This window comes from Muntiacus reevesi, chromosome 2 (assembly GCF_963930625.1).
Source record: "Muntiacus reevesi chromosome 2, mMunRee1.1, whole genome shotgun sequence".
NCBI lineage: Eukaryota > Metazoa > Chordata > Mammalia > Artiodactyla > Cervidae > Muntiacus > Muntiacus reevesi.
The window spans coordinates 129,065,249-129,137,337 of NC_089250.1; positions in this window are offsets into that span (position 1 = coordinate 129,065,249).

Below are 72,089 nucleotides of genomic sequence, written 5' to 3' on the forward strand. Positions count from 1 at the left end.
TGTTCAATCATTTTGGTGTAGAGGATTTTAAGAATGTATTGCTCTTGTTCATGTGAAAGCTATTTCTCTTTGCACAGCAGTGTCTATGCAGTTCCCTTCCTAATGCCTGTACATTAATGCACAAGAGAACGTTTGTAAATAATGCTCTGCATCTCACCCATATTTCAGAACACAGACATACACACAGTGCAGTGGTAAATCAAAGATTATGTTGTTAACATTAAAGAAAACCATAAAATAGAATGAAATGATTCTTAAAAATAGAACTTTAATATAAGGTCCAGATAAAATCTAGACCCCTGGGTTAGGAAGATCCCCTGAAGAAAGAAATGGCAACCCACTTCAGTATTCCTAGCTAGAGAATTCCATGGACAGAGGACCCTGGGGGGCCACAGTCAATGTGGTGGCAAAGAGTCAGACATGACAGAGTGACTAACACTTTCACTTGCACTAAAAACTACACAATAATTATACAGTAGTTTCTTATGCTCAGCTAGCCCAACTAGTTCAAGAACCTTAGCTGGTGTAGAGCTTGTAGGAAGACTGTCCCTATGGGGTTAGAGGGTGAGGTTGAGGGATATACAGGAAAATTTCTTGTTTCTCCTCTACCTCATAGAACCATGCTTCACTTTTCACATCAGATGTGTGATTTTTCCATATCTCAAGCAATTCTGTAACACAGGATTTTTATGAGGTTTCATCATATAGGCATGCTTATTCATTAACTCCATCTCCAGCCCCTGTCTCTTCTCTGAAGAATGGATAAAGGGCTAAAAGTTCCAAGCTTCTAATCATAATTTGATCTTTCTAGAGACCATCCCCCATGCAAGAGTCTTCTCATTAGGAAAAAAAAAAAAAAAATGTTCCTATCATCCAGGAAATTCTAAGAGATTTAGGAACTCTACATTAGACATTCCTATCACTCAGGAAATTACAAAGGTCAGAGACCAATGCATATTTTTTTCTGCTATTTCATATGGAGGGCAATGTTAACTATGGCAATATCATACCTCTCATAATTGAGAAAATCATTAAAGAGAACTATTGCAAGCTATAAAAGAAAAAAAAAAGCCATTCAACTGTTCTCTTAATGAGTCAAAGATGCTAGAAAAAAGAACTAAAGTTATAGGTGGTTCCAGTGTATGCAGAGAAACATTTGGCCCTACTAAAGATGTAGTTTACTCACATGCTATCCCAGTCCTTATGCACATTTGTTCCCTTTGAAAATCCTGTGACCCCTGATAGGTTAAAAGCTCTTACCATGTGATCCCAAGTTCCAAGCAAGATATACTTTCTCTGCTGTCACTCATAAAGTATCAGTTACTAGTGATTAGTAATTTAGCTCCTCTTTCCATGAAAGTGAAAACTTTCTCATAAGGTGTAAGATTTTTTCTATTTTTGTTGTTATTTTTCTTAGCACTGCTGTCTCTCTAGCACTTAACCCACCATCTAACATTTTTGACCATTGTTAATCGAAGACAGGTTTCTATCCACTCCATAAAGTATATCCATTCCTTTTCAGGTCAGTCTACATTCTCTGAATTCTCTCTCCTTCTAAGCCCTAGGTCAACATTCACAGAAGCTCATGAGATTCACAGAGGTTTGGTTCTCCTCTGGTCTCCTACAGTTAGCTATATAAATCATGAATGTCAAATTTCCCAAAAGGGGCTTGTGTTCAAGGAAGTTCATTACTTTTATAGACAGGCAAGTTTCAGTCTGCTATATTGTCCTTCAAAAGTGACTAAAGACACTTTCACCAAATTTGCGATAGGCTACATGGTATGTACAGACACACTCATAAAACACTTCACTCTGTAGGGACAGGGACTTCAAGAAATTATTAACTCACCAAAAGAACTTGCAAGCATAGATTGTGGAAAATCACTTCACTCAGTGGTGTGTGATACTCCAGGGTAATAACAGCAAAATTCCCTTATTCACAAAGGTTAATAAGAAACATAGGGGAAAGTCAGGTTATTTTCACTAATGAGATTAAGTATATATAACCTATGCAAATTCTGTATTTCACAATGGGTTTGTCATCCTGGGATCATGATGGTCTAGCACAGAGCCTGGCACATTGTGAATGATTACTTATTGAATTGCTAATATGGATCACACAGTGTACTCTGATTTATCTAATTAACTCTAAGTTGTTAGCTATTATTATTCCTTCCTACAGATGAGAAAACTGAGATTAAACTTTTTTCCCTGTAAGATGCAGCTCTGAGCAATAGAATTAGAATTTGAATCCAGGCGAATCTAACTCTCAGTTCAGTTCAGCTCAGTTGCTCAGCTGTGTCTGACTCTTTGCAACCCCACGGACTGCAGCATGCCATGCCTCCCTGTCCATTGCCAACTCCTGGAGTTTCCTCAAACTCATGTCCATTGAGTAGGTGATGCCACCCAACCATCTTATCCTCTGTCATCCCCTTCCCCTCATGTCTTCAATCTTTCCTAGCATCAGGGTCTTTTTCAAAGAGTCAGCTCTTCACATCAGCCAAAATATTGGAGCTTTAGCTTCACCACCAGTGCTTCCAATGAATATTCAGGACTGATTTCCTTTAGGATGGACCGCTTTGATCTCTTTGCAGTCCAAGGAACTCTCAAGAGTCTTCTCCAACACCAAAGTTCAAAAGCATCAATTATTCGGCACTCAGTTTTCTTTATAGTACAGTTCTCACATCCATACATGACTACTAGAAAAACCATAGCTTTGCCTAGACGGACATTTGTTGGCAAAATAATGTCTCTGCTTTTGAATATGCTGTCTAGGTTGGTCATAACTTTTCTTCCAAGAAGCAAGCGTCTTTTAATTTCATGGCTGCAGTCACCATCTGTAGTGATTTTGGAGCCCAAGAAAATAAAGGCTGTCACAGTTTCCATTGTTTCCCCATCTACTTGCCATGAAGTGATGGGACCAGATGCCATGATCTTAGCTTTCTGAATGTTGAGTTTTAAGTCAACTTATTCACTCTCCTCTTTCATTTTCATTAAAATGCTCTTTAGTTCTTCTTCACTTTTTGCCATAAGGGTGGTGTAAACTGCTTATCTGAGGTTATTGATATTTCTCCTGCAATCTCAATTCCAGGTTGTGCTTCATCCAGTCCAGTGTTTCCCGATTTGGAATCAGGCTGTTGTTTCTTGTCCAACTCTAAGTGTTGCTTCCTGACCTGTATATAGATTTATCAAGAGGCAGGTCAGGTGGTCTGGTATTCCCATCTCTTGAAGAATTTTCTAGTTTGTTATGGTACACACAATCAAAGGCTTTGGCATAGTCAATAAAGCAGAAATATATATTTTTCTGGAACTCTCTTGTTTTGATGATCCAGCAGATGTTGGCAATTTAATCTCTGGTTCCTCTGCCTTTCCTAAATCCGGCTTGAGCATATGAAAATTCATGGTTCATGTATTTTTGAAGCCTGGCTTGGAGAACTTTGAGCATTACTTTCCTAGCGTGTGAAATGAGTGCAATTGTGCAGTAGTTTGAGCATTCTTTGGCATTGTCTTTCTTTGGGATTGGAATGAAAAACTGACCTTATCCAGTCCTCTGGCCACTGTGGAGTTTTCCAAATTTGCTGGCATATTGAGTGCAGCACTTGAACAGCATCATCTTTTAGGATTTGAAATAGCTCAACTGGAATTCCATCACCTCCACTAGCTTTGTTCATAGTGATGCTTTCTAAGGCCCACTAGACTTTGCATTCCAGGATGTCTGGCTCTAAGTGAGTAATCACACCATCGTGATTATCTGGGTCATGAAGATCTTTTCTGTATAGTTCCTCTGTGTATTCTTGTCACCTCTTCTTAATATCTTCTGCTTCTGTTAAGTTCCATACTATTTCTGTCCTTTATTGTGCCCATCTTTTCATGAAATATTTCCTGGGTATTTCTAATTTTCTTGAAGAGATCTCTAGACTTTTCCATTCTATTGTTTTCCTCTATTTCTTTGCATTGATAGCTGAGGAAGGCTTTCTTATCCCTCCTTGCTATTCTTTGGAACTCTGCATTCAAATGGGCATATCTTTCATTTTCTCCTTTTCCTGTTGCTTGTCTTCTATTCAAAGCTATTTGTAAGGCCTCCTTAGAATCTAGCTCAATGTCCTTTTAAAGGCAATACAATAAAGCTTTGAATTTCAATATAACTTTCAGAATCAATAAATTAACAAAAACATGCAATTATATAAATTAAAGCAGAGTAAAGGCCCTTGTTTAAAATGTATGGATGCCATGGCTAGATTCTTTTTTAAACCATTCATTTAGTAAATATTGAATATTTGCTACTTTTTATTGCTAATTTATTTTTTGTGTCCTATCTTTTCAATTATTTTCAATGCTCTTTAAGGATTTGTCTTGTTTGTGCCTCATTATTTCATCTTCATTTTGAAAAAGAGACTTCTACCTATTCATCCTTAAACTTTTTTTTGTTGACTAATTTATATTTATTTAAACTTAGTAGAATTTTAAAACTGAAACATCTTGTGAATATTTACAGTTTTAAAAATTATGTTATGGTCATAATTAAATAATTTCATAAAAGATTTGAACATTTTGAGATTTATAGTCCATGCATTTAATATGCAAATTTGTAACCTCACATCTTCTTTAAATTGTACTTTTGGCAAATACCTATAAATGACAGAACCAAATAGGAAAAGATTATTTCTTTGGCTCTGGAATGGTCACTTTAAAGTGCTTCACTGCTAAATTTTATTCTTACTGCATAATGCTATTTTAAAAACTCCTTTTAGAGGCATTATTATTTCTTAGTTTAGAGGACAAATAATCTAATAATAATTGCAAGAAAAGAAACTAGAGCTCAGATAGATTGGGTGCCTCAATTTAGGACATAAACATAATAAGTGGAGGATCCAGCATTCAATATTAGAAATCTGACTCCTAAATCCACACTCCCTATCTTTATACTACAATTGACTCATCTGAGAAATGTCAGATGAGGGAAGACAAATATTTGATCTTATAAAACCTTTATGTACATATGTTGTGTGACTATCAAAATAATTTGTGAGACTACTGACCTAACACATGTTGATCCTTCAAAAAATAAAATGGGCTCTGTGGTTTAATCAAATTGATGTATCTAGTCCAGCTAAGTTTACTTTTAAGCCACATTTCTATTAAATTAACTTTAAAATGATTTTTCTAATTAAAGAGAAATGTAAAATGGATGGATAAGCAAATCATAGAACTAGATGATTAGTAATGATGAAATCATTACAGGGGAGATTATAGGAAAAAGCACATACATTTGGAATTTTATAAATATGAAAGCATCATTAATTAAAGTTATAGACCATAAATAATAGTACATACAAGTTCATGAAAATTTAGTTCAAAGTTTTTGGTGCAACATAATCTAGAGTAATGGATGAGCAATTAAATTGGGAATTGTATGTGACCAATGCCCGAAATCTTTGAGTGATCTTTATGCTTGATTTTTAAATCAATGCAAATAGATATTTTGTTCAATTGGAGAAAGCAATGTCACTTGGTCATTTCTTAATTTGGGATTGAAACAGACTTTTAAATATATGACCAAAGTTTAAAAAGTACTTTCTAATTTATCTCTCACAAAAACTGTATTTTAACTTTACCGTGGTTCTGCCTTTTCTAGTGTTAAAATCCAAAATCAGTGGAATAAGTCAATTAATAAAACTAACTTATTCTTTTTGTCACAGGCAAAGAGAGATTTAAGCAATTGTTTAAGAGTATTTCCAGATGGGGTTTGTCTGAAATTGTAGATGCTTTTAAATGGAAAATCCATGACACACATATGAAATTAGTCACATTTAAAAACCAAATCATGAAAGAATAGAAAGGAGAAAATAATCCAATATACTCAGAGTTGTGAGTCTCTAATGTCTTATTCATCCATGCAAAGAGTACATTCCTAGTAAGTCAAAGAAACTTGATAGACACTGATCAATTTAAGTTTTTCTCCAACTAAAGTAGTTAAAGAACTGTATGGATATTAAAGCTACTTAACACTTATGGGAATCTTCTTTGAAAATCACATGACTGGTGAAAAATAAGTAGACATAATTAAATAAATGTGTCTTTACTTTTTATACACATTGAAATTAAGAGAAAAACTATAATTCATGTGGTTTCCCTTAATCATGATAAATGGTACTTCAAAGATTGATTAATGTACTTTCCAAACAAACTTAATCCAAAACAACACTGCCAACAGTTTCTTTCTTTCTTTCTTTCTTTCTTTCTTTCTTTCTTTTTTTAATTTAGACAATCCCTTGGCCTGATGCACATCCTCTGAGTTGTTTTATAAAATCTGTAACTGCCACCAGAGGGGAGATGGGAAACTGACTGCATGATGGCCCAACTGTAGTTATCACATAAACTGCTCCATCTTGAGCAATATTGAGTCTATGGTTAGCACAGTTCCAAGAACTGGTAAGAGAATAGGATGAACACTGTTGCTCATAATAATCTATATCTTTGTGGCCATCCAAATAACTATAGTTTGTTCTGCCCACATATGTAAATAAGCAATTACAACTGTCAGCCAAGAAATGCTACAGCCCCACGTGGACATCTTCCACTCTAAGGATAGGACACCCTATGTCAGCATGAAATTACAGAAGATGGACCCTTGTCCATGATCTCATAGAAATGGAATAATGTTCTGACAAATGGGAATTATAAGAAGCTTTGGGCAGGAAAGAGCACTTTGCAAGAAAGAGCTCTCTGCACGAGGCCCCTTCTGTTTTGTCACTAACCATAAACCAAGCATCCCTATGCTCTATTCTTCTCCAGTCGTCTTTCACATATTTTTAATCACACAATACCTTGCCTAGCTTATCGGTTCATTCCACAGGCTGAAGAAGTAGAAATAAAGAATAAGTAATTAACAGATGACCAAATCTATTCTCTATCTTCCCCTTCGGTAACCTCACAAATAACTAGTATGAACAACATACCATCAAAAGAAAAAGCACAAGAAGTCGACTAGCCTGCACACAATCCTGCACACAGTGGTGGAGGGCAATGATTCTGACCTCCTATCTCAAAGATTTGCTGAGATTACTTCCCTTTTTCCCTTTAAAAGCTTTCATGATAGAGCAGAATCTTCAGAGGTGACTTCTGGGGGACACTTGAACCCACTGTCTTCCCAGATTGCTGGCATTATGATTCAAAGAAACTATCCTTTCTACTAACAACTGCTTCTTTGGTATTGATATTTGAGTGGCAAGCAGCCAGACCTGATTGCGTAACAAGTCCGGGATCATTTTCAGGTGAAACTGTCAAAAACTTATTGGAAATGATGTATATGCAACTTATTTCTCGAAAACTCATTCTGATAACTTCTTATGTCATATAGTAATATAGGTATTAGTTCATAGAAAAGTCAGATTGGGAAATAAAAACATTTTCAATAAGTCAGAAAGACATATGTAAGGAAGAATGGTAGTCATAAGCTTGCAGTTTTTTGATAACAATTAAGACACCATTATATGTAAAATAAGTTGATAAAGCAATATTAAACTGTGAACTCCTGACTCTCACACTATAATATTTCCTTTGCACAGATGGTAAGCTCAGGATGACTGCCAAAATGAAACTAAGGTCAGTTCACCCAGGAAATGAAAACAAATTATGCTTTTGGCTCCATTTGCTATTGTCCTTATCTTCCCCAAGGCCAGGTGATTGGAATAGTGTCATTGGCCAGCTCAATATGTTACTATAGAAGTAATCAATTAAAAACACAACCAAAATTTTCCCTCCTCATTATTTTATTTCAAAAACCTAACTACCAGGCAGATTTAATGTCTTGCAAAACCTAGAAAACAGTTTTCAAAACTTCTCCCACAACTCTTATTACCATAAGCTAAGGAAATCCAGAGATGTCCAGATTTTTGTAAAGTCCTACCTAGTGGATTTCAATCCTCTTAGTGCTTTAAATACACTGTAACAGACCCTTGGTTCAACATATACTTTTTTTTTTTTAATTTACTATTGTACTCTGGCACCCATATAAAATTGCACCCTTTCTGTGATTTCATGCCAAATCACTTGTGAAGCTGAGAAATTTTACTAAGGTCTTGGGGAAGACAAAGGAAATGTAGTCTAATAAAAACTATTACCAAACAGTGAAACATTCACCTTTTTTAAAATCTCCTTCAGCTAGACCATTATAAACTTTGGTATTATAGGATCCATGGCAGTGAAAGCCCCAAGTCTTAATAACCACTGAATTGTCAGGGATTTTCTTGAATTTCTCTTTACTGTTTTATCTTTGTTCCACTTTCTTTCCCTTATTAATTTTCTTGTTTTCCATTTCACTGATAAGTTTGTTTCATCTATGCTCTTCACCCTTTTTTAAAATTTGGGGGGACATTTGAAGCAATTCATTGTAATTCTATTTTTGTTAGATATCCTTATATATACTTAATTTTAAAGTCTAAATTGTTTAACAGTTTATCTTCCTCCCAATAAGAAAGAAGTTGCCAATTTATTTACTTAGTTATTTAGCATTCATTTCCCAGGCCTTCCCCACATACTTCATTACTATTAAAAAATCTATAGTCACATTTTTTGTAACAGCCAATTTTATCAGCATTACTATGGATACATTAATTCCACTGTGTCTTTGGGGTTCAATTCTACTTACAAAGTTAATCATTTAATACTTTTTTCCAAAGAAGCTCTGTGTGTATTTTGCTTGATTTTTTAAGAATATATCAAAATGCTTTTAATTTTGCTTTTATTCTAGTCTGCTATCCTCCCAGGTTATAAACTTCTATTATACTTTAGCCCTTTCGATTGGTCAGTGTTTCCTGGAACCTAATAACAGTGATGATGAGAAATCTAAAGTCATTCAAACTGTTTTAATATCTTCTTCACTGTGATAATATTCACAATGACGTCCTGCAGTTTCAATTCATTATGAGTCTGGGTGTATTTATTATGCTTTTTTATTGACTGGTAATTGGCCAATTACTATTTCTTATTGAAATTATTATACTTTTCATTTTGAGACTTGCAATTGGTTTTTGCATTCATCTTAATACTATTTCTTTCTTGTCTTTTAATCTTTGTTTAGATTGTATCATTATATTTTTCATGGTTTTTTAAATTTACTTCCGAGACTATGCATATTGATTTTAAATTCATTTTCAAATTTAACTATTATTTTCATGTTGTTCTGAGTGAATAAATATCCAGAATATTATTTTATATGGGTTTACTATTCTTCATCTCCTTATGCATTTTGGATTTTTTACCCCTTGATTTCTGTAACTAGTCTTCCCTGTGCCTGTGCTGAGTCACTTCAGTTGTGTCCAGCTCTTTGCAACCCCATGAACTGGAGCCCACCAGACTCCTCTGTCCATGGGATTCTCCAGGGAAGTATATTAGAATGTGTTGCCACATTCCCCCTCCAGGGGATCTTCCCAACTCAGGAATACAGCCCTTGTCTTTTATGTCTCCTACATTGGCAGGTTGGTTCTTCATCACTAGCACCACTTGGGAAGCCCTCGCCTTCCCTATCCAGTACTTACGTTGCAACTTCAGGTGTCACTAGTGGTAAAGAACCTGCCTGCCAATGCAGGAGACATGAGACAAGGGTTTGATTTCTTTGCCAGGAAGATCACCTGGAGGAGGGCATGGCAACCCACTCCATTATTCTTGCCTGGAGAACCCCATGGATGGAGGAGCCTGGTTGGCTATGGTTGCACAGAGTCAGACACCACTGAAGCGACTTAGCATGCACACAGGCCCTGTCCTCAAGGATCCTTGGTTTACTGCCTAGTAAGCCTATTACAGTGCAATACTGGGACAATGTCAGATCGAGTATTTGAGTTAACAATAATTTTTTCCCAAATTTAGGCCACTAATCTATGTCAGCTTTCTAATGTTGCCTTTAGTAGGAGACTTTGTCAAAACATTAACCTTCTCTTAGTGGATCTATCTCACTTTCAAAAAGTGAGCCTGAATTTTTGTTTGCTTCAGATGGGCCATTTTCTTTAAACAAGACCCTGTATCTGCTCTTTGGACTCAAAGTACAAGACACCAGTTGCCAATTCTCACATTTGGTGATTAATTTGTTTATTGCTACCTTCTTCATTTTTCTGCTTGTTTTCTATCACTGCAATCCACTTGGACAAATGGAGTGAGTATAATTCTTTAAACATTAACATTAATTATTAAAGTTAAAAAATGCATTTTTGATAAATTCATTTAATAAAACATATATTAAGCATCATCTCTTCTATATTTCATATCTCCATTCTAAAATAATCAATTATCCCAAAAAGGAAAAAAATGATCAATTCAAGTTTCTAAAGCTCGAACTGCTTCAGTTTTACTCAGTTGGGCATGTTTAGTAATTGAAGAGAATCCCTCTACTACCGCCTGTATCCAGTTGAACAAATCCTTCCTATCAGAGGCTCACCAATGATAAAACATTATTTTCATTCTTTGCCAGATCTGTTTAATTTAAATTCACACTGCTATCTAAACCAAAAATATTCGGTTTGTTTTAGGAATTCTTTTGTACTTAATTCTATCTCTTGTCAGCAAAAGATGATGCTGTGTGTTAGCAGAAGCTGTTCACTTTCCAGACACTAAGTGATTAAGAAGCATCCTACAACTGCAAATAAAACAGCAAAATGAGTGCAAGCCTCTAAGCAAACTTTATCAAATATTACTTTATTTACTATTTCCATTCAAGTTTTGCTGACTCGAGCAGTCACCAGACCCTGATAACTGCAGTCTTCTGTAATTACTCTGTATCCATGAACAGTTCCAGTGTTATGTCTAAAAGAATTTATTGCCTGGTCACAGAAGGATATTGTTGACAAATCCCTTTGTTCCACACCTCCTGGCAGACTGTCTCATCAACCCTATACTTTTATAGACTTTAGTAAATCCTCCTATGTTTGGAGCTGGTGTCTCACCTGTCGTTTTATCATTTAAGTTGCCTGAAAAACCACATCTCTAATATGGCCACTTGCAGATCAGAAATGGCAGGGTATTTTTGTTTTCCAACCAAGAAATTCAATTGCCACTCTAACTGCCACTCTAGTATGCACATCCTGGATACTCTGTCACATTAACTCAAAGAAGTATCTATTGCTTTCAACTTTGCTTTGTCTCCTGTGTTTGAGCTCAGGTTCTATGACTTAACCCTGTTTTTCCATTCCTATGACAGGCCTTCCTTCTCAAACTGATTATTTTCCATGCTAGTAAGTGTAAATGAATTATCCACATGTGAATATTAGCTCCTGCTCTTCCTCAGTAAGCATAAGAATAAATGCATGTCCTAATCAAGGGGAAAAGTGCAATATCTATTATATATCTTCAATTCAATATTCTTGTTTTATAATATATCACATATTATTGCTTCTAGTCATTAGGATTTAATTCATAATACAGAACAAAAGATACATGGAGAGTCAACAAATAAAAAAGCAAGATACTTACATACATAAACTTATGTATTAGCTATGAATAAAAAGTGTTGCCTCCCCTATCAGTAAACAAAGGATGTTGAAGCCATAAAGCCACTACAGCTATTCCTATCATGAACCTTGAGGGAAATCCTGACAGAATCAAACAGGATGCCCTCCATCAATCCCTCAGCCACTGCAACCACTTCCAAATGTACACCTTGAAGGGGCTCAGGATGGGAAAGAACAGAATACGGGCTCTAGATAGCTAAAGTTCATATAAGAAGGATGATTTCAATGAACTCAGACTCTGACACTGTCCTATACTTAGAAAAGAGCTAAATTCACTAACTTGAGATAGCTGGTTTTCTTTTAACAGTAATCTTTTGATGACTACCTTGTCTTTATTGCAAAAACTCCTATCTATAGTGGCTCTTACCTCTTCAGAACAGTCCCTCAGAGCTATCTGAAAGATTGTCTTCCAATCTTTGGAAGTTTCCAAAGATTGGAAGTTCTCAGAAAGACCATTGAGTGAAACATAATTCTCAACTTTTATGTTTCTCATATTTTTTTGTAGATATGGCCCTTTTAATTTATGATGCTTTAATTTTGTATTCAAATAACTGAATATATTTGCATTTATCATTTGAGTTTCAAGTTATATTATTTTTTTCTTTCAGTTTTTTTGAGCTATAAATGACATACAGTACTATAAAAGTTTAAGCTGTATGGCATAATAGTTTTAACAAATACATTATAATGTTATTACTACAGTAAGTTTAGTGAATATGCATCATCTTATGTAAATACAACATTAAAGAAAAATGAAAAAATATATTTTTCTTGTGATAAAAAAAATTTCATGATCTACTCTCTTAATAACTTTCATACATAACATGTGGTGATAGTGTTTTAGTTGTTAAGTCATGTCTGATACTTTTGCAATCCCATGAACTGTAGCTTGCCAGGCTCCTCTGTCTATGGGATTCCCCAAGTAAGAATACTGGAGTAAGTTGCCATTTCCTTATCCAGGGGGGTTTCACCATCCAGGGATTGGACCTAGTCCTAGTCTCCTGTGTTGTAGACTGTCTTGTGCATTGCTGGTGGATTCTTTATCGACTGAGCCAACAGACACTGTATATAATATATACTAGTGCTAACTATGTGAAAGGTCAGGCTGGATGAAGCACAAGCTGGAATCAAAATTGCAGAGAGACATATCAATAACTTTAGATATGCAAATGACACCACCATTATGGCAAAAACCAAAGAGGAACTAAAGAAACTCCTGATAAAAGTGAAAGAGGAGAGTGAAAAAGCTGGCTTAAAACTCAACATTAAAAAAATGAAAATCATGGCATCCAGTCCCATCACTTCATGGCCAATAGATGGGGAAACAATGGAAACAGTGACAGCCTTTATTTTCTTGGGCTCCAAAATCACTGCAGATGGTAACTGCAGCCATGAAATTAAAAGATGCTTGCTCCTTGGAAGAAAAGCTATGACCAACCTAGACAGCATGTTGAAAAGCAGAGACATTACTTTACCGATGAAGGTCCATCTAGTCAAAGCTATGGTTTTTCAGTAGTCATGTATGGATGTGAGCATTGGACTATAAAGAAAGCTGAGCACCGAAGAATTGATGCTTTTGAACTGTGGTGTTGGAAAAGACTCTTGAGAGTCCCTTGGACTGCAAGGAGATCCAACCAGTCAATCCTGGAGGAAATCAGTCCTGAATATTCATTGGAAGCACTGATGCTGAAGCTGTAGCTCCAATACTTTGGCCACCTGATGTGAAGAACTGACTCATTGGAAAAGATCCTGATGCTGGGAAAGATTGAAGGCAGGAGGAGAAGGAGACAAGAGAGAATGAGATGGTTGGAGGGATCATGAATTTGGGTAAGCTCCAGGATTTGGTGATGGACAGGGAGGCCTGGCATACTGCAGTCCATGGGGTGAGAAAGAGTTGGACGTGACTGAGTGACTGAACTGAGCATTAAATGTATTTATCATTTTGTACTTTATATCTCTAGTACCTATTTATCTTATAATTGAAAGTTTGTGAAACTGAGCAGGACCCTGTGGGGTCCTCTTGGACACAAAAGCCTTTCTGCGTCACCAATTACTGATTGTAAGAAACAGGTTTTTGGCCTCCTTCACTTTCCCTGAGTTTCAAAGTGCAGATTCAAAGTTACTAATCAGGGGATAGAGAAACAAGGGAGGAGCAGTCAAGAAAGGATAATGATGCCTTGGGATACAGTCCTGTTTCTCCTCAAGAAATATGCTGTATGTTGAGTTCTTCTACAGGAACTAAGGCTCCCACCCACATGTAGGATCATTAACTTCATGCAGACCACCAGATTCCTGGAACTTTTCCCTGTTACCTCACCACCAATCAATCAGAACATACGCTGCAGCCCTCATCCCTAATTTTGCCTATAAAAACTTTTCTCTGAAAACCACTGGAGAGTTTCAGATTTTTTAGCATGAACCACCAGTTCTCCTTGCTTTGCCTTGCAATAAACCTTTCTCTGTTCCAAACTCTGATGCCTGGATTTGTTTGGCCTCACTGTGTGTCAGGCACACAAACTTCTGTTAGGTAACATTTGTACCTTTTGATTGCATACATCCAATTCCCCCTCTGAAAAACCAAGCTTCTGGTAACCACAAATCTGATCTCTTTTTCTACTAGTTTGTCCTTTATAGGTTTCCTTACTTATAAAATAAGGATAATATTACCTATTTCATTCTATTGATATAATAATTGAGTGAAGAACTGGGTCAAAGTTTCTCAAACTTTAGTATGCTGAAAAATCACCTGATATGTATGTTAAAATGCAGAATTGGTACTAGCCCATATATTCTCATGCAGGATACCTGGGATACCTATAAGAAAATGAATTTTTAGTGAGTCATTGTGATTTTAATGTACGTAGCTAGAGGGAAATTTGAGAATCATTAATAAGTGCAATTAATTACCACAATGTCTCACATATTAAGGATTCTACAGATGCTAATTAATAGGGTTATTTTTAATAAGTACCATGGAGTTGGAACTCTATATATAACATATACATATATATAACATATAATATTATATAATTATAACTATAATATTATACAGCTGGTGATATCTGTGAGTCTTCCATCACCAGACAATAGGCTCTCCACGAAAGTGGATTTGCAGTGACCCTTGCACCTATTTATTGTCCTGTCCATTTATGAGTCATAATCCCTGTGCTGAGTGTCTAATCATGTTCTCTAATTGTGAATCTCAAATTCTTCTTGTGTTAATGTTGATATGCTCAATACAAAAGTCTCAATCTATTCACAGTTGCCCAAAATTACATCCTTAAACATTTAATTAGATTTGGACAACACAGAATTCAGCAATTGAATGTGCATTTTTCTGCTATTTATGTTTTTAAATGTTTGGAGCAAGTTTGAATGGTTTTAGAAATGAATTAAGCACTCCTCTCCTGACTGTCTCACTTTGATTTTCTAAATGCCTGAGAATGGTCTCTTATTCTTTGCCTTGTCACTCCATTTTGTTTTTCCACTACAGTCCCATTGATAAAGAAAATTATTTCACTGGGAGTAAAATAAAGGTAGCCTGTTTAATCTAGGTAATGGCCTGATATATGCTCAGGTTTCATGCAAATATTTTCACCATATTAAAATAGCTAGAAAAGCATATTTGGTAGAAAAATTATTGTTTATTACAGAAATTAGTATGCTATAGACTTGATTTCCTATGAACTAGAATGGTAATTAATAGAATCATGGAATTTATTGATTTCAAAAACTTTAATAGAGCCACTCAAAAGTATAAGTAGAATTAGATACAATCAAAATTACATGATTTCTGGGAATTATTCACAGATCATTCTTCATGTGACATTAAGCATCCATGTGTAGGTGATGATTTCCTTGATCGAAGACACAGCAATTAGATGAATCCCTTGTTGAAAGTAGAGTATTATAAGAAGTTGTCCTCTTAGAAAAATTTTTCTGAAAGTTTGTCTTAAGGCAATTATTTATTCACTGGAAAAGAGTATAGGAAGGTGTGGTTCCTAGCCACTGACTAAGCCCCTCAGAGTGGCATGGACAGAGTTGTCTTGTGGCATCATGTGCCTGGAAGGAGGGAATCATGAGCCAGAAATAGGGGGATGAGCATTGGAAGAAAAGTTGACTAGATTCAGAAAGAAAGCTTAATTACTTTACAGTTGTGTCCAGGTTTTTCTCTGCTCTTAAATAATCTTAAGAAACACATTCAAGTGTGAGCTATGCCCAAGAGCTGGTTAGTAGAATTATCCCTAACCTTTGGCCCTATCCAAGGGGTAGAAAACATTAGAACAACTAAAAATGAAATTAATGTGCTTTGAAATTGATTTTAGCAAGAGGAGAAATTCAGTTATTTGCTAATATTAAATTTTAAAGTATCCTTTATTGATTTTTTAAACTTTTAAGTTGAGATGATCAAAAGAATATTTTAGAAATCATAAATCTAAACCAAATTGAAATACTTACACAGCTACTTATATTCTGTCTAGTATCTCCTATATCATAATATTGATAAATGGCCTTCAAAAATAATTGTTATTTATTTGACACCCCATTCATTATATAGAGACATGATGGATTAGATATCTGAAACATATTCATACAAGTTGACTGTAATGGAATGAGAGAACATGGGGAGAGCTGAAATTGGACAAGACCAAGAAGTGATCTAGAGTCTAGGCTAGGGAAACTGATGGAATAATAACACTGTACCTTTCAGAAAAAATTCTTACTTGAATTTCAAAACCATGATGATTGGAGCATACTCTCATCTAATCTGGGCTGATATATACAGCTAAAGGGTCAGATCTTTTGGTTCAGTACACTATACTACATCAGTATTTATAATTAAGAAAGTAGCCCAGGCCTGTTTCCTGGAATGTGAACATAGTATGAAGTATGCATTCCCAGGCAACTGAAACAGGAGAAGCCTAAGGTCTTTGTGAGGTCGAATGCTACAAAAGAGTTTTTGCTTTGAATTATTTTATCTCGTGACTTTCAAATCCTACAAAATATAACTACATTCTAGTGATAAGATAAATGTCACCTCAGCCAAGTTTAGCCAATGAGGATGCCCAGTCTTTAACTAAGGCCTTTATCAGAGCCTCAGAAAATCATCTTCTTCTTTCAAACATGGAGAAAAAAATCAGTATAGGTAAAATTTACTGAATCTTCAAATTTCATTAAAAAAGGAAAAATAATTTATGTATTTCAGAAAGAAAGGGGGGCTAAAGAGGATGAAGTTATTCTTTCCATTGAAGTAATGCTGTGTCTGCACCTCAGCTGTTGAGCCAATATCTATTATTATTTGCTTCAGTTTTTGCATGAGCTTCAACCAATGTTTCATTCTATTAGATCTCACTTTTTCACATTTTAAAATATAGATTTTATTTTACTTTCTTTTCAAGCTATATTCATGAGGAGATGATGAATGACTTGACTTGATGGGGAACAATCATTCAGTGTACCCTAACAAGAGATAATGCTTTGATCAAATTATTTTTTAGTGTCCAGATTTCATCTACAGAATAAGCCATATTAACAACTGCTTGAAGTATAGTAGATAATCCTAAAATATGCTCAGTAGAGAAGTAGCAGCACCTCTGTAGCTAATACTTAAAAACAAAACACGCCATAGAGGGAAGTGTAAATTAGGAAAAGTCATCAATTTGTGTGTCAAGGTAAATGGTGCAAACAGAAGCACAACTAGAAAACACACTGGATAAGAGACAGGTTGGAGGGACTGTGGAAAGTATAATATGAAAAAATGAAAGCAACTCTGAAAATATCTGAAGATATTTATATGCATGTTGAATCTCCTCCAAAATGCTTTATATAGAGGTCAAAAGACTCCCCTCCTTTGGAGGTGAACTCTTTAAAGAGATGTAAAGGGCTAGACAGACAATATCTCAGCGTGCTCTTTAACATGTGAATCCAGTAACCTCCCGGCTTGGAGGGCTATTTCAAGGGAAAGGTTATCAGTTTCACAGAAGACTTTTAGTTTAATCTGACTTCCTGAAAGAATGCAGCTGTCTGCTCTAATCATACCAAAAAAATACTTTTGGGAGACAGTAACTTCTTCATTGGAATTTGATTTGGACAAGTCTTCTTGAAAAACCATTTGTTTCCAACATTTGCAATATTTGCAGTTGCTGAGGGCATAATGACTCAGTCAAATAATTCCCAAGTTTTTAAATGGCTGTATTTATATTCTAAGTAAATATTGTCTTCAAAATTATATACCATTTAAAAAAAACAAGCAAAAACTACCCAAGATACAGGAATTGTACTATATTAATCCGGAAGAAAAGCTATGGCCAACCTAGACAGCATTTTTAAAAGTAGAGATGTTACTTTGCCAACAAAGGTCTATCTAGTCAAAGCTATGGTTTTTCCAGTAGTCATGTATGAATGTGAGAGTTAGACCATCAAGAAAGCTGAGAACTGAAGAATTGATGCTTTTGAACTGTGGTTTTGGAAAAGACTCTTGAGAGTCCCTTGGACTGCAAGGAGATCCAACCAGTCAATCCTAGAGGAAATCAGTCCTGAATATTCACTGGAAGCGCTGAAGCTGAAGTTCCAATTCTTCGTTCACTTGATGTGAAGAACTGACTCATTGGAAAAGATCCTGATGCTGGGAAAGATTGAAGGCAGGAGGAGAAGGGGACAAGAGAGAATGAGATGGTTGGAGGGATCATGAATTTGAGTAAGCTCCAGGATTTGGTGATGGACAGGGAGGCCTGGCATACTGCAGTCCATGGGGTGAGAAAGAGTTGGACATGACTGAGCAACTGAATTGAATCCAGAAATGCTACTCCTCTTTTCAGGGCCAAATTCTGCAAGGATGAGTGGTTAGAATTAAAAATACAGCAAATATTATAATAATGATGACGTTTTTGATGAAGTTATTAGTCAACATTTTATATGAATATCACTTTATAAATGTTATCTGATAAAATCTATCAAATATATTTATGAAAATATTATATTATCCTAATTATACAAAATAAAAATAGAAGTAAAACATCTATTAACTTTAGCAAGTGTAAGTTTGGTGAAGGATGGAATTGTCTTAATTAATGTAGTTGTAGCTATAATCATATAATTAAAGAAACATTGTCACAGTTTCTATTGTCAAACTGCTACTAAGGTGTACTGACCATGGAACAATTATTTATAAACTTGTAAATACCTAATGCAATAGAATATTTCAAAATGTATTTTATTCCACATCAATAAACATGTCAGAAACATCATACATAAATTCGAACTAATATATATTGCAGTAAAGTAGTACCAGAGTGTTGAAAGACAGGAGGGTTGTCCTGTTTTATTTTTTATATTGACCAGTTCAAAACTCATGGCTATTCATACATTAGGTGCTATAGCTAATATGACATAGTAATAATGAAGACAAATGTTTCCTTTTATAAAATAACCCAAGAATGTTACTACTCTTAGTTACAAATACTCACTTTTTGTTTTGTTTTGGTATTTGCACCTTATTTTGAATATTATGCTGGAGCTACTTGATATTCAAAATTTTTAAAAGGTAATATTCCAAATCATCCCACATTGAAACATGGACATTACTATATGTAAAACAGATAGCAGGTAGGGGGTTGCTGTATGACGAAGGAAACCCAAAGCCCTCTGTGACAATCTGGAGGGGTGGGAGGGTGAGGAGGAGCTAGGGGGTTACCAGAGGAAGGGGAAATATATACACCTATGACTGATTCATGTTGATGCATGGCCAAAGCATCATTGTAAAGTAATTATCCTACAATTAAAAATAAAATATAATTTTTTAAAAAGCTAATATTCCAAGAGCAATTAAATTTAATCATTCTATGTCACTGATGAAAATAGTGATCTAAATATTTTATCACAATTTTGTGTTTACTTTTTGCCTCATGATTATGAGCTCCATTTATTCAGCCACACTAGAAATTGACAAGCGTGGCTGTTGCCAGAAAGTAGCACTGCAAATATCATTTTTCTCTCTTGACCCTGCAAGAATCAAATAGTGTTCATTAATGTGTTCATTCATTTTCAAGCCACTATCTAATGATTACTATGTACCATACCTCGTTTTCAACACAGAAATGCAGTAATGAATGTGTGATTCATTCAATAAGCAGTTACTGATCTTTTTCTGGAACTGTAATGTCCTAAACACAAAAGAAAGGGCCCAACAGATAACAGCTTCTGATTAAGTAACTATTGATTCAGTAACTCCCAAAAGAAATGCCAAATGCCTGCTCAAACATTCCAAAGCTTACAATTTACCAGTACATACAAAAGCTCCTTTTAAAAGAAAGAAAGTAAAAGTTAGTCCCTCAGTCATGTCCAACACTCAGTGACCCCGTAGACTGTATAACCCACCAGGCCCCTCTGTCCATGGGATTCTCCAGGCAAGAATTCTGGGGTGGGCTGTCATTTCCTTCTCCAGGGGATCTTCCCAACCCAGGGTCAAACCCAGGTCATCTGCATTGCAGGCAGACTCTTTACAGACTGAGCCACCAGAGAAGCATTCTGGGCCCTTTTAAAAGGGTATGTCCTAAATCCTTGATAATAAACCTAGACAGAGATGACAACATCCCCATTGAATCTTGTGTGATATTGCAGGAATCATTTACTTTTACGTAAAAGTCTAGGAGGAAAAAAAAAGATCAATTCAGTGGCAGCACAGAACATACATAACAAATCTAATGATTAACCTGGTAAGCCGAGGTAGTTCAGTTCAGTTCAGTTTGGTTCAGTCACTCAGTTGTGTCCAATTCTTTGTGACCCCATGAACTGCAGCACACCAGGCTTCCCTGTCCATCACCAACCCCCAGAGTTTACTCAAACTCATGTCTATTGAGTAAGTGATGCCATCCAACCATCGCATCCTCTGTTGACCCCTTCTCCTCCTGCTTCAGTCTTTTTCAGCATTAGGGTCTTTTCAAATGAGTCAGTTCATCACATCAGGTGGGCAAAGTAATGGAGTTTCAGCATTAGCAGCAGTCCTTCCAATGAATATTCCGGACTGATTTCCTTTAGGACTGACTGGTTTGATCTCCTTGCAGTCCAAGGGACTCTCAAGAGTCTTCTCCAATACCACAGTTCAAAAGCATCAGTTCTTCAGTTCTCAACTTTCTTTGTGGTCCAACTCTCATATCCATACATGACTACTGGAAAAACCATAGCTTTGACTAAATGGACCTTTTTTGGTAAAGTAATGTTTCTGCAGAGGTAAGGAAGATATAATAGCTATTTCATACATATGGGAGGAAGTTGTAAACCTATTTTGTAAAGGCAATATTTGACAGAATTGCTTGTACCAAATTTAATTTGAAAATTCTTTAGAATTACAGATTTGCAGGTCAACATGCTCAATAATTCCAACAGAGCCAGTTTTATTTGTTTGTTTTGTGTATGCAGACCTAATCTAATTAAACTTCCTTCATCTGAGTAGCAAATGAAATTATTAAACAATGTTGTAGCTATGCTAGACTTAGAAATTGACTGTAATTCCATTACATATAAATATAGATATAATTACTTATAGAATGAGAGAGGAGTAAAAACAGAGATGAATTGTGAAAAAGCAAGAGTTATGACAACCACCTTGTACTCCATAGAAATGTTCGTTGTGTATAGTTGTGAATGTAGTTGATATTCCATTCCTTTGATTTTTATTTCCTTTTGTTTCCTCCGTGGCATTAGTGTTAGTTGCTCAGTCATATCTGACTCTTTGCGATCCCATGGACTGTAGTTCTCCAGGTTTCTCTATCCTTGGAATTCTCCAGGTAAGAATACAGGAATGGGTAGCCAGTCCCTTCTCCAGGGGATCTTCCCAACCCAGGGATCTAACCTGGGTCTCCTGCATTGCAGGTAGATTCTTTACTGTCTGAGCCACCAGGGAAACTCAAGGATCCAAGGGAACAAACTTCCAAATAGAGTCCAAAAACCCAAAATATACTTTCCCAGTGTTTTAACCTGTGGTTAGATTTGTATTTCACAGCAAGAAATTAGCTGTAGACTTTTCATTTTTTCTAGATTCTTACAAAGGCCCAGAAGTGAAGTCATGTCAAACACTCTTCTTTAACCTACAAGATTATCGATGACTTTCTTTTTTTTTTTTCAAGTATAGATGAGACAACTGAGGCTTAAAGAGTTTATCTATCTTTCCTGAGATTACCAGTAATATCAGGGTTATACTGAGGCCTAGCAACTTCAAATTCAGAGGTCTTCGTACTAAAGCTCAATCATCCCAAAGAGGCAATGGAAAATAAAATAATCTTCTTTTATATTTGAAAGAAGTCCCCTAGTGCCATTATTCTCACTGTTTAGTACCTAAATGAATACTTCATGATATATTGGTTGCCATCTTTCACTCAATAGATGCAAGCAGTTATTTAATTTGTCCATAAACATAGCACTGGGATTTTTCTATAATGATTTTGGGGAAAATATATCAAGTAGTTTTGACTTTGCAAAGGTTCAATATTTCTCTAGAGGTAAACCACAAAAGTTTTGAACTTTGAATTTTGAAAACAATAAGGTAGAAATTAGCTTAATATTCTAAGTAGAAAAGTGTGGTATCTGTTTAAAATAATGGTAAAACATCATTTACTGATATTGTAGTAAGATTAGGCAAGATTAAATCATGAAATATACTATTAAAACTGCTAAAGTGTGATTGATAGTATCTTTTTTCAAGATTAACTGAATTTTCTAAGCAGATATTGAATTTCATGTATAGAAGGTACTGAATTCAATAGTTTATACCTAAATAATCTTGATTCAGTGAATATAGAAAGATGGATGTCTAATTTTTGCTTTGACAGAAAGTTTCAGTTGCTTAAACTTCCCAAAGAGTATTTGTTTGCAATCTGAAAAATCTATAATGAAAAAGATTTAGGAAGAACACACACTGACATAAAATGTACTTCCTTTTGTTGCTTAATCAACAGCAGTTGAGTTCTGGGAAAACGCCACATTTACAACCAGCAAGCTATCTGTGTCTTTTGTGATTTTCTCTCCAGGACTATGTATGTGGAACTGAACAAGCTTGTTATAAGTAGTTATTCATCATCTTTGGCACTGACTATCTATTGTAGCTATTATTGTACTGTCAAGCAAAAGGACTATGAACACTAAACAGGCAAAAGGGTAGTTTACTTGGGGTTTTATAATTACAATTTGGGGATCAGAGATTCTGGAAGAATTGAGAAAAGTGTCCCCACTGGGGGGTGGGGGGGAAGTGATGAGTAGGATTTTGAAAGAAGAAAAGGAACAAGTTAATTCAGGCTTATGTGAATTGTTTACCAGTAATTTGGATTAGAGAGTAAAATTATTCTACACATATGTTCGGGTTATGAATCCATCTCAGTGTTACAAGGGAAAATTATATTTTCTTTAGGCCAGAAAAAGTTCAGTTCTCAGCATTATTCTTTCCTTTTGGCAACTCAGCATCTATTCAGGGGTTTTAATTTAGATATTTGGCAAAAGTCAGGAACAGGAGGCAAACATGGAGGTCTTTGGCCACAACTCGGTCATTCCTGACATAGTTCTTTACACAGTTAGCTAGCAAATAAACCCACATCTTAGTGACTGACAGATTCTCTGAGTTAGGAGTCCAGGTAGGCCCAGAAGCAACAGCTTCTTGTTTTGCTCCATGATGTTTGGATGTCAGTCCAGAGAAGACTAACTGCTCGGAGTGACTCAATAGTTGGAAAAGAATATGATCTAGAAGCTTCCTCCCACTCATGTCTGGTGGTTAAGACAGCTGTCTTCTGTCAGCCTGAATACATACATGTGGTCTTTCCATGTGATGAGCTTCCTCATAGCATGGTGTTCTCAGTTAGTCAGACTTCTTAAAATGATAACATAGGGGGAAAAAAAAAATGATAACATAGGCCTCCAAAGTCAGTATTCCAACTAGTAAGGCAAATTATTTTTCTACAGCAAATCAGACACACATCTAAATCAACACATACACACACACACATAAAATACATGTGGCTTTTCCAGTAGCTCAGCGGAAAAGAATCTGCTGCCATGCAGGAGATTCAGGAGATGTGGGTTAGATCCCTGGGTTGGGAAGATCCCCTGGAGGAGGGCATGGCAATCAACTCGAGTATTTTTACCTGGAGAATCCCATGGACAGAGGAGCCTTGCAGGTTACAATCCATAGAGTTGCAAAGAGTTCGACAAGACTGAAGCAACTCAGCACAACACATATAAATTTATATAGAGCTAATAATTTAAATTATTTGGTTTCATAAGCTAGTTTTCTCTTTTAAGCTGTAGTTATTAGAGAGAAATAAGCTATTTTGAGAAAACTGTCTTTCTCATTTTTCAGCTAGCCTGTCATCTTTCCCCCAGCAATTGGCTGAATATTCCTTATGACCTACTCATGAGGAACACAAGGAAGATAAGACTATGAATATAATCCAGTAACACCATGATTCTCTTCAGTTCAGTTCAGTTCAGTCGCTCAGTTGTGTCTGACTATTTGTGACCCCATGAATCGCAGGAGGCCAGGCCTCCCTGTCCATCACCAACTCCCAGAATTTACTCAAACTCATGCCCATGTAGTTTGTGATGCCATCCAGCCATCTTATCCTCTGTCGTCCCCTTCTCCTCCTGCCCCCAACCCCTCCCAGCATCAGGGTCTTTTCCAATGAGTCAACTCTTCGCATGAGGTGGCCAAAGTATTGGAGTTTCAGCTTCAGCATCAGTCCTTCTAAAGAACACCCAGGACTTATCTCCTTCAGGATGGATTGATTGGATCTCTTTGCAGTCCAAGGGACTCTCAAGAGTCTTCTCAAACACCATAGTTCAAAAGCATCAATTTTTAGGTGCTCAAGCTTTCTTCACAGTCCAACTCTCGCATCCATACATGACCACTGGAAAAACCATAGCCTTGACCAGACGGACCTTTGTTGGCAAAGTAATGTCTCTGCTTTTTAATAAGCTATCTAGGTTGGTCATAACTTTCCTTCCAAGGAGTAAGCGTCTTTTAATTTCATGGCTGCAGTCACCATCTGCAGTGATTTTGGAGCCCAGAAAAAATAAACTCTGACACTGTTTCCACTGTCTCCCCATCTATTTCCCATGAGGTGATGGGACCAGATGCCATGATCTTAGTTTTATGAATGTTGAGCTTTAAGCCAACTTTTTCACTCTCCTCTTTCACTTTCATCAAGAGGTTTTTTAGATCCTCTTCACTTTCTGCCGTCAGGGTGGTGTCATCTGCATATCTGAGGTTATTGATATTTCTCCTGGCAATCTTGATTCCAGTTTGTGCTTCTTCCAGCCCAGCATTTTTCATGATGTATTCTGCATATAAGTTAAATAAGCAGGGTGACAATATACAGCCTTGATGTACTCCTTTTCCTATTTGGAAACAGTCTGTTGTTCCATGTCCAGTTCTAACTGTTGCTTCCTGACCTGCATACAGGTTTCTCAAGAGGCAGGTCAGGTGGTCTGGTATTTCCATCTCCTTCACAATTTTCCACAGTTTATTGTGATCCACACAGTCAAAGACTTTGGCATAGTCAATAAAGCAGAAATAGAGATGTTTTTCTGGAACTCTCTTGATTTTTCGATGATCCAGTGGATATTGGCAATTTGATCTCTGGTTCCTCTGCCTTTTCTAAAACCAGCTTGAATATCTGGAAGTTCTCGGTTCATGTATTGCTGAAGTCTGTCTTGGAGAATTTTGAGCATTACTTTACTAGCGTGTGAGATGAACGCAATTGTGCGGTACTTTGAGCATTCCTTGGGATTGCGTTTCTTAGGAATTGAGATGAAAATGGACCTTTTCCAGTCCTATGGCTACTGCTGAGTTTTCCAAATTTGCTGGCATATTGAGTGCAGCACTTGAACAGCATCATCATTCAGGATTTGAAATAGCTCAACTGGAATTCCATTACATCCACTAGCTTTGTTCATAGTGATGCTTTCTAAGACCCACTTGACTTTCAGGATGTCAGGCTTTAGGTGAGTGATCACACCATTGTGATTATCTGGGTCATGAAGATCTTTTTTGTACAGTTCTTCTGTGTATTCTTGCCACCTCTTCTTAATATCTTCTGCTTCTGTTAGGTCCATACCATTTCTCTCCTTTATTGAGCCCGTCTTTGCATGAAATATTCCCTTGGTTTCTCTAATTTTCTTGAAGAGATCTCTAGTCTTTCCCATTCTGTTGTTTTCTTCTATTTCTTTGCATTGATAGCTGAGGAAGGCTTTCTTATCTCCCCTGGCTATTCTTTGGAACTCTGCATTCAAATGGGAATATCTTTCCTTTTCTCCTTTGCTTTTTGCTTCTCTTCTTTTCACAGCTATTTGTAAGGCCTCCTCAGGCAACCATTTTGACTTTTTGCATTTCTTTTCCATGGGGATCGTCTTGATCCCTGTCTCCTGTACAGTGTCACAAATCTCCGTCCATAGTTCATCAGGCTCTCTGTTTATCAGATCTAGTCCCTTAAATCTATCTCTCACTTCCACTGTATAGTCATAAGGGATTTGATTTAGGTCATACCTGAATGGTCTAGTGGTTATCCCTACTCTCTCTTACAATCCCTCCTATATAAACTCAACATAACAAAATACTAAAAAGGTCCTTTTATCTCTGAGATTTGGCCAATAAATGCAGAGATCCTCAGTCAGCACACATCTATGTTGTCTGTCTAGTGTAGCTCAGGTGAATTTGGAACTGAGTACTTGAAGTTAATTAAAAACTGCATCACACACACACACACAGAAACTGCATCACAGAGCTAATTGTTGGTTGATGTAGCATTGATACGTCTTATTTCTCACATGCAAGTTTCTCTGCTTACATTGACATACCACATTTCTATATATAAACAGCATCAATTATGTATAATTACATATAAAATAAGGATATTATCATCATTGTTTTGGGCACCTATATTGTACTAGGGCTTGACAGCATAGTGATTAAGAAAGTATAATATGAAAACACACTATCTTTGGGAGGGTGTCAATAAGCTACATGTTCTTAAGCTTTCAGGGACTCAGTTTCCTTATAGGTAAAATGGAAGAGAAATAATAGCATTTAACCACATGATCTCATTAAAAGTACAAGTTGAAGTAGCACATATAAATTGCTTAGAACAAGTGTCAGTAAGTGTTTAGGATATGTTAACTGATAAAATTTTATGAATGATGGATTAGCTGCAGTGAGTTTAAGGCACACAGTTAAAAACTGTAGAGCCAAGATTCAGTCTTACGTTTCCTTAGCACTAAAATCACACTCTTTCATTTATTTCTTTTTTTAATTTCTTCATTGCCAATGATTTTACTGCCTTGTAACTTCTGATAGTGAGCAGACTCTCAAATCAGATTGCTGGGGTTTAAATCTCAGCCTGCTATCTACCAGCCGTGCAACCTTGAAAAAATTTAACTTTTTCTACATCGGGTAACATGTTTCTAATCAGTGGATAACAATAACACCTAGACTGGTTGTGACAACAAGTTAAATAACTGAAGTGCCAAAAATAGTTCCCCATGCACAGTAAGTACTATGTGTCATGCTTACATCATCAAATAATTATCATCATTATTTACCACTTTTTTTAGGATGTTTTAGGTATCGCTTTTAGGTCTAATCTCAATGATCTATTGTCCTTAAGAGCAAAACAAAAACAAAAACAAAAAACCTCACATAATTCATTGTTCTTGTTTAGTTAATCAGTCATGTCTGACTCTTAGTGACCACCATGGACTGTAACCCACCAGGCTCCCCTGTCCATGGGATTTCTCAGGCAAGAACACTAAAGTGGGTTGCCATTTCCTGCTCCAAGGGATCTTCCCAAACCAGGGAATGAACACTTGTCCTGCACTGCAGGCAGATTCTTTATCACTGAGCCACTGGGGAAGCCCCACATAATTCATAGATTCCTCATTATTCCTATCAATAGATATTTGGTAAATATTTATCAAATGATGTTAATTTTCTGATGCTAAAATATGTTATCAGAATATTGATTTTTTTAATTTCTTGACAGTAAAATGATTACAGTATGGTTTTTAACATCATTTGATAGATCTAAATTTCTAATACTTTGGTTTTCTAAAATGATTACAATTTCTTGAATCCCAGAAATAAATTCCATAATATTTAAAATCATTATCATTTCACACTAACACTATACTTTGGCCCCTAGGAACCCCATAATGAAGTTTTCAAAAAGAATTAATGTACTTGATGGGATGGGGAAATCCTTTCAGAGTGCATGTGTATATCAGATCATCATACTGTATACTTTAAATATCCTACAATTTTATTTGTCAATTATACCTCAATGAAGCTGAAAAATAAGCAAATTAATATACTCTATCAAATGTCTTGGTCTTAACTGTAGGAATTGCTTAGACACAGTGAGAATATGATTCAATGAGAATTTAGAGGAATATTAGCTAAATTTGAACTAATTTTTCCATTCCTTCTTATACTCACACACAAAAGCAGGAAAGAGTCATTTTTCAAGGGTACAATTATAGTTATTTTTGCCATAAGAATAGCCTCTTCAGGAGCTCTTAGTAATGAAGTTGGTGAGTTGCAGAAACCAAACTAAATCCCAAAACAATAACTTGTTAGATTGTCAATGCCAAGGACATAAACTTTTCTTCTAGGGGAAATTTTTCCAGGTGTAATCAGAGCTTCTTAAAAGTTTAACAGGGAGCTGACTTGGACTGGAGAACTTGGGCAAGTTCATAAACTAGTACTCAAGAGAAAATACAGAGAAACACTAAAAGAAATGCCTTAAGCTATAAAATCAGCTTCTGCCTGAATGGTATTGCTGTTCTTTTTATTTCAAAGTGAATAGCATAATGAGCTCATTTCATTCCAGGTTTACTTTATATTCACTAGGAGAAAGGAAAGAAAGATTAGGAGCTTAGAGACTCTTGAGTATGGGTTTAGATAAATCCATTTAAAGCTGGGGAACATGCCTGCAGCAATGGAATGAAACTACCACATTCAAGAAACACATAGCACTTCATTTTACTCTCAGGGAAGATAGCAGATGCCCATGAAATGATGGCTTGTCAACAATTAGACAATTTAGACTACAAGATGAGAGATTATGTCTGAATTCCTTCATAACTTCCAAAAGCACTCAGGGTATTTTACATACTCTGAGATTACATTCACAAAAAATGAGCCATATAAATCACATGGGAAGTATTAGTCAATCAATGACAAAGGCATCCCATAGAATAAATTGAATATGGAAGACTATATGGTGGTATCTCAGTTCTAGATTTAAAGATTTATTTTACTTATCATTTTTTTCAAAAAATTTCCTGCTACATTAAAGTACTTTAAATAAATAACTAATACTTAAATAATATTATCTTTGCTATCTCTTTCATTATAAAAATCTGGGAAAATTTCCTATTTCTTGCATTCTTCTTTTTGAAAATATATACATGTGCTTTTATTAACTCTTTACTCATAAGCTATGATTTTACCTTTCCAAAATATAAAATATACAATTATTTGTAAGTTTTATTCAAATCCCTCTGGACCAGCTCTTTCTGGGAACACACCCCACCATGCCTCTAATTCATGCTTTCCAAATAAAATAGAAAACATATGAACTCAAATTATCTGTTTCTTTTCTGTAGATACTGAAGAAAACATTCATTCTCAATAAATTTCATTTTCTACATCACATAGTCCCTCAATTTTTTTTCTTAATCTAATTCATGAAGCATAGTTCATCATCCTCTTTCATCCCTCTATTCCATCTCAATCCTCAGCAGGCAGCATGTTTCTCATGCAACTCCCTAATTTGATATCTACATATGCAGGTCTTTCAGATAGGTCTTATTACTCAGTAAGTTTCATGGGCCAGGAAAATAGCAGACAGATAGTGAATCAAGAAAGATCAAAAGATACTCCCTTGATGAGAAAAGGAGTACAATAATAAAATGTGAAGCTCACTATTATGAGGAGTTATACAACTGCCTAAAGGGAACAATCCACATAAAACCATTTTTACTTATGACACCTATCGCAAGTTTGAGGGTTTCCCCAAATCACCATCAGTTTTAATTCACTAGAAGGACTCACAGAGCTCACTGAAAGCTTTCATACTCACAATTATGGTTTATTGCCATAACAAATGAAAATTTGTCAGAAGACTCATAGGGCAGACTCTCATCCAATCTTTCTCTCCCTGTGGAGTCAGGCCAGTGTTATTTTACTGACATTGTTATGTGGCTACACACGGAGTATTTCTAAATATAGGTACTCTCCTGAGCCTTGATCTCTAGAGATTTTATGGAGATTTCACCACATATGCATGGATGACTGGTGATGTGAGTAAATTTAGTCTCTAGTCACTTATGAAGTTTAATTTTTATTGATTTACTACTCCTCCATCAAATCACTTTGAAAAAATACAAAGATAAATAAAGTAAGATAAGTTTAATTAATCAACTCAAATTTTACTTGGGGAGACAGAAATACAAACATTTTCAGAGTATAGGATTAAATGCACCAAGATTCTACAGGAAATTGTCTATCATACTTTTGTGTGTTTGTGAATGGTTTGGCAAGATTTCCAGAAACACTCTGCATGCAGCAGTAGCAAAGAAACACTGTTTGGTGGAGGATGCTATGGAAGACCCAGATGTCTCAGCATCTGGAAAAGAGGCAATAGCCCTGGTAATGTGCATATAAATGGATCACTGATAAGAGGGTCATAGTTAATGAAGTTATAATAATATTGAATATTAAGATATTCTTTTCATGGACATTCAGCTGTCTTGTGAAACTAGCACAATGCACATAAAAAAGACCACACAAGTGATTTAATAATTTCTATTAGGAATTTTCATTAAGTTGTCAGTAGCTATTGTTTGCGAGGTGATTAATTATGGCCACGCAATTAAAAGATGGCTTTCACAAAATATTGTAATTTATCTTTTGGGGAGTGTGTGAGTTCAGAGAATAGACCACTTAGTAGTAAGTGGTAAAAGACATACAAAGATGTCTTTTAGAGGCAGCCATTTTCAGATTGCTTTAATTACATTTTAGGGCAGTTTTAATTTGATTAAGATTTATGGAATACAATTCACCACCTTTCAAAGAAAATGAGAGACTCAGTAGACTTGCAATTAAGTATAACAACAGAGAAAATAGAGAAAGCAATGTGTAAGGCATATTACTAGACACACATCAACTTTTGAACTTGCAAATATTTTGTCAGAAGTAGAGAAAAAGACATTTCGCATGACCATGCTTACAGAATTACTTTATCACAGGAATATTTCCTATCTTTTTAAAAATGAAGATGAGAAATAGAAAAAGTAGTTTATTTTATAACCAATGTCAGATCATATAAGGAGATTCATATGTTTAAAAAAAAGCACAGATTTATCAGAGTTCAGACAATAGTAAACAGTATGGCAAATTGAGTTCTATCTGCATTTTTTTTCTTTTTATTTACATTATACAAAAAACAACACTTAGAAAGCAGTTAGTGCTCGGTAACTGTTTAATAATATTTTGTGCTAATCTTGTGCATTGTGTAAAGAAAGAAAAAAAAGTCTACACATTAAAAAAATTAAAAACTATCATTTTCTATGTCATGGAATGAAGGGATTATTTTGATACAACTAGCTGGGCTGATGGATTGTTTTGGTATCATTTAGACTATTTATTTTCTCAAATGCAGGGTCATGATTCAATAGCGTGTGGTAAATTAAATTTAGTAAAATTAATTTAGTGTAGTAAGATAAATATAGCATGAAGTAAAGTAAATTTAGTGAAACAATATAGACAAGACTATAATAGATGTCTAAACATAAAAAGGAATTAAGAGAAAAAAAGAATAGAAAATATCTGGAGATAGCATAAAATGTAAGGGAAAGGGCAATTTAATGAATTTTTGTTTTAGGGCTATGGAAGTGTGAGGTGTGTATCTTTGTGGAACAAAGAGAGGTTTTCCTATAGTAAAACCTTATTCATAGACTTGTATTTATCCAATTTCTTTAGAAGTTAAACTTTGGGAACAAAAATGAAGGACAAAGGAGAATGGAACAGAAAAAGAGAAAAAGTTAATGTAGCATTCAGGGTTAACACCACCAGAAATTTTCTAAAGAGCATAAGAATGCCTCTGAGCATTATCAACATTGCTAGGAGAAATATCAATAACCTCAGATATGCAGGTGATGACACACTTACTGCAGAAAGCAAAGACTAAAGAGCCTCTTAATGAAAATGAAAGAAGAGAGTGGAAAAGTGGGCTTAAAACTCAACATTCAGAAAACTAAGCTCATGGCATCTGGACCTGTCACTTCATGGCAAATAGATGGGGAAACAATAGAGACAGTGACAGACTTTATTTTTTGGGCTCCAAAATTACTCCAGATGGGGACTGCAGCCATGCAATTAAAAGATGCTCGCTCCTTGGAAGAGAAGTTATGACCAACAAAAAAGGTCCATCTAGGCAAAGCTATGGTTTTACCAGTAGTCATGCACAGATGTGAGAATTGGAGTACAAAGAAAGCTAAGCACTGAAGAATTGATGCTTTTGAACTTGATGTTGGAGAACACTCTTGAGAGTCCCTTGGACAGTGAGGAGATTCAACCAGTCCATCCTAAAGGAAATCAATCCTGAGTATTCATTAGAAGGACTGATGCTGAAGCTGAAACTTCAATATTTGGCCACCTGATGTGAAGAACTGACTCATTTGAAAAGACCCTGAGGCTGGGAGAGATTGAAGACAGGAGGAGAAGGGGATGACAGAGAATGAGATGGTTGGATGGTAACACTGACTCAATGGACATGAGTTTGAGTAGACCCCAGGAGTTGGTGACAGACAGGGAATCCTGGCATGCTGCAGGCCATGGCATCCCAAAGGGTCAGGCACAACTGAGTGACTGAACTGAGCTGAACTGAGCATTATCTTCATAAGGTCAGAGAGAAACCTGTCTTACTTCATTCTTTACCCCATATATGCAGATGATACCTCCCTAAGGACAGTGAGGAGAAGCTAAAGAGTCTCTTGATGAGGGTGAAAGAGGAGAGTGAAAAGCTGGCTTGAAATGCAGCATTAAAAAAAAACAAAACCAAAAACTAAGATCATGGCATCCAGTCCCATTACTTCATGCAAATAGGAGAGGAAAAAGTGAAAACAATGACAGATCTTATTTTCTTGGGCTCCAAAATCACTGCAGTTGGTGACTGCAGCCATGAAATTAAAAGATAACTTGCTCCTTGGAAGAAACGCTATGAGAAACCTAGACAGCACATTAAAAATCAGAGACATCACTTTGCTGACAGAAGTCTGTACAGTCAAAACCATGATGTTTCCAGCTGTTGCTGCTGCAGTTCAGTTGCTCAGTCATGTCTGACTTTTTGTGAACCCATGGACTGCAGCAGACCAGGCTTCCTTCACTGTCCTTCACTATCTCTAAGATTTTGCTCAAGCTCATGTCCATTGAGTTGATAATTCCATCAAGCCATCTCATCCTCTGTCACCCACTTCTCCTTTTGCCCTCAATCTTTCCAGCCTCAGAGTCTTTTCCAGTGAGTTGGCTCTTTGCATCTAGTAGCCAGAGTATTGGAGTTTCAACTTCAGTCCATCTAATGAATATCCATCCAATGAATACCCAGGGTTGATTTCCTTTAGGATTGAGTGTTTGATCTCCTTGCTGTCCGAGTGGCTCTCAAGAGTCTTCTCCAAAACCACAGCTCAAAAGCACCACTTCTTCAACTCTCAGCCTTCTTTATGGTCCACTCTCACATCCATTTTTCCAGTAATCATGTATGCATGTGAAAGATGAACCATAAAGAAGGCTGAGAACTGAAGAATTGATGCTTTTGAATTGTAATGCCGGAGAAGACTCTTGAGAGTCCCTTGGACTGTAAGAAGATTAAACTATTATGTTGGTGGAAAAGTAATGGTGATTTCAGACCATGAATTTTAAATCATTATAACTAGCCTCAAACACGTCTTTATTAATCAAAATAGGAACCATTACAATCAAGGCACTTTTGCCAATGAGAAATAAGTTAGTTTATTCCTGCAGCATAAAAATTCTTCAGGATTCGATGAACTCTTGGAAAGTATTTTTTGCCTCCTGCTGGTTGTGGAAGCATTTTCCAGGCAAAAAGTTGTCCAGATGCTTGAAGAAGTGGCAGTAGGTTGGTAAGAGGTCAGGTGAATATGGTGTATGAGGCAAAACTTTGTAACCCAATTCGTTCAACTTTTGAAGTGGATTTTTGTGCGATGTGCTGTCATGCATTGTCATGCAGAAGAATTGGGCCCATTCTGTTCACTAATGTTGGCTGTAGACCTTGCAGTTTTCAGTATATCTCATTGATTTGTTGAGCATACTTCTCAGCTGTAACGGTTTTGCTAGAATTCAGAAAACCATGGCTCAAATGGACAGCAGACCACCAAACAGTGGTCTTTTTTTGGTGCAGTTTTGCTTTGGGAAGTGCTTTGGCACTTCTTCTCAATCCAATCACTGAGATGATGAGTGCCAGTTGTCTTATAAAATCTAGTTTTCATTGCACAATCAGATCAAGAAATGGTTTGCTGTTGCTATACAGAATAAGAGAAGACAGCAATTTAAAATGACTGCTCTTTTTTTTTTTAATTTGTGATCAGCTCATGAGGCACCTATTTATGGAGGATTTTCACTTTTCCAATTTGCTTCAAATGCTGAATGACCTTAGAATGGTTAATGTTGAGTTACTTGGCAGCTGCATGTGTTGTTATAAGAGGATCAGCTTCAATGATCCCTTCAACTGGTCATTGTCAGCTTCTGATGGTCAGCCACTGAACAGTGCATCTTCAAGGCTCTTGTCTCCTTTGCAAAACTTCTTGAGCCACTACAACATTGTATGTTCCTTAGCAGTTTCTGGGTTAAATGCGTTGTTAATGCTGCGAGTTGTCTTCACTGCTTTATGGCTCATTTTGAACTTGAATAAGAAAATTGCTCAAATTTGCTTTTTCCTAACATCATTCCCCTAGTCTAAAATAAATATAAAATAAACAGCAACTAAAGCAAAAAGTTGGATATGACTGAGCGACTAACACTAATAAGGCATTAGCAAAAAAGCATAAAGCAAGAAATGTACATTAAAATGCTGTATAACATAATCACATTTATTTAAGAATAAATTCCAATATCAAACAGCAAAGTTCAACAATGCAAAACTACAATTACTTTTGCACCAACCTTAATAATCAATTCTAAAGGAAACCAACCCTGAATATTCATTGGGAGGACTGATGCTAAAGACAAAGTGCCAAAACTTTGGCCACTTGATGCTAAGAGCTAACTCATTTGGAAAAGACCCTGATGCTGGGAAAGATTGAAGGCAAAAGGAGAAGGGGTGGCAGAAGGCAGGGGGTTAGATAGAATCACTGACCATCATCAGTGGACAAGAATTTGAGCAAACTCCAGGAGATAATGAAGGACAGAGGAGTCTGGCATGCTGCAGTCCATGGGTTCACAAAGATTTGGGCATGATTTAGTGACTGAACAACCACCACCGCTGGTTGGAAATTGTTCTCGGGACATTAACTCATTCCCACTTCAAAGAGGTTTTCTGTTGGTATTCACTACCCTGGAGAAATCCCAGGGCAACAAATGTAACATAGAAGGAATGTGCCTGTGCTACAAGATTCCTACAGCACAAAGTGAATGAATGCCTGGGCATGAATATCTGCTGAGGATGAAGATGAAATCAAAGGTGAGACCAAGATACTATGAGGCAGGCACCAGTGGTATCAGATAGGATTTATTCCTGCACTACTGAGGTCCATTCATATCTTACACTAAGTTAAATTTTTACACCTAAGTTTATCTTACACTTAAGTTTTAAGGTGACAGCCAGCAGCACAGAATATACTGCTTAATGATTCTTAGACAATTTTTAAAAGCTAGTTGATATTCTATGCTATTTTTTCTTCATATTCACAATTTCTATAAACTTTTGACTTCCAGCATTTTGTCATGTTTTTAAAAATTTGCTTACTTTATTCTCTAGACCCTGTAATATGTTGTCAATTCTCAAACCAACAAGCAGCTATGAGAAAAACAGGAAGCACATTTATTTAAATATCATTATATTTTCATGACTTTTACAATTAATTTTTGTGGTATCTTTAAAAGTTATGGCAGACTTTGTTTCTTCACCATCAAAATGCCAAAGATGAAATTCTAATTTACCATATCTAGTAAATGCCAAATTGAGTATATTTGATTTATTTCTGTATGATCATGATATGTGGAAATGAGTTTCCTTGATTGTTTTTGTTGTTCTTTTAGTTAGGGATCGAGTATAATCAGAGAGGTGGTGTATAGATTATTAAGATTTGCCTCTTTTTTTATTCTCATTATATTTTCCACTTTTTAAAAAATCACATTTTAGTGTTGTATGTCATTTTAACATTTCTTTGCTCTTTTCCAAGAACTTACTTAAAGAAAAATTAATGACAGTCACATGAAATTGATTTGTTAAGATGGCATTGTTGTTTCAGGCTAATTCCTTTTCCTTCCTAGTTTTCATATTTCAAGTCCTGCAATGATAAGCTGCTTGTCAGGGTCATCCAGTATCTTTATTTATTTTTTAAATTTTATTATTATTAATACTTTGAACTTACACATTAAGTAAAATTATTTTTTAATACATTTAACTGTCTTTTATTCAGTAAAACAGTTATTTTAAGAACATTAATGTTGCCAATTTCACAAGATAAAAGAGAAGAATAAATGTGAATTCCAAACAGAGGAAAAACATCCAAGATAGTTCAAAATTCTACATTTTTCAGAAGCCTTGAAATCTGGTCATATATATATATATAATTATTATTATTATTTAGGTGGTTAGCTTTACCCTTGTTTTGATACAAAAGAAAAGGGGTACAATTATATTTTTATTAAACTTTCCAACAATTTCTAATTACTTTCCAAATATTATTCAAATGAACATTTTTTTTAAGAAATAAAAAGCTCCTTGAGGCTGTACAGAAGATTTATACTATTAAGTTATAATCTTCCAGTATTGCTATACATTCTTACATATAGTGAAAGCAGAAACAGTACATGCTATCAACAAACTGTGTGGAAACATGTCAGCATATATGAGAAATATGGCAACAATAGCCATCAGTCCATTGCATTTCCTGTGTCACTGTGGATTTCTACAAAATGCATACTCACCTTGTGCTTGGATACCAACACTAACACACAATTTATTGTTTATACTCTATCTCAAGTGGTTGATTAGAGCTTATTATAAGAGGTATGAAATAATCATTATGCCTCGGCTCCTAGCCATGCAATCTGTACCATTGCTTGTCCAGAGTATTGGCTGATGGATAAGGTGTCCTTAACTGCCAGTTCCATCCTAATTATTCCTTGGTCACTACCCAAAACTCATTTTGTTCATTGGCTTTATTCCTCAATCTACTGCTTAACACTTTGTCCAACTCCCTGGTTAAAACTGCAAGCTCACACTCACCCCTAAACAGCCCCAAACTGCCCATTCAGACACAAAACTGGACCCTATCCTGCGCCCTTCTTTGGTCTACTAAGTCATTTCAGTTGTGTCCAACTCTTTGCAACCCATGGACTGTACTCTGCCAGGTTCACATAATTGGAGGTGACTTCACATAATTGGAGGACAATATAGACCTGCTGGTTTTGATTTTGCTAATATTGACTAAGATATGATGAATGGCAAGTCTCTAAGATGGAAAGGTTAAAAATTTCTAAATTCAATACCCTACTTCACAGCATATACAAAAATAAAGTTAAAGTGAATCATTGACCAAAATATGAGATCTAATAATATAAAATTTCTAGAGAAAAACATTGGAGCAACTATCTTAACTTTATTTTGTGAAAGCCTAAGGCATTCTCAATTCTTTTCTGATCATCTCATGCCTTTTAAATTCCTCAGTGCGTGCAGGTGTTTTAGAATGCCCTAATTTCCTAAAGAAACTCTTCCTACCTTTTCATTCTGGGCTTCAGGCCTTCTATTGTGTGTCTCAATTGTAGTCTTTAGCCCCAGTCGGCTGCAGGTTTTTAATTTGCTTACAATGTTTTCGAGAAATGCCCAATGCTTCTCTATCCTGAGTGAATTACATGGTAGGCAAAACAGAAACTATCATCTTGTGGCAGGCCCTCAGATAATTTAGAATAGTCAAACATAATTACAAATAAGTTCTGCCCTGCTTCATTTAAAACCAGGGACAAGGGTCCCACATTAGGAACACAGGCTGCCATCTTTAAGATCACCATTGTGCCAGGAAGGGAGTGAGACAAGGTCAAAAAAAAAATGTCAATAATTTCTTAGTGTCCTTTTTCCTAACTTATTGTTCACTTGGTTTCTGTAAACCTTTGCCAGTTTCCAGAGTTCTGACAAATTGATCCTGACAGTTTCAACTTGTTCTTCAATATTTCTGTGGAAAGCTGGGAGTTGGAGTTGCTTACTTCAACATTTTTTTCCCCTAAGCTATATTACTGTTTTCTAAGCTCAGAAATTTTTCTTTAGACTTCACTAAAATTTTGTATGCAATTTGGGAGTGATAGCACCACCTGTGAACTTTTTTCAGAAGGACATCTGCTAACCTACCTTTCAATTGTTTATTCCCCTTCCAGCAAGAATTTCAGCCTTTACTAACACTAATATGTTGACAAATATGATACCTTCTCTTTCTTCTCGAGGAGCAGAGACTGTGTATTTCAGGGTGATAGAGGTCTGTGTGTCACGGAGCTTAGGACCACCATCTATTCCTTTCTTTAAAAATTTACAAATTTCAGGGATGGCTATATGGCAATAATAACCAGCTTGGATATATAACAGCTAAGCCTTTGTGATTCACTGATAACAGAGAATTTCTAGTTGAGAAACACAGTGTTAAACTTGGTGCAATTGTTACAGCCATGCTTTCTGGGAAACAGACTCACTCAGTAGGACAATGCAGATAGTGGAGTGCAGTTTATTACACCGGCGGCCCAAGGCAGAGTCTCCTCTTAGCCAAGGAACCAGACCAGCATTTGTGAAAATCTTTTATACCTCATGTGTACGTGTCCAAACCCACTACCACAAGTCCCTTGAGGCTTACAAAGGAAGGGTAAATACAATCACAATAACCCCATCATTCACGTGTTATGTGTTCAAACAGTCAATAATCAATAAGCCCGCGGTTACATGCCAACCGGCTAATAACCGATAAGCCTGTGGTTACATTCTGATAGATACTGTCCGGAGGCAGGGGTGATTAGTGTCTGTTTTCACTTAGGCAATGAGTAACCTGGATATGATCTTCAAGGTTCCCCTGTCTGGAGGGGGTCTCATCCTTCCATTGTCGTTCCCACAGGCACTAAGCAGAGTTCAGAGTCCACTGCAGAGGTGGCCGAGCTCGGTCAGCACGGACAGGCCTCAGATGGAGTCAAGGCCCTATGAATTCCTTCTTCACAATTATGTGTTTAGGCATCATTAGGTATGTAACACTTAACATTTTCAATCTAAAACACAGGTTTTCAAATCATTGCCTATTTTAAAAATCAAACTTTAAATTTTCATAAAGATGTCATATTATTTTTCATTTTGTGTTAAATATTTAAGTCTGTATAGATGCATTCTTTATATACATATCTTACTATATAAAGCCAAGCTCATACTAAAAAAAAAAAAAAAAAAAATCAAAGGCTGTCAGTAACTTGGTAAAAGTTTCTGTGTGTGGGTGATTCACAGAACAAGTGGATTGCTGTAATTTCAATCAATTGATCTCTACTTAATTTATTTCATAAGGTTTTTGTGAAGAGCTTTAAAAGAGTGATTTTTCAATACCAGTTGATAGAGGGAGAAAATAAAAACCCTTTATCAACTAACTGAATTAAAAGTTCAACTCAACCATAATCACATAGGTGATTATAATTGCACAAACTTAAATGTAATTTCTCTGAAATGATTTCTTTTCAAATCAGAATCTCTAGTGATTAACAGTAGGAATTAATTTTACATATGGGAATTAAATTGCAAAATATTTCAATATAACCAAAGTACATCTTTTTTCTAAACTCAAAATTGCTTTTGTCTCAATATTGGAAAGACATATTTGTATTAATTAAATCAATGAAATCAGATAGCTTTAATACAAGATATTTTCCCAGGTCATGATCCCGAAAAACATTTGTGTTAGTTTGTATTATATTTTTTGAGATTTTTTTATGAATACTAAATTTATATTAGCTTTTGTTTATTTAGTTGCTTAAACAGAGCTCTTTAACAAATAAATTCAGTAATACCATTCAGTTCAGTTCAGTTCAGTCGTTCAGTCATGTCTGACTACAACCCCATGGACTATAGTTCGCCAGGATGCCCTGTCCATTTCCAACTCCCGAGACTTAAACTCGTGCCCATCCAGTCGGTGATGCCATCCAACCATACCATCCTCTGTAGTTCCATTGTCCTCCCACCTTCAGTCTTTCTCAGCATCAGATCTTTTCCAATGAGTCAGTTCTTCGCATCAGGTGGACAAAGTATTGGAGTTTCAGCTTCAGCATCAGTCCTTCCAATGAATATTCAGGATTGATTTCCTTTAGGATGGGCAAGTTGGATCTCATCACAGCCCAAGGAACTGTCAAGAGTCTTCATCACCAAAGTTCAAAGCATCAATTCTTCAGCACTCAGCTTTTTTTATAGTCCAAAACTCACATCTACACACAACTACTGGAAAAACCATAGTGTTGACTAGACAGACCTTTGTTGGCAAAGTAATATAATATACTGTCTTTTAATATACTGTCTAGGTTGATCATAAATTTTCTTCCAAGGAGCAAGTGTCTTTTAATTTCATGGCTGCAGGCACCACTTGCAGTGATTTTGGAGCACCCCAAAATAAACTCACTCACTGTTTCCATTGTTTCCTCATCTATTTGCAGTGAAGTGAGGGGACTGGGTGCCATGATCTTAGTTTTCGGAATGTTGACCTTTAAGCCAACTTTTTCTCTCTCTTTTTTCACTTTCATCAAGAGGCTCTTTAGTTCTTTTTCGCCTTCTACCATAATGGTGGTGTTATTTGCATATCTGAGGTGATTGATATTTCTCCCAAATATATAGCCTTGATGTTCTCCTTTCCAGATTTGGAACCAGTCTATTGCTCTATGCCCAGTTCTACGTGTTGCTTCTTAACTTGCATACAGATTTCTCAGGAGGCAGGTTAGCTGATCTGCTATTCCCATCTCTTTAAGAATGTTCTACAGTTTGTTGTGATTCACACAGTCAAATAATTTGGTGTAGTCAATAAAGCAGAAGTAAATATTTTTCTGGAACTCTCTTGCTTTATTAAAGATCCAAGGGATGTTGGCAATTTGATCTCTGGTTGCTCTGCCTTTTCTAAATCTAGCATGAACATCTGGAGGCTCACGGTTCAGGTACTGCTGAAGCCTGGCTTGGAGAATTTTGATCATTACTTTACTAGTGTGTGCTGCTGCTGCTACTAAGTCACTTCAGTCGTGTCCAACTCTGTGTGACCTCATAGATGGCAGTCCACCAGGCTCCTTTGTCCACAGGATTCTCTAGGCAAGAATACAGGAGTGGGTTGCCACTTCCTTCTCCACTAGCATGTGAGATGAGTGTAATTGTGCAGTAGTTTGAACATTCTTTGGCATTGCCTTTCTTTGGGATTGAAACTAAACTGACCTTTAGTCCTGTGTCCACTGCTGAGTTTTCCAAATTTGCTGGCAGATTGAGTGCAGCACTTTCACAGCATCATCTTTTAGGATTTGAAATAGCTTAACTGGAATTCCATTGCCTGCACTAGTTTTGTCCATAGTGATGCTTCCTAAGGCCCACTGACTTTGCATTCTAAGATGTCTGGCTCTAGGTGAGTGATGACGTTACCGTGGTTTTCTGGGTCATGAAGGTCTTTTTTTGTATAGCTCTTCTCTGTATTTTTGTCACCTCTTCTTAACATCTTCTGCTTCTGTTAGGTCCATACTATTTCTTTCCTTTATTGTGCCCATCTTTGCATGAAATGTTCCCTTGGATCTCTAATTTTCTTGAAGAGATTGCTAGTCTTTCCCATTCTATTGTTTTCCTCTATTTCTATGCACTGATCCCTGAGGAAGGCTTTCTTATCTCTCCTTGCTATTCTTTGGAACTCTGCACTCAAATGGGTATATCTTTCCTTTTCTCCTTTGACTTCACATCTTTTCTCTTCTCAGCTACTTGTAAGGCTTCTTCAGACAATCATTTTACCTTTGACATTTCTTTTTCTTGGGGATGGTCTTTATCCCTGCCTCCTATACAATGTCATGAACCTCTGACCATAGATTTTTAGGCACTCTGTCTTTCAGATCTAATCCCTTGAGTCTATTTGTCACTTCTACTGCATAATTGTAAGGGATTTGATTTAGGTCATTGAAGAATGGTCTAGTGGTTTTCTCTACTTTCTTCAATTTAAGTCTGAATTTGGCAATTAAGAGTTCATGATTGGAGCCACAGTCAGCTCACAGTCTTGTTTTTATCAACTGTATAGAGCTTTTCCATCTTCAGCTGCAAAGAATATAATCATTCTGATTTTTATATTGGCTATTCAGTGATGTCCATGTGTAGAGTCTTCTCTTGTGTTGTTGGAAGAGGGTTTTTGCTATGACCAGTGTGTTCTCTTGGTAAAAGTCTTGTTAGTCTTTGTCCTGCTTCATTTTGTACTCCAAGGCCAAATTTGCCTGTTACTCCAGGTATCTCTTGACTTTATACTTTCGTGTTCTGGTCCCCTATAATGAAAAGGACATCTTTTGGGGTGTTAGTTCTGGAAGGTCTTATAGGTCTTCATGGAACCATTGAACTTCATTTTCTTCAGCATTCTGGTTGGGGCATATACTTGGCTTACTGTGATATTGAATGGTTTGTTTGGAAATGAAAAGAGATCATTCTGTCTTTTTTGAGATTGCATCCCAGAACTGCATTTCAAACTCTTTTGTTGACTATGATGACTACTCCATTTCTTCTCAGGGATTCTTGCCCACAGTAGTAGATATAATGGTCATCTGAATTAAATTCCCCCAATTCTGGTCCATTATGTTTCCCTGATTCCTAAAATGTTGATGTTCACTCTTGCCATCTCCTGTTTGACCACTTCCAATTTGCCTTGATTTATGGACCTAACATTCCAGGTTCCTATGCATTATTGCTCTTTACAGCATCAGTCTTTACTTCCATTACCAGTCACATCCACAACTGGGTGGTGGTGTTGCTTTGGCTCCATCTCTTCATTCTTTCTGCAGTTATTTCTCCACTTATCTCCAGCAGCATATTGGGCACCTACCAACCTGGGGAGTTCATCTTTCAGTGTCTTATCTTTTGCCTTTTCATATTTTTCATGGGGTACTCAAGGCAAGAATATTGAAGTGGTTTGCCATTCCCTTCTCCAGTGGACCACATTTTGTCAGAACTCTCTGCCATGACCTGTTCTTCTTTGGTGGCCCTATGTGGCATGGCTCATAGTTTCATTAAGTTAAACAAGGCTGAAATCCATGTGATCAGATTGGTTAGTTTTCTGTGATTGTGGTTTTCATTCGTCTCCCCTCTGATGGAGAAGGATAAGAGTTTTAGGAAGCTTCCTGATGGGAGAGGCTGACTGAGGAGGAAACTGGATCTTGTCCAAATGGATAGCATCATGGTCAGTAAAATTTTAATCCAACTTTCTGTTGATGAGTGGGATGTGTTCCCTCCTGGTTGTTTGACCTGAGGCCAAGCTATGGTGGAGGTAATGAAGATAATGTTCATTCCTTCAAAATGTCCCATGCTCCCACTGCTGCACTCAGTGCCTCCAACCCTGCAACAGGCCACCTCTGACCCACGCCTCTGCTGGAGACTCCTGGACACTCACGGGCAAGGCTGGGTCAGTCTCTTTTGTGGTCACTGCTCCCTACACGTGAGCCTGGTGCACAAGAGGTTTTGTTTGTGCCTTCCAAGAGTCTGTTTCCCCAGTCCTGTGTAAGTTCTGGTGGCTCTATCGTGGATTAATGGCAACCTCCTCCAAGGGGTCTTATGCCATATCCAGGTCTACTGCACCCAGAGTCGCTGCCTCTGCAGCAGTCCACTACTGACCCATACCTCCACAGGAGACACTCAGACACAGTTCTGACTCAGTCTCTGTGGGATCTCTTGGTACTGGTGTGCACAAGGTTTGTTTGAGTCCTCTGAGCTTCTCTGGTGAGAATGGGGTCTGATTCTAAATGCAATTTAGCCCCTCCTACCGTCTTGCTGGGGCTTCTCCTTTGTCCTTGGATGTGGGGTATCTTTTTTTGGTGGGATCCAACATTTTCCTGTCAACAGATAGTTGCTCATCAGTGAGTTGTAATTTTGGAGTTGTCTCAGAAGTTGAGTGTACATCCTTCTACTCCACCATCTTGGAGTCATTCTTGGAATAATACTAATAACAGGTTTAAAAAGTGCTACAAATGTACAACACATATTTATAGACTCATCAATATCAATATGGCAGATGCAAACAGATTTTATAATTTTTATTTTAAAACCAGCTATGAGTTAGGTATGATTATACAAAATTCACTAGTTTATAAAAAAGAAGCTGGAATAAGTTTACTCGACTGGATTTTGGGCAGAGGCCTTTGTACATGTGCTCAATCACTCAGTTGTGTCTGACTCTCTGCAGCTCCTTAAATATAGCCCAGCAGACTCCTCTATCTATGGTATTTTCCAGGCAAGAATCTGGAACAAGTTGCCACTTCCTATTCCAGGATCCCTCTGACCCAGGGATATAACCTGTGTATTTTGTGTCTCCCACATTGGCAGATGGATACTTTACCACTAGCACCACCTGCAAATGACAGTTTTTATTTTTTAAACCCCCCTTGACTATGCCAAAGGCTTTGATTGTGTGGATGACAATAAACTGTGGAAAATTCTAAAAGAGATGGGAATACCAGACCATCTGACCTTCCTCCTGAGAAAACTGTATGCAGGTCAGGAAGCAACAATTAGAACTGGACATGGAACAACAGACTGGTCCCAAATAGGAAAAGGCATACATCAAGGCTGTATATTGTCACCCTGCTTATTTAGCGTATGTGCAGAGTACCTCATGAGAAACGCTGGGTTGGAAGAAGCACAAGCTGGAATCAAGATTGCCGGGAGAAATATCAATAGCCTCAGATGTGCAGATGACACCACCCATATGGCAGAAAGTGAAGAAGAACTAAAGAGCCTCTTGATGAAAGTGAAACAGGAGAGTGAACAAGTTGGCTTAAAGCTCAACATTCAGAAAGCTAAGATCATGGAATCTGGTCCCATCACTTCATGGCAAATAGATGGGGAAACAGTGGAAACAGTGTCTGACTTTAATTTTTTAGGCTCCAAAATCACTGCAGATGGTGATTGCAGCCATGAAATTAGAATACGCTTACTCCTTGGAAGTAAAATTATGACAAACCTAGACAGTATATTAAAAAGCAGAGACATTACTTTGTCAACAAACGTCCATCTAGTCAAGGCTATGGTTTTTCCAGTAGTCATGTATGGATGTGAGAGTTGGACTATAAAGAAAGCTGAGTACCAAAGGATTGATGTTTTTGAACTGTGGTGTTGGAGAAGACACTTGAGAGTCCCTTGGACTGCAAGGAGATCCAGCCAGTCCATCCTAAATGAGATCAGTCCTGGGTGTTCATTGGGAGGACTGATGCTGAAGCTGAAACTCCAATACTTTGACTACCTCATGCGAAGAGTTGACTCATTTAAGAGACCCTGATGCTGGGAGGGATTGGGGGCAGGAGGAGAAGGGGATGACAGAGGATGAGATGGCTGGATGGCATCATTGACTTGATGAACATGGGTTTGGGTGCATTCCGGGAGTTGGTGATGGACAGGGAGGCCTGGCGTGCTGCAATTCATGGGGCGGCAAAGAGTCGGACAAGACTGAGCAACTGAACTGAACTAACTCTTTCTCAGTTTTAGGAAATAAAGATTCCCTAGATAATACTTCCCTGAGAAGACCTGGTGAAGCATTTATATCTCAAAGGCACAAGGAAATAATGTAAAATTCCTCCAAGAAGGACCTTGGCTCTTAAGGCCAACATTTATAAGCCTAGTGAGATAAATAAGTAGATTTGGGGATTGGTAATAAGGAAAGGGAGAACTTTGAACTGCCTTTAAAATTGCATTTTGAGTTTTATAAATATGTGTAGCATAAAGACCGTTGTTCTCAATTCCCCAAAGAACTGTATTGCAGGCTAAATGATGTCATAGGTTGATTCACCCATCTCATTACAGTATCTTTTTGTGTGTGTGTAAATATAAAGACTTTAGAAGATTTTACTGTTTAGACATAAACCATGATTTGATAATCAGAAAAGCTTTAGCATTCAGTGAAACGAATTTGGGAGGAAAATATTTTTACTATTTTTATTTCCTAGTGCACTTTAGGATCTGGAAAACTGGATAGGAGAACAAGATGGCAGAGGGGTTGGTGGATGTGGAGCACCTCTCTCTCCATGGATACATCAGGAATACACCTTCAAACACCAAAGTGCATTTAGAACACTCCTGTCTGCACAGGAGTACATGACGAGTGGAAAAGAGTATATAGAACGATGCAACTGGCTGCCAACTCCCCTGAGTACCCTGTGCTGCCAGAGCCCCTGTGACCCAAGCAGCTACACCATCTCCACACCTGGCCCTCACAGGGGCAAACCCAAGTCCTCTAAGGCAGCCTTAGGAGCAAACCCCAGTGGACAACCCACATGCCGAGGTGGAAATAAAACCACAGTTGAAACCCAAGGGCAGTGTGGCTAAGGAATAAGACTGAAAACCTTTCCACCAGCTGTACAAGCTGCATATTAAATCCACACGATCAACTAGTCAAACTCTGTGTCTATGGAATATACAAAAGGACATTGAGAGCTCCCACAAAAGAAAACACACTAGTTCTGTCTGATAGCTGTGGACATGGGAGGCAAGAACACACAGGAGTAAGAGCAGATTAGAATCTGATGTGCCCCCACAGAAGGTCCAGAGATCAGTGCATTGTTGGAGGGCATCCTACAGAGGTGAGGTGGACCGTGACTTCCAGCAAGGGAAAGGACTCTGACAGCACTGACTCAGGAAAAACATCTATTATTCTTGTGCTTTGACTTGTTCTGCAGATTCTTTAGGATTTATTTTTCTTTTCTTTCGTTTTATTTTTTTTTGCCTTCCTCCCAACCCAACCCCCGCCTCCCCTCCCCACCCCTCCGCCCCGTCTGTTGTAGTGTCGATTTTATTGGCACTATGAAATCTAATTAAGCTTTTGAGCTTTTTTTCCCCCTCCCTCAGCCACATTTTTTATTGTTATAAACCTCTGCCTCTATGTTGGGCTTTTACAGTTCTGTGAAGTTTTCCTTTTTTTCTTCTCACTTTTTATAATTTTAATTTTTAATTTTTTAAAACCTATTATTATTTTTGCTACATTTATTCCTTTGCTTTTCCTACTGTTCTTTTCCCCTTGCAGTTAACTTTTAATGTATATAAATCTTCTCTATCTACCACTATGTAACTTTGCATGCCTATTCTTTCTTTCTTTTCCTCTCAACGTATTTGTTAGTTTTATTTCCATTGCTTTATAACCCAATTTGCACCTTGCTTTAGTTTTGTTTTCTAGTTTGTGCTTTAGTTAGTTTCGTTCTTAAATGGTAGGTATAATTAGGTTCACCATGTCAATCTATTGTGCTTTATTTTTGTTGGACTGTTTTGATTTTGGGTGTACATGTATATGCATATATTCAGTCACACATTTTATCGTTGCTATAAACCTCTGCATCTACATTGGGCTTTTGAAATTCTGTGGAGTTTTCTTTTTTTCTTTCTTCTTCCTTTTTTACCTTCTCTCTTTTTTATAATTGTATTTTTTTTAAAAACCAGATGGCTTCGCAGGTGAATTCTATCAAGCATTTAGAGAAGAGCTAATGCCTATCTTTCTAAAACTCTTTCAAAAAATTGCAGAGGAAGGAACACTCCCAAACTCATTCTACCAGGTCACCATCACCCTCATACCAAAAGCAAACAAAGATAATGCAAAAAAAAAAAAAAAAAACTAAAGGCTGATATCACTGATGAATATAAATGCAAAAATCCTCAACAAAATTTTAGCAAACAGAATTCAGCAACACACTGAGACGGTAACAGGCAGGAAGGCCAGGGGTCTCCAAATGGAGGAAATAGGCTGCAAGTGTCAGACATTTTTATCTCTCTTAAGCGGCAGGAGGAAACAATTTAGTGATATTTTTTTCCTTCTCTATACAAATTTAAAAGGAGGTTTCTCTTAAAATACTGTGTTGCCATGACACCTGGTTTCACCTGAAGCTAACTATTCTCAAACCTTGAGTTAACCAATACATTTTTCTTATGGAAATGTTACCCCAGACTCTGTCTTCAAGTCGGTTCTTGGAACCTACTTGACAAACCAGTCTGTTATACTCAGATATTGTTCCCCTAATCTATGTAAATGAAACTATTTGTATGGTAATATGCTCTTCTACAAGATTCAAGTCAATCGTTTTATGATCTGGGATGAATCATCTGGTGCCAAGATTATCACAAAATGCAATTTATGGATGAGGGGCCTGGTGCCATTCTGAGTTTTAAGACATTCCTTTCTTTTCATTAACAGACTGCTAGTGACTATATAACATCCAGCTGAAGACTAGCAGGGGGGTGCTCTTTCTGCCTCCTTCTGATGCCCTTGTCAGAAGCTTTCTCTATCTCTTTATACTTTAATAAAACTTTATTACACAAAAACTCTGAGCAATCCAGCCACATCTCTGGCCTCGGATTGAATTTGTCCCCTCCGTTGGCCAAGAATCCTGGCGTCTTATCGTTCAGCAACAACCTTTCAACATCAAAAAGCTCATACACCATGATCAAGTTGGGTTTAGTCCAGGGATGCAAGGATTCTTCAATATATGTAAATCAATCAGTGTGATATACCATGTTAACAAATTGAAAGATAAAAGCCATATGAAAACCTCAATAGATGCAGAAAAAGCCTTTACAAAATTCAGTACCCATTTGTTATTTAAACTCTTTAAAAAAAAAAAATGGGCATAGAAGGAACCTACCTCAACATCAGTTCAGTTGAGTTCAGTCGCTCAGTCGTGTCTGACTCTTTCAACCCCATGAATCACAGCATGCCAGTTCTTCCTGTCCATCACCAACTGCTGGAGTCTACCCAAACCCATGTCCATCGAGTCAGTGATGCCATCCAGCCATCTCATCCTCTGTCATCACCTTCTCCTCCCGCCCCCAAACCTTCCCAGCATTAGCGTCTTTTACAATAAGTCAACCCTTCACATGAGGTGGCCAAAGTACTGGAGTTTCAACTTCAGCACCAATCCTTCCAATGAACACCTCGGACTGATCTCCTTTAGGATGGACTGGCTGGATCTTCTTGCAGTCCAAGGGACTCTCAAGGGTCTTCTCCAACACCACAGTTAAGAAGCATCAATTCTTTGGAGCTCAGCTTTCTTTAATGTCCAACTCTCACATCCATACATGACTACTGGAAAAACCATAGCCTTGACTAGATGGACCTTTGTTGACAAAGTAATGTCTCTGCTTTTTAATATGCTGTCCATGTTGGTCATAACTTTCCTTCCAAGGAGTAAGTATCTTTTAATTCCATGGCTGCAATCACCATCTGCAGGGGTTTTGGAGCCCCCAAAAATAAAGCCTGACACTGTTTCCACTGTCTCCCCATTTATTTCCCATGAAGTGATGGGACCAGATTTCATGATCTTAGCTTTCTGAATGTTGAACTTTAAGCCAACATTTTCACTCTTTTCCTTCACTTTCAGAGGCTTTTTAGTTTCTCTTCACTTTCTGCCATAAGGGTGGTGTTGCCTGCACTTCTGAGGTTATTGATATTTCTCCCAGCAATCTTGATTCCAGCTTGTGCTTTCTCCAGCCCAGCGTTTCTCATGATGTACTCTGCATATCAATTAAATAAGCATGGTGACAATATACAGCCTTGATGTAATCCTTTTCCTATTTGGAACCAGTCTGTTGTTCCATGTTCAGTTCTAACTGTTGCTTCCTGACCTGCATACAGGTTTCTTAAGAGGCAGGTCAGATGGTCTGGTATTCCCATCTCTTTTAGAATTTTCCACAGTTTATTGTTATCCACACAGTCAAAGGTTTTGGCATAATCAATAAAGCAGAAATAGATGTTTTTCTGGAAGACTCTTGCTTTCTCAGTGATGGAATTCCAGTTGAGCTATTTTAAATCCTGAAAGATGATGCTGTGAAAGTGCTGCACTCAATTTGCCAGCAAATTTGGAAAACTCAGCAGTGGCCACAGGACTGGAAAAAGTCAGTTTTCATTCCAATCTGAAAGAAAGGTAATGCCAAAGATATGCCCAAACTACCACACAGTTGCACTCATCTCACACGCTAGTAAAGTAATGCTCAAAATTCTCCAAGCCAGGCTTCAGCAATGCATGAACTGTGAACTTCCAGATGTTCAAGCTGGTTTTAGAAAAGGCAGAGGAACCAGAGATCAAATTGCCAACCTCTGCCAGATCATCAAAAAAGCAAGAGAGTTCCAGAAAAACATCTATTACCTCAACATAGTATAGGCCATATATAGTAATTCTAGAGTAAACATTATTCTCAGTGGTGAAAAACTGAAAACACTCTCCCTAAGATCAGGAAGAAGACAAGGGTGTCCACTTTCACCACTATTATTCAACATAGTTCTGGAAGTCCTAGATGCAGCAATCAGAGAAGAAAAAGAAATAAAAAGAATCTATATTGGAAAAGGAGAAGTAAGTTCTCACTTTTTGAAGATAACATGATACTGTAGATAGAAAACCCTAAAGATAGGATTAGAAAATTACTAGATCTAATCAATGAATTTAGAAAAGTTGGATACAAAATCAATACAGAGAAATCACTTACATTTCTATTACTATCAATGAAAAATCAGAAAGAGTAATTAAGGAATCAATCCCATTCACCATTGGAAAAAAGTATAAAATATCTAGGAATAAACTTACCTAAGGAGACAAAAGAATTGCACATAGAAAAGTATAAGACACTGATGAAAGAAATCAAAGATGACATAAACAGATGGAGAGATGTTCCTGGGTAGGAAGAATCAGTATTGTGAAAATGACTTTACTACCATATGTGATCTACAGATTTAATGTGATCCCTATCAAATTACCAATGACATTTTTTCACAGAATGAAAACAAAAAATTTCACAATTCATATGGAAACACAAAAGACCCCAAATAACAAAAGCAGTCTTGAGAAAGAAGAATGGAGCTGGAGGAACCAACTTTCATGACTTCAGATTATAGTACAAAGCTACAATCATCAAGACAGTTTGGTACTGGCACAAAAACGGAAATATAGACCAATGGAACAAGATAGAAAGCCCAGAAATAAATCCATGCTCTTATGGGTACCTTATTTTTGAAAAAGGAGGCAAGAATATTCAATAGGTCAAAGGCAGACTCTTCAATAAATTGTGCTGGGAAAGGGGACAGCTACATGTAGAAGAATGAAATTAGAACACTTCCTAAAACCACGTACAAAAATAAACTCAAAATGGGTTAAAGACCCAAATATAAGACCAGAAACTATAAAACTCTTAGAGGAAAACATAAGCAGAACACTTAATGACATAAATCAAAGCAAGATCCTCTATGACCTACCTTCTTGAGTAGTGGAAATAAAAACAAAAGTAAAGAAGTGCGACCTGGTTAAACTTAAAAACTTTTGCACAGCAAAGGAGACTATAAGCAAGGTGAAAAGACAACCCTCAGAATTAGAGAAAATAATAACAAATGAAACAACTGACAAAGGATTAATTTCCAAAATATACAAGCAGCTCATACAACTTAATACCAGAAAAACAAACAACCAGATCAAACAATGGGGAAAAGACTGAAACAGATATTTCTCCAAAGAAGACGTACAGATGGCTAACAAACACATAAAAAGATGCTAAACATTGTTCATTATTCAGTACAGTTCAGTTCAGTTCAGTCACTCAGTTGTGTCTGACTCCTTGCGACCCCATGTATCACAGCAAGCCAGGCCTCCCTGTCCATCACCAACTCCCGGAGTTTACTCAAACTCATGTCCATCGAGTCGGTGGTGCCATCCAGCCATCTCATCCTCTGTCGTCCCCTTCTCCTCCTGCCCCCAATCCCTCCCAGCATCAGGGTCTTTTCAAATGAGTCAGCTCTTTGCATCAGGTGGCCAAAGTATTGGAGTTTCAGCTTCAACATCAGTCCTTCCAATGAATATCCAGGACTGATCTCCTTCAGGATGGATTGGTTGGATCTCTTTGCAGTCCAAGGGACTATCAAGAGTCTTCTCCAACACCATAGTTCAAAAGCATCAATTTTTTGGCACTCAGCTTTCTTCACAGTCCAACTCTCACATCCATACATGACCTTTGGAAAAACCATAGCCTGACTAGACGGACCTTTGTTGGCAAAGTAATGTCTCTGTTTTTTATATTCAGTTCAGTTCAGTTCAGTTCATTCTCTCAGTCGTGTCCAACTCTTTGCGACCCTATGAATCACAGCACGCCAGGCCTCCCTGTCCATCACAAACTCCCAGAGTTAATCAAACTCATGCCCATCGAGTTGGCGATGCCATCTAGCCATCTCATCCTCTGTCGTCCCCTTCTCCTCCTACCTTTTTATATTAGAGACTTGCAAATCAAAACTACAGTGAGATACCTCACACCGGTCAGAATGACCATCATCAAAAAGTTTACAAACAGAGAATGCTGGAGAGGGTGTGGAGCAAAGGGAATGCTCTTGCACTGTTGGTGGGAATGTAAATTGATACAGCCACTATACAGACAGTTTGGAGATTCCTTAAGAAACTAGGAATAAAACCACAGCAATCCCACTCCTAAGCGTATACTGCAAAGAAACCAAAATTTTAAAAGACACATGTATCCTATTGTTCATTGCAGCACTATTTACAATAGCTAGAACATGGGAGCAACCTAGATGTCCATTGACAGATGAATAGTTAAAGAAGTTGTTTTACATATACACAATGGAATATTACTCAGCCATAAAAATGAATACATTTGAGTCAGTTCTCTTGAGGTGGATGAACCTAGAATCTATTATACAGAGTGAAGTAAGTCAGAAAGAGAAAGATAAATCTCTTATTCTAATGCACACATATGGAATCTAGAAAAATGGAACTGAAGAATTTATTTACAGAGCAGTAATGGAGAAACAAACGTAGAGAATAGACTTATGGACATGGCGAGAGGGGAGGAGAGTAACATGGAAACTTACATTACCATATGTAAAGTAGATAGCCAATGGGAATTTGCTGTATGGTGCAGGAAACTCAAACAGGGGCTCTGTATCAACATAGAGGGATGGAAGTGGAGAGAGATTGGAGGGAGGTTCAAAAGGGAGGGATATATGTATACCTATGGTTGATTCATGTTGAGGTTTGACAGAAAACAACAAATTCTGTAAAGCAATTATCCTTCAATACAAAATTAATTAATTAAAAAAGATCTGGAAAACCATTATAAAGATTTTCTTTAACGGCTAGTTTATGAAAGAAAAGTCAACTTACTTAAGATTTATTATTTCATATTTTATTGGATAATTGTATTTAAGATATTTTATGTACTTGTAAGTATGCCCTAGACCATTTCATAATTTTTTATTGAATACAAGAATTTCCATTTAGATAATAGTTTATGTATTCTTAATACCCTAAGCTTTTTTCGTTTTTTTAATCCATATAGGCAATTGTACTTGCTTTCCTTGTGTGAAATTGTTTGGCATACCTGTTAATAGGCTTAAATGATGAAAAGTTGGTCGTTCAACACTTTGCAGGGAAGTTGAGAGTCTTGATTTTTAGTAAGTGTATATTTTGCTGTGATTTTAAATCTTCAGCTCTCTTAACTGTACTATACACAGCATGATGTAAGAGTCGGAAACCTGACACAAGCAACAAAGGCAAAACTCAATTTTGCTAGTTTTATACTTTTAGATTAATCCTACATCTAACAATTCTCAATAGTTCCAAACTGGTGGATATTATAATCCTCACAATATTAAGCACTATTTTATTATTTCTTCTCTATTTTCATTATAGACATTATCAATCAATCAGTGCAAAACTTGTTGAGTAACATTTATGTTCAAAATATTTTCCACAACAATGGGGAAAGATACACTTGGAGATATAGAGAAGACTCAGTTTTTTAAGAATTTACTTTTTTTTTTTTCAAATAAACAGCTGAGATCAATGATCACTTTAAACAAAGCAAGACATGTTTGCATCAATATGCAATTTTCTTTGATAACAATTTGCTCTTACTTCAAGTCATAGCATCAAGAATTGACAGGGTTCTGCTTATTTTGTAGGAGATGCAATATAGTAAATAGAGATAGACTGTTGGTGTCTATTTATCCACTATGTCACCAGCACTACAGATCAACAGTATGTATTATACTTGCAAAGAATATGCCCAGCTAGTAATTCATGTGTTGGAGGGAATACAAAAAAAATATGATGCCTTTGTCCTCAAAGTGCCTGTTTTATGATGTAGCTCGCATGCTGTTTGATCTAGGGTGGACCTTTATTGCATCTAGTTGAAAATCTTTCACTTAACAGATGCAAAACCATAATCTCCTGTGGTAGGGAATGGTGTGCATGGAATTGGCAGTGGAGGATGATTTGCTATACACTCAGCCTGGCCTACACTTCAGGCCTTCTAATTTTCTTGTCTGTATTCCTCTTCTGATGTCACACTGCCTTTCAGGCCTGAAGTTATAAAAAGACATTTTCCAGGAGGACTTGGAAGCCTCACAAACCCAACATAGCTCCATCTGGTATGCATGTAAACACACACACACACATACACACCTACACATGCACATACACAGACACTGTTTCTTGACTCATTAGGCAGAAGTGCATTAAGATTTGAACATGAAACAGCTCAAGAAGAAATACAAACAAAATATACATTGTAAGATACCAGAGAGGGCCATTGTTCACAGAAGGAAGAGATAAGAATAGCCTAGAGGATTTGGAGTAGCCAGTCCATTTCTTTTCAGAGATAAATTTCAAAATATCATCTGGCTGAGAGATTGATTCTCTTGTGGGAAGTGCTGTCTATTTATATGATATTTAATTTGAATTCAGTAAAAAGGACTCTCCCTGGAGTAATTTTTTCTGCATATTTATACCTCAGGGAGTGAGAGAGTGTGATGTGAACAGGGTCAGTGGCTGACTGTCATGAGGGATTTTCATATTAATTTAACTCGTTACCATTATCAGTTGCTGTCAAGGGGAGTTTTTAACTTAACAATAGGAAACATGTCTCTGGATAGCACATTCCTTGCAGCATTCATAGACATCCTCATAATACTTCTAGAAAGGGAAAATCTAATTTCACTGTAAAATTGGTTCTATTGTATGTATGTTTATTTCAAGTTTTTCAGATTTTGCCTCTAAATTTTAGTTTCAAGAACTCTTCTAATCCATAACTTTTATGGGTCAGTTAATTAAAAAATGGCAATATATTTATAATTAGTGTATATAAATGACTATCTAATGATATACACCATTTACCACATGACTATTTCAATATATATGACATTTATTCTTGTTATTCTCTATATAAGAATCCATCCCACTGATGTAAAATTAAGTTTTAAAAGTATTAACTATTTTATTAAATTATTTTCAATGGTAAATACATTATGGTAGATTCTTGACATTCTCAGGAAATACATACTAATGTTACTAATCCTATTACTTGTTTCCTCTCTGATTCATATTCTTAAATAGAACAATTTATATAGCATAATTCCCATATATAATATAATTAAAATTTAAAAAAGCACTCTGAGATATGGATGCTAGCAGTAGCTGGATTCACTCACAAATCCTGCCACTTCCTTTCACTTAGTAGTTTTGCTGTGTGATTGCATTTTATGACTCTGCCAGAGAGCAAGTAATTGCATAATATTGACTAAGGCTCACTCTCAAAAATCAATGATATAAAAGCTAAAAATCTGAAAATTAGTTTGATTGCTCATAATCACTTTTTAGTGATACCTTATTTTCAGTCATGATCTAGAGGCCTGAGCTTGCCTGAAGTCAGTCATTAAGTATGTGAACTGTTGATACTTCAGAAATTGATTTTATAGAGTTTTTAAATGAAAAATTTAAATATTTGTGTGGGGGGGGGTTTCAAAGAGATTTCTCTAAATATTTCACTCAGATGTTCAATAAGCTTAAAATAAAAATCAGTACAAGGTGGTAATGACATGCTCACACATTATTGAACTAAGCGATCTAGAGGTTCAAATTTTTATAGGTCAAAATTATTTAGTATTAATTAAAATGTATATATTAAGCATAGATGTCTGCAGCCCTTTTTTGCCTTAAGAGATAATGGTCTAAATCTTTCTCCCAATTTTTTTTTTTAATCGTGCTACAAGTTCTGTGAATCAAAGTTGCTGTGGCCAGTCACTCTTGAACATCCCCTGCTTCTTGAAATCCAGTCAATCAACTCCTTGTTTTTTACTCACCAGCAATTGTACTGCAGTTTTGGAATGACCAACAAGCAAATAGCCAACTAATACTTTGAGTAAAACCTTCCAAGTCTGCAGAAATCATAACAATTTCCCAAACAATGACTCTAGAAATCACTAGTTTCTATGACCTTTCATCTCATCATCAGAGCAACAGTCTTCTTTCTTCACTCAGTCCTTGTATATTAGAAGTCAGAACATCAGTGATTATAACTGGAAAGAAGAAGTATGCAAGGTCTTGACAGACTCTTAATTATTATATTTAATAATGTGCTACTTCTGTTCTAACAATTTCAAAGAAATTAATATTTAATTTGGACAACAGGTTGTTGGTATTTTTGCTTTTAGGAAACTCATATTTTCAGTGAATGAGAATATAAAAATGTGAGACTTTTTTTGTTCATGATCAGTGAGGACCTAAATATATAGACATAAATACTGCAGTTGGTGACTGCAGCCATAAAATTCAAAGATGCTTGTTCCTTGGAAGAAAAGCTACGACAAACCTAGACAACATACTAAAAAACAGAAACATAATTTTGCCAACAAAGGTCCATGTAGTCAAAGCTATGGTTTTTCCAGTAGTCATGTATGGATGTAAGAGTTGGACCATAAAGAAAGCTGAGCACCAAAGAATTGATACTTTTGACCTATGGTGTTTGAGAGAACTCTTGAGAGTCTCTTGAACTGCAAGAAGATCAAACCAGTCAATCCTAAAGGAAATAAGTCCTGAATATTCATTGGAAGGACTGATGCTGAAGCTGAAGCTCCAATACTTTGGCCATCTAATGCTGGGAAAAAAGAGCCCCTGATGCTGGGAAAGATTGAGGGCAGAAGGGCAAGGGGACAACAGAGGATGAGACAGTTGGATGGCATCACTGACTTAATGGACATGAGTTTGAGCAACTCCAGGAGTTGGTGACGAACAGGGAAGTCTGCCGTGCTGTAGTACATGGGGTCGCAAAGAGTCAGACATGACTGAAGGATTGAACTGAACTGAACTGAACTGAATTACACAGAGGAATTTTTAAAAGAACAACAGGATTTAACCTAAAGCTACAATGCTTGATAGAAATTATGATGTTATAAAAAGAAGATAATGCAAAGGGTAAGAATAAATAAAGAAGATGATGATGGTGGTGGTGACAGTGGTAAATATTTACATGAATGATCTCAACAAATGTGTAAGTGCTATTACATCCTTTGACACATTATACAACTGGGATTCAAAGAGTCTGTGTTTCCTCAAAGCTGTATCTCTAGTACATCACATTAAAATAAATTCATGATTCTAATTTAAAAGATCTATTTCTCATTCCCTGAATTTCATAATTAAAAATCATAAAGATTTTTGGTATGTGTATGATAGAAATAAGGACAGGCAAAATAAGGCAGTGGTTGACCATATTTCTGCACATATCCAACACTGAACCACTTTCATCACAAACAATGACTAACTTGGATTTCATATTTCCTGACTAGCTATTAGAATGTCTACTTATGAGATTCTACAAATCTACTGATTCAGTCACCTTAGGCAAGTTGGTCTCTATAGCTCTTTACTGTTACTGTTCTCTAAGTGGGTACAATAATAGGTCTGAATTAAAAGTAAGCACTTATCACAGTGTCACTGATATGAACTAAAGGCATTAATTATTACAATACCTCATATACACTAAACATTCATTTAAAGATAGTTGCTGTTAATATTAATATCATAATCATTGTTGTAATTTTAAATTATAAATGGATAGTGTCATTTATCTATACCAAGCTCAGCTTCCAAATATACACAGCCCTTTGGACTCTGGGACCTGACTGAGATAACTTCTGCTAAATAACCTATGCCCGTTTTTTCAAAATTCTCTTCAGTTTTTATTTCACTTAGCTTTCATTCTTATTTCCTTCTGAAGTATGTGTTCAACTCAGCATACACATTCTAATTAAGCTGGATTTTAACAGTGTGGCTCGCACTTTCCCTTAGTGTTGATATAGCAATAATACCTTACAGCCTGATATTCTTGTACAGTGAAATTTTGCCCTATACTTGGACAGTCCAGATAATTTCTTCAGTCTTTGGCATGTATGATTTGCCCTACTTTCTCCATTGCTGATCAACCTCCTTTTATGTTTCAATTAAATAAAAATTTGGAAATCACTCTCTACTAACATTTTCACTTTCTTGTACATATAAACCTCCTAGTCTTCTGAGGTATCTCCAATAGAACCCTGAGAAAGGCTCATCCAGGTAATGTTAAAGAAAGAAACAACACTCAACCTTGTATACTTGTCTTTGAGCCTATGATAAATAGAATTGTGGGGTTCTGTTGAAAGCTAGTTCTTCAAATGTTCTACCAAAAAGGGTGTTCTTTGTGTAAATAAATTATATTCTATCTCCTTGTTTTGGATATATATTTTTAATATTTGACTGAGCTTTTCATCTTGAGATAAATGTAGATTCACAGACAATTGTAAGAAATAATACAGAGAGATCCTATGTATACTTTTCCCAGTTTTCTCCAAGGATAATGTCTTTAAAAAATAGTGTAATTTCATGACCAGGTTATTGAAATCTATTCAGTCAAGATAAAGACTATTTCCACCATCACAGGAATACTAAAATTTCCCTTTTGTGCCCACATCCATTTTTCTCTCAACTTTATCCTTTGTAACTCCTGAAAACCACTGGTCTGTTTTCCATTTTTATAATTTGTCATTTCAAGAATGTTATATAAATGGAATCATATCATATGAATCTTTTGAGATTGATAGAATAATTTCATCATTTAGTAATTCTCTGGATATTTATCCAAGTTGCTAAATGTAGCAATTATTCATTTCCTTTATTTTGGGTTCATATTTTGAAAGATGGATGTAACAGTTTGTTTAACCATTTGCCCACTGAAAGATATCTGGGTTGACTACAATTTTTTGCTATTAAAAATAAACTGCTATAAATATCCATATACATATTTTTGTTTGAACTTAAGTAAGTCATACTTCTCTGAAATAAATACGTAAAAGTGTAGTTGCTGGGTAGTTGTATATTTACTTATGTAAGAAATTGATGATATTTTCTGAGTTATTGTATCTTTACATGTTCTTACCAGCAATTTTCACATGATTCCATTTCTCCACATCTTTGAAAGTATTTGCATTGTGACTATATTTTATTTCATATATTCTGATAGACTTGTAGAAAATTCTCATTGTGGTTTTAACATGCATTTCTCTAAAGGTTAATTAATATTTTTAATTGTGATTAGTTGCCATCTCTAGATCCTCTCAATTGAAATGTTTCTTCACGTCCCTTCCCATTTTCTAATCGGATTATTTGCTTCGTTACTCTTGACGTGAGAATTCTTCATATAATCCAGATACTTTAGTCTTCTATGAGCTATGTTATTCACAAAATTTTCCTTTATCCTATAGCCTATCTTTTAATTTTCTTAACAAGCTCTTACAAAGAGTAAAACTTTAATTTTGATAAAGTCTAATATATCACTTTTTCCTTTTATGTATCGTACTTTGGGTTTTAAGTCTAAGAACTCTATGCCAGACCTTAGAAGTCAAAGATTTTTTTCTGATGTGTAACTCTAAGATTTGCATACTTTTACAATTCAACCTTTAAGTGTGTCCATCATATTAAGTTAGTTTTGATATTGCCTGTGAAAGGAAGGTTTAGAGTCATTCTTTCTGCACAACTTGCAGTTATAGTGATGAATACTACATGTGATTATCAGAGGAGTAGATCAGAAGAATAAATCCTCTGATAATAAACCTATTATCTAACATAGATCAAGGGAACAAGACAGAAAATCCCAAAATAGAATCATACAAATGTGCCCAATTGATTTTTTATAAAGGATAAAGAGTAGTTCAGTGAAGGAAAGGCTTTTCAATAAATGGTACTGTACCATTTGCTCATCCAGCTGGGACTGTGACAGATTAAATTGGTTATGTCATTTTAGGGAGAATTGACATCTTTTAGTATGCAGACTCTTCCAATCTATGAACAAGATACATCTCTCCATTTATTTATATAATCTTTGATTACATTCATTAGTATGGTATGGTTTTCATCATGTAAGTTCTGTACAGGCATTTTTTGTTTTTACATTTATATCTCGAGTAATCCTTTGTCATCAGATTTTGATATATATTCCTGCTGTCCTGACTCTTCATTTGACTTTATTATGAGATTTCACTTTGACCTGTGGTTTCCTCTGGATTTCTTGCACCTAAGATTTCTTGATGTGCTCCTTTCATTATTGCCTGTGTCCCTCACTCATGATGATACGGGTCAAATATGATACCAGGAGGGCACCCTCATTTATTATAAATAACTACTCTTACTATGTCACCCACTTCAGCTCCTCTTTGACTCCCAACATCCATGCTCTTTCATTTTAATTAGTTCCAGAAGCAGATGTCAAGAATGAGTGAAAATTGAGAGACCAACTAATTTGGCATTTCTGAAACTTTATTTTTTTAGTAAAATACTGCTAGAAAAACTTCAATTCTTTTATTAAATAATGTGCAGAATGGAAGAAGCAAAAGTGTTAAAATATGTTTTTGCTTTGTTTGTTTTTGCTTCCTAAAATAAAGTCCTAAAATATCAATTCATTGAGAAAGAGAGAAATAGATAGTACTAGTTTCACAATTTGTCAGGTTCTGAAAGCAGTAATAGGGAAATTTTGTTCATGAAAGTCAGATGAGATTTTTCCGCCTCATTCCAGCATAGAGTAAATGCTTTCTGTGAAGACTAGATTTGAGAAATGAGAGAGCTATTTAGTCCAGTGATTTATGTGTCCAGAACAGAGCTAGGAAGGGCCAAGAATAAAATGAAGGCAGACTCCAGAATAGTCTGGGAGAATAAAATGGGGCTGGGTAAAACTACTTTGTGCTATATGTCAGTACAGTATGTATGTAAATGCAAATTGTTCAGATTTATGAATGCATTTTGTTAACTGACTTTTATCATCAGCCTTCACTATCAGCTTATGATATTAGACCCTTTATTGTGGATATATTTTGTAGTTATTATTCTTTATTCAGGTTTTTGATAAAATTTTGTGGAAAATTTACTCATCCCAAATTGAGACATCCCCACAAATGTCTGGAGTAGTGAAACAGGCCAGTTGTCAAGGAAAGAGGCATGAATGAAGGAGAATATATGTGACATACACAGCACATGTGGAAAGTAGAACTAAATAGAACCTTAGATATTTGAATTTATTTTCATTGAGGGATTGAAGCCTAATGTAAGTGACAGAGTCAGATACTCCTACAACTTCCAAAATCAGCAAATCCATAATCACAAATGTCTGAATTTGTAGGAAGGATTTGTGAAATATATTGTGACTCTTCTTTATCAAAGAAAGATCTTGAAATTCAAAAAGAGAGATACTAATTCCAGAAATGGGTCAAGATAAGATTAGGAGTAAACAATGAAAAGCCATGAAGGCTTGTCCTCAGATACCGGGTTTTGGCACAGACAGTAAGATTTGCAGAGAGTTTTAAATGGCCCACATCTATGTGAAAATTTAGCAATTGAAAATTGTTTCAGTGAGATTCTGGGAAGTGAAACATGCCAAAAACCAGATTCAAATCACCAAGGGAGAAAGGGAGGACAAAAAAGAAAAACATTACCTGCAGAAGAGTTTGCCATTTCCAAACATTTAGGTTCATTTTCAAGGAGCCTGGAACCAGGACTAAGTGGTCTCAGGCTCAATCTTCTGGTTTCAGGAACAGAGAAAATATAAACTTTGAAACTGAGGGCAAACATTTATGCTGTCCGGCACGTCTTTTAAAATATTGTGTTGTCAAGCACAGAAATTGAGTATATGAATTAGAACCACTATACACAAGAAAGAATATATAGCTATTAAGAATATAAGTTCAGAATTTAAGAAGAGCTCAGTTCAAATCTCAGGCAAACATCACTAGCTTATCTTGAAATCTTGAACAAATTGTGTTGTGTGCTCAGATGCTCAGTCATGTCCAATTCTTTGCACCATGTGGACTCTTGCCTGATAGGCTCCTCTGTGCATGGGATTCTCCCTGCAAGAATACTGGAATAAGTAACCATCCATCTCCTCCTCCAGGGGATCTTCCTGACCCAGGAATCAAATTCATGTCTCTTGAGCCAGCAGGTGAATTCTTTACCACTAGCATCAACTAATGTTATATAATACCATTCATATTTCCCTAGCATTCAGAAAAATAGATCTACTACAAAGTAGGAACATATGTCATACGCAAGTTTTATTATACATCTGACACACAGTAAGTGCTAAATAAATTTAACAAATATAAGACAAAACAAAATGAAAGGCCAGAATTGGCAGGACTTGGGCCTTCTTAAGGATATAGAGGTGCGTGAGGGGTGGAGGAAGATAGTCAAGAGCAGTGAATGTGATGACAAGAAGACCTGAAAAAGATAGAAGGGGATATAAAAGAGTAGAATATTAGTTTTTCAGGGTTTTTCTAAGAATAACTTTTTTATGCTATTTCCCTAAAATGTTGCCTACAAAAAAACTGTTCTCTAGTTTTCCTAAAATATGACTGTCCTCTTAACATGGCTTAGTCTGACAATCAGTATAATTATTCCACTACAGTTTTACCTCTTTCTGTTCAGTTTATCTAATACTCTGTCCATATTACAATATTTAGTGTGTTGGTCATTTTCTTCCCTAGTGTTCAGCTGAATGATAGAAAGCCTCAACTAAAATTTCATTTCCTACCTCATTGCTGAGTAAAATAGAAAAAAAAAAAAAAAAAGATAGTTTAGCACCACTCTCCACAAGAGCAGTTGTGATCAAATTAGACTTCATTGCCTCACATATTCTTACTTCTCCATCTTTCACTGCCAGCAACCCCTGAAGATTAAAATAGCAGAAACTGAAGCAACAAAAATAGCACCTGACATGGATGATAATAACTGAATTTGGATTTATAGAAATTGCAGAGTCAACTTTGGTTAGGCAAAGGGGTGTGTGTGTATGTGTTTGTGCACATGGTTATAATTTTTCTAAGAGAAGTGGCTTGGTTGTGAAAGATATGCTGCAGCAGAAGCTACTTATTCAGCTGTAAGAAAATAGTTTTAGATCACAACTTATAACTAACATGGAAAGCTGACTCCTTCAGAATCAGGAACTTACTGGCAATTACTAAGTATAAGGAGCAACTACACTTTTATGTGACTCTCCCCAGATTTTGAGCTACATAGATTTTTGTTTGGGGGGAAAGTATTCAAAGATGTTCCTTCTGTGCACATAATTGACCTGGATTTTTCTTTCAGGTATCCTGAGAGAATCAATGGCAATATCCTAACTCATCATCTATTCTGAAACAGATAACTTTAAGCTATAAAGTCATTTTGTTAAATATAAGCCTTGTCCACTAGTACGTGGCATCTAGAAGGTAAAATGAAGGCCAGACTGGATCACTGTGATTGAAGAAGTGAAAGAGTGTCTGGGATCTGTTTACCCCTATATAGCAGAGCAACATAATCCACATATATTTTCATCAGTCATGTTGTCAGAATTTACCTTCTTTATTTAACCTCACAAAAATGTAGGTTTTGTTTATTACTATGATTCTAAAGATAATTAGTAAATCATTTTATCTTGATATATTGAGTTTCTTACAGAATATGCAATGTGTAATGATAAGAACTTACTAGAAAATTTTGTAAACTGAAAAAAAAAACGTTACACTTGACTTTCAAGATTCATTGTTATGGTTTCTCACATTTGCAATATTGTGTATTTTCTTATTCCCTGACATTTACTTTTGCATGAATTCTGATGCCATTGCATCATCTAGTCCCTGAGAACTTGCCCCCTTATTGACCTATGGTGTGCCAAGAATTTCAGCTTTTATGTATGTATCATTTCTTTCAGGACTGGTTTATATAACAGAATGTCTCCAGTTGTTAATTGGACCACAATAGGAAATGCAACAATAATTATACTTCATTGTACATGAGTGTCTAATAAGACGGCTTACGAAATCCTCTTAATTTAATTTCTATCACTTTATTTCAAAACAGGAAAATACATTTATCAGGCAAACCAAGGTACCATATAATATTATTTTCAAGTACTCTTTCTCCATAGGACATGAGTTCAAAACCTAACTCTACCATCCTTTAATTTCTGTGATATTGAAGGAACTCTTTATATTTCTCATGAGTATTAGATGGCACTGATTTTAAGTTGTGGCATTAATAGATTTTTCTGTAAGATACAGGGTTATCAAGGGGGATGGGAAGAATTTTTATGTATCATATGACATATTTTATTACTTGTGTTTTTATTCTGAGCTTCCCCAGTGGCTTAGCAGTAAATAATCCACCTGCAATGCAGGAGATGAGAAATAGGAGATACTGATTCGATCCCTGGGTTGGGAAAAACCACTGGAGGAGGGCATGGCAACCCACTCCAGTATTCTTGCCTGGAAGAATCCCAGGGACAGAGGAGACCAGCAGGTTATATTCCATAGGGTTGCAAAGAGTCGGACAAGACTGAAGTGACTGAGCACACACGCAGGTGTTTGTATTCTCAATTTACTCAAAGAGGTCTTTTAGTCTTATTTAGATTTACATTCATACCATTCTTGTACAGACATAAAGGAAATTAAATTTGTGATACATTTGTAATTGCTTCTTATTCAGAAACTGAATTTGGGGAATTGCTTTTAGATTTAGAGAAGATGTATAAATATATATATATACTGGCAACCCAGCATTTCTTCAAAGTGTGTTTCATTATTCCACCTGGAACTGTCTTGTAAATTATTACTGGTGCCACCAACCAAAATGCAAGCTTTCACTTTCAAGTTTTCTTGATCATATGAGAGGGTTACCATGACAAATGCTGTGGAGGACTACACAATCTTTTTTATTGTGAAGTGAACTCATCCACCAGCTGCAGAGGGTATTGAATGCTCACAACTCACTTCCATGCTGCTCTCCAAAGGATTAAACTCAGCTGACAGAGCCACCTAGCCCAGAGATATCCTGGAGGTGCTCCATGTTCAGGGGCTTGTGGATACACAAATATAGCAGTTCTAGCCCCTTGGCCCTGAGCAGGACAACTTCTTGACATACTTAGGCATTTCCTGTGGATACAGGCTGACTTGTCCTACTGTGTAACCACATGTTAGTCTAGCTCCTTCCAGTATTCTATCCAGCTTCTCTTCTAATCCAAATGGTTTATATTGAAAAAAACTCAGTAAATCACATGTTATTTCCATCTTTGAAGCTTATCATCTAGTTGCATGTATGCTTAGTCACTCATCATGTCTGACTCTTTGTGACCCCATGGACTTCAGCCTCCCAGGCTCCTCTGTCCTTGGAATTTTTCTGGGCAAGTATACTGAAGTGGGTTGCCATTACCTCCTCCAAGGGATCTTCCTGACCCAGGGATCAAACCCGTGTCTCCTGCGTCTACCACATTGGGTGGATTCTTTATCACTAAGCCAACTGGGAGGTTCCCTAGTATCTAGTTACCTGACCTAAATCAGTAACTTTAAGAACCTTAAGATTACAACCAGAATTCATATTTCTTTTCTCAAATAGAGTACTGTGACCCGCTGATTGAAATCCAGTTTTTCCAGTTTTCCATTTATGGCCCCAGGTATAACAGGTGTAAAAATACCCTGGCTTGCTGCTATTAGAGAAAGCCATTCATCCTGAGAAACATTTAAAAATTTTTTAAATTGTAAAATATGTGCCTTCTTAGTATTGAATAAATATGGTACTTAACATTTTATTACTCAGTTTCCTTATCTGGATATGGAAAAATAGACTGTCTGCAAATTGGGAAAGGAGTATGTCAAGGCTATATATTGTCACACTACTTATTTAACTTATATGCAAAGTACATCAGGCAAAATGCCTGGCTGGATGAAGCACAAGCTGATATCAAGATTCCCAGGAGAAATATCAATCTCAGATATACAGCAGATGACACCAACCTTATTACAGAAAGAGAAAAAAGAACTAAAGAGCTTCTTGAAGAAAGTGTAAGAGACTAAAAAAGCTGGCTTAAAACTCAACATTCAAAAAACCAAAATCATGGCATCCAGTCCCATCACTTAATGACCAATAGATGGAGAAACAATGGAAACAGAGACAGACTTTATTTTCTTGGGCTCTAAAATCACTACAGATGGTGACTGCAGCCATGAAAATAAAGATGCATGTTCGTTGGAAGAAAAACTATGACAAACCTAGACAGCATATTAAAATGCAGAGATATTACTTTAGCGACAAGGGTCCATATAGTCAAAGCTATGGTTTTTAGTTTTTTCAGTAGTCATGTAAGGTTGTGAGAGTTGGACTATAAAAAAAGCTGAGCACTGAAGAACTGATGCTTCTGAACTGTAATGTTGGAGAAGACTCTTGAGAGTCTCTTGGACTGCAAGAAGAACAAACCATTCAATCCTAAAGGAAATCAACCTTGAATATTCATTGGAAGGATTGATGCTGAAGCTGAAGCTCTGGTACTTTGGCCACCTGATTCAAAGAGCCAACTCATTAGAAAAGACCCTGATGCTGGAAAAGATCGAAGGCAGGAGGAGAGGGGGACAACAGAGGATGAGATGTTTGGATGGCATCATCGACTCGATAGATATGAGCTTGAGAAAGCTCCTGGGGTTGGTGATGGACAGGAAAGCCTGGTGTGCTGCAGTTTACAGGGTCGCAAAGAGTTGGACACTACTGAGCGATTTAACCGAACTGAACTTCTTTATGTGTAATAAGGTCACTCATTGCTCCTACTTCATACAATTATTGTTAAGTATTGCATTCAGTTCAGTTTAGTCACTCAGTCATGTCTGACTGTTTGTGTCCCCATGAACCACAGCACGCCAGGCCTCCCTGTCCATCACAAACTCCCGGAATCCACCCAAACCCATGTCCATCGAGTAGATGATGCCATCCAACCAGCTCATCCTCTGTTGTCCCCTTCTCCTCCTGCCCCCAATCCCTCCCAGCATTAGGGTCTTTTCCAGTTCTTCGCATGAGGTGGCCAAAGTAATGGAATTTCAGCTTCAGCATCAGTCCTTCCAATGAACACCCAGGACTGATCTCCTTTAAGATGGGCTGGTTGTATCTCCTTGCAGTCCAAGGGACTCTCAAGAAGCTTCTCCAACACCACAGTTCAAAAGCATCCATTTTTCGGCCCTCAGCTTTCCTCTCAGTCCAACTCTCACAACCATACATGACCACTGGAAAAACCATATCCTTGACCAGACGGACCTTTGTTGGCAAAGTAATGTCTCTGCTTTTTAATATGCTACCTAGGTTGGTCATAACTTTCCTTCCAAGGAGTAAGCGTCTTTTAATTTCATTGCTGCAGTCACCATTTGCAGGGATTTTGAAGCCCAGAAAAATAAAGTCAGCCACTCTTTCCACTGTTTCCCATCTATCTGCCAGGAAATGATGGGACCGGATGCCACGATCTTAGTTTTCTGAATGTTGAGCTTTAAGCCAACATTTTCACTCTCCTCTTTCACTTTCATCAAGAGGCTGTTTAAGTTCTTCTTCACTTTCTGCCATAAGGGTGGTGTCATCTGCATATCTGAGGTTATTGATATTTCTCCCGGCAATCTTGAGTCCAGCTTGTGCTTCTTCCAGCCCAGTATTTCTCATGATGTACTCTGCATGTAAGTTAAATAAGCAGAGTGATAATACAGAGCCTTGACGTACTCCTTTTCCTATTTGGAACCAATCTGTTGTTCTATGTCCAATTCTAACTGTTGCTTCCTGACCTGAATACAGTATTGCATTAGTAAATATATATAATGCGCTCAGAAAAGCGTCTGGAACAGAGTAATCAATATATATGTTTCATTAGTAGTAGTCATAGTATTGTTTATGTTTAGTCGCTAAGTTGTCAGACTCTTTGTGGCCCCATGGACTAATGTGTCAGGCTCCTCTGTCCATAGGATTTTCCAGGCAATAATACTGGAGTGGGTTGCCATTTCCTTCTGCAGGGGATCTTCCCGACCCAGAAACCTGTGTCTCCTGCATTGGCCTGCATTGGCAGGCAGATTCTTTACCACTGAGCCACCAAGGAAGCCCCACTAGTAATTCTATTAATATATAAAAATTTTGGTGTAGAGGTTTACTTTAAGATATATTTCTTATTCAGTTTAGAATAATTTTTTTATTTATCCCCAATCCAAATATATTCATACCTATTTTCTTTATTTCTTATCTCATTGCACTTCAAGTTGTGACAGAATCGTTTTAAATCAAGTAAAACTTGTTGATAACCTAGTCCTTGATAAATGATAAGAAACTGGACAAGAGTTATCTCTGATACATATTTTTTTTTTAATCCCTTGTTTTACAGATTAGAAATGTTAATGTTTCCAAGCAGATTTAGATGCTCATTAGAACTAGAGAGCATCTCACCCCAAGAGTTATCCAGGGATGAATTTGGGTATCCAAACTGGGGCATATTTGGAGGACCCATTATCCTCTTTCTACCTAGGCCATAATTTCTCAGGTTCTATAATCACCTCTTCTTCCTTACAATAGGTCTAAACAGTATTCCTGTTTTAAATTATTAATATAATGTAAAAATCAATATCATTCACATACACAAAGAGTGACTAATTAAAAGATGCAATGTTAGAGAAAACTCTATTTAATATTGATAAAAATATTAAATACTAAAAATGAAGCTTAAGAATTCTTCAAAACTTCTAAGAAATAATTCTAACACTCTTGAGAGATGAAAAGAAGAGTTGATCAAATGGAATAATACCCCTTAATTTTTTATAGGATTACATAACATTATAAAGATGTCAATTGTTCTCATATCATAGGTTTCATGCTTATTTGTACACAATATAAAGTAAAGCTTTTTTATAGAATGGAAATGTTTATCGCAAAGTTCATACGAAAAGAAAACCATGCAAAATGACAGTCTGAAAAGCATGAAAAAGGAAACACTAGAAACAGTGATCAGCCCTACTAGAAATTAAAGCATACTACTAGACTTGTATGATTAAAACAAGGTGGTGCATGCATGCATGCATGCTCACTAGCTTCATTTATATCTGACTCTTTACAACCCTATGGACTATAGTTCACCAGGCTCTTCTGTCTGTGGAATTCTCTAGGCAAGAATACTCTAGTGGGTTGCTATTTCCTTCTCCAGGGGATTTGGAGTACAAATAGAAAATAGACTACTGGAATAGAATCTAAAACCCAGAAATAGACTCAATTACCTATGAAAATCTGATATACAAAAAAGGTGACATCTCAAATTACTAGGGCAAAGATGGACTTTTTAATAAATCATGCTGGGACAACCAGGTAGTCACTTGGAAAGTTACATGTAGACCTTATATTATACACAAGTTTTAACTTCAAATGGATTAAAGACATAAATGTTAAAAAAGGATCATGTAGGTACTAGAGTCCTTTGCTGTTGGAGAAAGAAGTTGTAAATAAGGTAAGAAAAGGCTAAAACAGACTACAGTATTGGATTAGAATTGGAAGCATAGGTATGAACTTATGGTTTTTAATATATTTAAATATAATATGTGTAAACTATACAAAATAATATATACACACAAGGGCATAAAAATAAAGCCTCTTTTAATTTGGTAGCAACATATACTTAATTTGTCCTTGGGGAATAATATTTTATTTCTGAACTGCAAATTATCACCTAGACGTGCATGTTACCCAAAGGTTGAATATATTTTAATTGTCTAAAAACTTGAAAAATGTTACACGAGGCTGCCTCTCAACATTTCTAAAACTAGTTTTTAATGTCTTTAAACAGGGTTAAGTATTCATATTTAATGTATTTGGGGAGGTGATGACAATACAATAGTGTAAATAAAAGATTTATAGAAAGGTTAAAGCACAATACAAATATATGACATTTTTGCTACTAAGATCATAAAATGATCTGCACTCCTTATATTGAGTTTATAACCTTTAGTACAATTGGCTTATAGGTCACATGTTTGTAGTGAGTTCACTAGGTTTTAAGACTAAAGAAGTCTAAGTAAAAATCTGAGACCCCAGAGGTCATTACAAGTTAATATTTGAGTAGATGAGGAAGCACTGATGTTTCTGTCTGAGCTGTTTAAAATGATTCCCCAATGATACCCCACCAGATTTTGTCTCCCTTTTCCTCTTTTTAAATTTTTGATCTTGGCCTGGTTTTGAGATTAGATTTCCTTTCTCTCAAGATGTACTGTATTCGAAAACATCAAGTCAAAGAAAGAGTATGGTATAATCTTTAAATATCTAAAAAATATATATATTTTTAGAATTCCACACCAATGAAAACTAAATCATAAATCTCTGTTGGACATTTTAAAATGATTTATCATCATGTTTTTCTGAGAAAGATAAATTTGAGTATAACATTTAATGGATTAGAAATAAAATGTTCTAATTGGTTGGCCCAAGGACCTAGACCCTATATATTCCATATAAGAATACAGGGAATCTATTGGTAGTGTATATGCAGCAACCCAAAGTAGAAGTCTTTTTTTTTTTTTTCCTAGAATGTTTCCGTAAGGGAGACTGTGTAAGAGGTCTGGTTACCAATATCAGGCAATAGGATTCCTGAAAATCATATTAAGTAAGGCTCATATTCTCTTGCAAATAAGGATGCTGACACAGAAATTCATACAAATATATAAACAGATACATGTTTAACATTGATATATATTTAAGATATAGAAACATAGTCATAGATGTAGATATAGATATAGATCTTATAATAGGATTACTTGGAGGACTAGTTTCTTTCAAGACTTCATGAAAATAACAAAATTATTTTTTTTAGAAAGACTAGAAATAGAGTAAACAGGCAGGAAATAATAGCACATTAAACTCATGGTAGCATTCGCTATTGGCTTTCCCTAGTAGCTCAGCAGTAAAGAATCTGCCTACAGTATGGGAGACACAAGTTTGATCCCTGAGTCCGGAAGATCCCCTGAAGGAGGGCGTGGCAACCTACTCCAGTATTCTTGCCTGGAGAATCCCATGGACAGCGGAGGCTGGCAGGCTACAGTCCATCGGGTACCACAGAGATAGACACAACTGAAACGACTTAGCACTACACACACACACACACACACACACTCAGACTATTCACTATGAGCAATTTATGGAAATGAAAGCAAATGATGGCTTATTTGTTATTGTCTGAGAAAGTGAATAAAAATATAGTAACACTTAACATTTGACTGCAGAAAACAGACTCTCACTGTGCATAGTGAGCGTTAGAACTATATGAACAAGGAATTGCCCTCCCTATGGTTCATCACATCCTAGAAATTAAATCATTGTATGAACCAGATCTAATCCACCACTCGGTGTCCATGGTTGAGAAGGAGTTAGCCCCTCCCCTGGTGTGATAAGGAGGCTAGTTACAAAGCCTGACTGTTGCGGTTCCTGATTACTAGCTGCAAGCCTTTCTGAGCCCCGTACTGGGATTGGGGATTGATGGCTTAGGCATCTAACTGTAATTAATATCCATGGAGATCTGAAGAAGGCCAATTCCCAAGCTGGAAGTCAGGCCTGTGGGGTATTGTTTTAGACAAGTTAACCCTGACCACTCACTGTGTCATATTAATATTAATAAAACACGTATAGATAAAATAAAGGGATAAATATAATATCCAGTTCAGTTCAGTTGCTCAGTCTTGCCCACAGTATTAGATACAATGGTCATCTGAATTAAATTCCCCCATTCCAGTCCATTTTAGTTCACTGATTACTAAACTTTGATGTTCACTCCTGTCATCTCCTCTTTGACCACTTCCAATTTATCTTGATTCGTGGAACTAACATCCAGGTTCCTATTCAATACTGGCCTTTACAGCATTGGACTTTACTTCCATCAGCAGCCACATCTACAGCAGGGCATTGTTTTCCCTTTGGCTCCATCTCTTCATTGTTTCTGGAGTTATGCTTCCACTCTTCTATAGTAG